Consider the following 72,089-nt stretch of genomic DNA (forward strand, 5'->3'; position numbering starts at 1 on the left):
CAAATCTTTTAAATGCAATGCCAAAAGCAAAGATGTTACGTTTTAATATTTTACTTGTTACAGTTGTTTTAATTGTTTAATAATCATGCATTAATACATAACAAGATAATATCAAGAAATATTGTTATGGAACCTATTGAACTATAACTTTTTAATGTGTGTGTGTGTGTGTGTATATATGTATATATATATATATATATATATATATATATATATATATATATATATATATATAATATATATATATATATATATATAATATATAATATATATATATATATATATATATATATATATATATATATATATATAAAATTGATTGTGTAGTGTATGTTATTTCTTGTGGCAACAATTTTTAAGTTGTTAATTTTATTCACGATCTTAGTATTTCAATACTATTAACACAAATCACAACATAGTACACAGTGTTAAAAGCCCTTCATAATTCTTGTACATTTCTGTCTGATGTTTCTCTGGAGACCTTTAGCCATCTGTTTGAGATCTGATATTGACTGCTACTATTTATGTATTTCATGTATTTATAATATGGTTACACAATACAAAATACTTAATGGTCAACTTTGCATGTTATTATTTATTTAAATTGTTACTTTTATTTAAACGCTCTGCCACACACATTAATTTATATTGCATGCCATATGTAATTTCCATCAGCTAAAACATTTCATGTACACATACATGTACATTACATACATATTTCACATACCGCTACTTTATGTTTATTACTTTCAGTATGCATCTGAAAATGTTAAATTTCTGTGAGTTGATGTTTTTGGATTTTGAATTACGGGATATGGTATTCATGTGTGTTTCTTGACATGACTTTGGAAGAAACCTCGTCATGTGCTTTGTACCCCTTTGAGTAAACCTGTAATGTTATTGTAACTAATTCTGGCTCATACGTTTTGTGATTCAGCACACCCTGTTTTATTATAATTATATATATATTTTTACATAAATAGTAAATACTTTTGTCTCTTATTAAGGGCCACTTCAAAGTCCTTTGATTTTCATAAGTGCTGTGGTCCAAGTGAAAAACTTTTATGTATAACAAAACTGTCCAATTCATTGTTCATTTTGTTGACCTTTAAATTCAAAATGGCACATTTTGCTGTCTAACTTTGAACCTATTAAGTAAATGTAAGTGATGGTTTAAGTAAACACCAGGGCTACACATTTTAGATATACACTATGCTCATATTTGATGTGTGGTATCAGAGAATTCTGTACAATTGGGGTTAATCACTGAAATAACTAGGAACGAGATTTCACTTTGAAATTTGATAACACTAAAATATCAGTACATACATTTAACGAAAACAAAATACATAAATGTACAAATGGATGGAAAAGTTAATTATGTTTCCCAAGTGAAGATTGACTTATTCGTCTCAATTTTCTCTTAATGGTGTTAACATTGTTGCATGTATTTAACAATGCTCCATTCACCAACTTTACGTAAAGTGAAACATCATTATTGCCACTGGGTAGGTAAGTTGATGACTCATGAGTGTGTGATGAAAAATAATATATGAAAAATACTACATCTGCTACAAATAAGTTGTTGGGTTTTAATTACCATAGTTAATACAAACATGAAATTCTTAAAGCAACAATGCAATTGTCTGCTTTGTATGTAATATATTACTTAATAATAATATACCTACATTATTTGGCATGCAATTGACTCTTGAAAATCATACACCCAAATACAAAATAAAGGTTTGTGTGAATTAGCAGCTGTAGTAGAGCATCGAGGCTGAAGAGTAGGAGCAACATCCTCACAAGAACTGTCTGAAGCTGGGTCTTCTGAAATATACAAAGAATACAAATATGTTTAGTGAGGATGAGAAACAAAATATAATCATCTGCTGTGAGATTAATGTTTAACAAATTTGCCTCTAAATTAAGAAGTTTATTTAGATATGCCAATTAGTAGTCACCTTTATGGTTTGGGTTTGAAGATTCTATCACATAAATGTGAATTACTTAAAATTATACAACATCAGCCTATAATTTCTAAGTGCACGAATGAGATATAATTCAACTAATGCATATAAATGTTCAGTCTGAATTGGGTGTAGTATTAATCAAATACATATGATTGAAACATGCATTATAAAGTGTAATTTTGTAACCAGACTTCAGATTGATGGTGTCAGTCATTCCTAATGTTGATAACTACTACGTTATATACTATCCCTCCTTTTCCCCATTACTTGTACAATATTCTGTTTGTTATCACTTACAATAAGTGGCTTTTGCACAATCAACCAACACAAACTATTCTGCCATCTGCCCTTAGCAATGTGTTAGTTCATCGGGGAGCATGATGATGATATGATGCATTATTTGTATACAATTGTTACAAAAATACAATTAATTGTAATTATTTTCTTCACAATACTGGAATTAGAATACCTACTTTCAATAGTCGGGTGATTCTACAATTATAGGATATTTCTGTATACCTAAAAATCAAAATGTCAAATACGTTTTAAAATTTCCAAAAAAATAATTTTAATACTTTTAAGAGGTACATAATTATGGCATGGTATCAGCAAAGCTTAAATATTTTTATATGTTTTTGTTTTCATTTTTGTATACTTTCACAACCATGTAAATGACATGTGGGCATGTTAATGACATTCATGAGCATGTGAATGATCAGATATACAGCAAATACAAAATTAAATGCAATTTGATTGATTAATATAAAATGTTTTAATTATACTCTGAAACAAACTCTTGCTAGGATTACTTTGAAATTAAGCATAAGTTTTTTACACTTTCACAAATTTTAAATTTAGTTTAACACTTAGGGTCTTCGCAGTACTTCACTACAGAGTTTATCAATTTTTGATTTTTCAGGCACTTTGAATTTGGTTGATGATGCTGGAATAGGTGGTTTGATCATGCACAAAATTCCTTCTCTTGGGTGTAGTTAACAAAAGTATTTTTTCAGAACATCTGGTGCTGCTGCCAAGTTCAATATTTTGTGGCACTTCATGATCTATCTGCAAACTTTCTTCCCTTGAATGGTGAGAGATAGTGTCTAAATCACTTTCTGGAGGTGAATCTTGAAAAATTTCTTGCAAACCTTGTTTTTTCTTTCTGTATGCAGCTGTTTCTTTTCCAGTTTTTGGATTTGTTCCTCAGCTCTCTATGAGACATGTCCTTTACTAATTTACCTACACCTTTTTCTTTATTTTTTATGTACCCCTGCTTCTCTTTTAATTTATGTTGTTCATTTTTTGTGGATCTTCCCTCAACTTCTTTCTTCTCTCCCTTTATTTCAATTTTCTTCTTCTTTTTTTTTTGTTTTTCATTTTCTGTGAGCTTTTTTTAGGCATGTTTTCCAAGTCCTGAAAAAAAGTTTAGTTTAGTGTATTGCATCCAATATAAAGTACATGAGTGATAGGACAAGTAAGAATTGATTACAAATTTTTTTTTTATGATTTAACAATGAACAAAATTATTTTTATTTGCACAGGTAAATCAAATGGCATTTGTAATCAGTTGTCATAAGAGGAATGTTTACTCATTATTTGTAAATTAAAATACTGTTCACTTTTAATTTTATATACACTGTACACATAAAATCTTAAAATTGATATAAAACTGAAATAAGGCATTACATCCTTGACTCACCAACACATGCACACACACACAAAGCCATTTTTACACTTTATAGTACATAATAGTAGGCTACAATTGTGAAAATGTCATTCGCATAGCTTATAAGTCATTCACATGCCCAAATTTGAGGCATGTGGATGACAGCAAACCAGCCATGTGAATGACAAAATGGTTGTTTAATGCTTCTACACAAGCCAGTTTATAAGGCAACTATGTAAAATTTTGGCCAAATGTCTTCAACTGGAAGGTTTACCCAGAAGTATTATCCAAATTCAGTTATATTTCATATTTAGCTATTAAAATAAACCATGTTAATGATAGTACATAAAAGCTCTCACCTTCAAAATGGATTAAAGTTGGTAGTTAAACACACAGTTCTTGAAATACAGTCAGCAACAACTTGTGCTAGTTAAGAAGAGACATCCATGTTGGTTTTTAGGCAGTGTAACCAGACATAACAAATTTCCTTTCTTAGTAAAAAAAAATCTTCTTTTCAGACATGTTAATGACCAGAAATCCCTAGGACAATCACTATATTAATTTTAAAATAGTTTTTTGCCCTTTCATAGTTTGTTTAGTTAATATTTTCTTTATAGCATCATTTTAAATGAAAATAAATAATAATATTAACAGAAAACAGATAATTTCCAGTAGAAATCTGTGAGAATGTGAAAAATTACGTGAATGGGACAGGACATGTGAATGACATTATAGGAATTTAAATTAATTTTTTTTAATAAATAAATATATTTTGGAGAATTAAATTTTTGAAAAAGTCAGTATAAACTAAAACCTAACTGTGGGGGAAAACCAATATTATAACATTGTGTAATGGAGGCTCAAATTACTTTAAGACATGAATATTCCCATATTTGTAGAATCACCCAGTCGTAAGCAATCTTTAATTTGTACGTTAAGTAAAACAAATGATCTATTATTCAGAATCACTAAAAATTACAATAAATATGCAATGTTCTTTCCTGTATTAGATAGCACAATAAATTTTAAAAAATACAACTATACATAACTTAATTTTTTTTTGTGGTTAATAATTATATTGTTTCAAGTTAGTTTTTTTCCCTGCATTATAAATTTGTAAAGAAATTATTTACTAATTGTATGTTGCAGGTTGTGTGTTTTGTTTTGTTGTCTTGTATTTTGTATTGTTTTGTTCTGTCTGTATGTATCAGTGTTGTTTGTATCGTGCCTACCACCCAAGGCCATAAGCTGTAGGAAGGCACGCAACAAATATTAAATAAATAAATAAATAAATAAAATATGTGGCATTTTAATGTATTTATCCTGACCATTTACTTTTAGGAATGAAAAATTGTGTTCTGCAGGACAATCAAGCATCATTAGTACTCAAACCACCATTTTCTAATTTCTCAAATGTTTTCAGTCAGTACACTGGACATTTTGCTACTTTTGAATGAAGTATGAGAACAGACACAATACAATATTCAAATAGTTGACTTGGGCAGAAGTCTGAGGGACTGGTGCAGTTGAAGTAGCAGGAGCTGGATCATGAGGCACATCTTCCACAGCAGTCTCCTCTGGGACAGTGATCTTTGCAGCAGCTGCCTCTTCCACCGCAACAGCATCACTGTCCCAGAGAAAACCAAGATTTTCCGTTAAGTGCACTGCTGCATCAAGTGCAGGCTTGCTGAGGATGAAATGTCCACTCCCTGTTCCCATTCTGTACCGGGATTCTGCAGCCAGCTCCTTCCTCATCTTCATATTTTCCCTGCATATTTTTAGTGCAACAAAGTGCACTTTACAAAAATAACAAGCATAAATTCCTAAAATAGTGACTAAAGTTAAATATGCACTAGATATTTTAGTGTGTCCAACTTTCTTAATACTTAATTGTTAAAAGTTTAAGCTGAAATAATAACAAATAAATAAAAGTTTTTTGAGTAAACGTTCAGTGTAATATCAAAGTTTATTCTTTCATCCAGATGGAATGATCTTGTACCGTATATATTGTATCTGTGGTACATTATGCTTGTTTTAATTTAGTACACTGAAGGAACCTGGACAAAACAAACTTGTAGCATTATAATGATAATAGTAAAATGCACATCAAGGAAATTACTCCCACAAGACCCTGAGATTGTTTGTGTGTGGCACCCAGGTTTTTGTTATCTTCAGGCTCTTTCAACACACTCAAGCATCGTGTAACACATGATCATGCCATCAAGATCAAGGAGTAAACTTGGATATGTGATATGGAATAATTACCCCGACACATGTTTAATTCAATTCAGTTGTGTACTAGCAAAATAATTGGTCACAGCTTGGGGTCATACATAATGATTGGTAAAATGATGAATTATCTAACGATTTTTATAATTTCAACTGGCATACATGTAGGAGTGTACGTTTTAACGCCAGTAGCAAGTAGCATACACATGTTGTTTGAAAAAAAGCAGTATTAATTTATAAACATACCTTTCTGTAGTGTGAAGTTAGGCCATTAGACAAAAATTATTTCAGATAGGTACTTTTAGTTCTAACCACCGATAAAACTATTGATTAAAATTGCGTACAAACCTGGCGATATTTTATCATGCATCCTTATTGAACCTAAACTTTACCTTTTGCACGAATTCTTGCACATTGAATTCCGTCGCAACTTGCTCCCAGGCTTTCTTTTTTGCTGTCACTGATGTGACATCGCTTCGCTTGTTTTCAAGGCATTTATGATTATGTACTAGCTTGCACAATATATCCTTTTCTTCAGTACTAAACTTTCTCATACCCATCGGGTCCATTTTTCAAAATTCAAAGAGTGAAGCGGGAAAACTCTATCGATGTTTCGGATGAAATCACCAACATAAAAAAGACAAAAATTACATTTACAAGGCGGTGAACATCGAGAGAAATATTTTTCCCCGTGGGCGTGTGGTAACAATTCCACTTGGCTTCGAGGAACCTCCATTTGACGACTCTGCAACGCACGGAGAAATCTCGAGTAATATCATTCAATTCTATCTCGAACTCCACTCACACTCCACTCGCACTCGGAGAATTCTCGGAGTTTTGAGGCGGGACTCTGCAAGCGGCCCTAAGTACTTCAGCTAGTAATTCATAGATTTATTGACTTACAGTAAAATAGCTCAAAGACGAATATTTATTGTTATTAGAGCGCAACCAGCTGGGCAACTTCGCTCAAGTGCCCCATGGCTCGATCACACAACGGCGCGAAGCCACACCTGTCTTCTGTCACACAGATCAGAACACAAGCACGACGCACCAACTCCCCTCTGACGGCCGACAAGGTAACTGCAACATGCGGTGCGTGCAGCTGCGATTGCGTTGAACACATCCCAAGCAGCCAACAGTATGTGCACATACTGCTCAAACCAATAGTTAAAACGATAAACTGTACAAAATCAATTCCTAATTGAACATGAATACAAAAATGATTTTTAAGTTACCATTTAATCAGCTGGAAAATTTACTCAAACATTTACAACATAATACGTACCTTTTTTTTTTGTTTAAAATTTTACAGGCTGACTGAAACGTGGCAAAATATTCAACAAAAACTATTTAAAAGTGGCTGGGGTGCTACATTTGGTTAAAAATTAAATAATAATAATAACAGGTTGCATTTCTTAAAAGTTCCTTAAAATTTTTCGAATGTTCCATAAAATATTACTTTTGAAGAAACTTAAACATAATTTTAATAACCTAAGCTGGGTTTTCAACATTTCTATTACAATTATGTAATAGGGATGGGTAGTTCGCGAACTACCAGTTCATTTGGAACTGTTCTGACGAGCGAACTAGGTGACTAGTTCGCTGTTACCAAAAACAATCGTTCTTTCGTTCTTTGCGTGTTTCTCTTCTCCTACTCTGTTTGGTCCTTACTGCACATGCGCGAAAGATCCCTAGGTGACTAGTTCGCTGTTACCAAAAACAATCGTTCTTTCGTTCTTTGCGTGTTTCTCGTCTCCTACTCTGTTTGGTCCTTACTGCGCATGCGCGAAAGATAACCCCCCCCCCCCCCCCCCCCATCAAACAAACCACTGTCACCCAATATGCCACGTCTTTCTTTCTTGCTTTCTTCCCTCTCTTACGTTTGTTCTTTATTTGGTCTCATCCCCCCCCCTACCAGAATTTCCCCATCGCTTCGTAAGTTCTAGACTTGCGCATAATAGTTCGCGACCGGGAGCGCTCCTTTTAGTTCGCAGCTCCTTGGCGAACTAGGTCGCTCTTTTAGTTCGTCCGCTCCCATCTCGAATTCAAAGAAGACAGGTCACAGATAGTTCGTTAGCTTTGCTACCGCTACTGCAGGCGATCTTCTTTGTATGTTATAATAGTTATTTTTTATAATGATCAGTGTTGTGAACGCCTAGATTATTATCCTTTTTTGGGTTATTATACATCAAATGAGTAAATAAAACAATAATTTACATAATTGGGTAAAATGGCGTATATAACAGTTCTGTTTTTATTCTTCACTTAACATACACTATAATCGAAACATTTTAATTTATAAAAGGGTTTATTTTATAGCTAGTTTAAGAAATATTATTTATGAAATGCGTTTATTTTAGTGAATAAAATACCGTTTTATAAATATACAAATTATATTTTTTTTTAAGAAATAATCAACAAAAATGTGTTATTATGTACAGGCTACAAAATTACGTAAATTATTAAGAATAGAGACCCATTACTCTTCTAATTTGTTACCTTACAATTAGATATAGAAAAAAAGCCATAATTAATACCCGAAAGGGAGAACGAGTGACGACTTTTGATAAGAGCCAGATCATGTGCACAGAACTAAAAGAAGGAGATCGGTAAAAGAACGAGCTAATGAACTGAGGAGCGAGGGATCTGGGAACTAGTTCGCGTAGTTCGTCTGTGGGAGCGCTCTTCCGAACTAGTTCGATCGCGAACTACACAAGTCTAGTCAGTTCCAAGCAGAGACGTTCCAAGTACTGATCTGAACTACGAAGACCGAAGAGAAACGGAGTACATATACACACTGAACTAGCTAGTTCAAAGACATAGATAGTATCGTTTGACGATCGTGAACTCTTAATTTTTATCTAATATTCTTTATACATTTACATTACATATTGACATTAAAAAACGTGTCACGTAAATAAGTGTAATTACGTTAAATTTCAGATAGCCTATACAACCTGAAATTAAACTTTCATTACACATAGACCACACATTACAAAACTACACTAAAATTTAAAGAAACATAATAAAACTTACCTAATACGAAAAAAATCAGCTTAGGTTGTCACAGATGAGAAAACACTATACCATTATTTTGTTTTGTAAACATGTGAAAATAAGCACTTTACTTGCAGAAAATAAATTAATACACATTCAAAAATGTAAGAAGTGTGTGAAAGAAAAACAATACGATAGTCGCTCATTTGTAATGGGAGATATTGTTTACAAGCATCGGATTACTGTGTGCCTCTTTTATTTATAGAAAAAGAAATGCCCATAAAACAAAAAGTCTGTAACGATTGTGTTGGTGCAATGTATGGAATATTTTGTTTAAACATTGGAAACCGCAATACAGTCCGCGACCGATGTAGTTCAATAGAACGGTTCCTAAAGAACTAGTCTTTGAAGTGACTAGTTCCGAACGAACTAGTTCGTTCCAAAGAACTATATTTCCCATCCCTATTATGTAACTATAGGATTTAATGTCTACCAACATTGAAAAATGTGACTAAATTTTATCAGCACAAATTTGTACCAATACAAAATGGATTATTATGTAATAAATTATAAGCGCTATCATTCAGTAGATTTCCAGGAGGAAGTGGTAAAAAATAAAAACACTTGGAAATTTTAAATTTTATAACTTGTACACAGTTACAGTAACATTTTTGTAAGGCATTGCATTCAAACATGTACCCAGGTATTAGTGGAAATCCAAGCAGTGATAACTGATTGTTAAAGATTAAACACTTTGTCTATACTTAATACACCTGTTAGTCTTGTAGGATCGTACAAATTTTATATTATATAACAAGTTTTAGTTTGACTGCAAAGTATTTTTTTTTTTTTTTTTTTACCTTTTAACACTTATTTTGACTCATCTTTTACAAGCATTCACTGTCTATTGAGGCACTTGTCCATGCCTAATGTACCTATTTGGCATTTATACTAAGGTTACTGTTAAGAACAATTATAATTCTTAGTTTGGAAGCTACTTTAAGGCGAGCATTATGAAATTACAGTCATTTAGAATTTACTATAGACTGGGAAAGTGAGTGCCCTGTTTGAATGCAAGTTAAGGGTGCCGTGCATCGTGGCCCGACATGAGATGTCAGAGCAACGAGGTGGCGTGGTGGTGGAACGAAAGAGGGTGAGTGCTTGACAGGGCACTGAGCAGTGGTGGCTCCAGTGGGCAGGCCCGGGCCTCCACATTTTCAAAACTGAAAATTGGAAAGATTTTTTATAAAAATACACAATTCATATTAACGTTAGGTTTATTTTGAAAAGGGCAGTTGGCAATGAAATGAAACTAAACATACGCCTGCAGATTTGTAACATTTTATATTAACGAATGAGATGTGTTGTAATATTCACCTTATATTAACATATTTTCACATTATATTATATACTAGCTGCCCGACCCGGCTTCGCAAGGGCTATACTAATGGAAAAAAATTAAGCCACATCTCCCATATACAGTAATGGTAAATAAAAAAAAAATCTGTGAAAATTTATTACAATGCTGTATAATGTACCAGAGAGAAAATGAATAGCATCGATGGTTTCCCGACTCGTGCACGCAACGTACAACTGATGTACCCGTACTTCGCTACGGCAGTCTACAGGCAGATCACTCTTGCGCCGCTCATTATACATGCCACTGCCGCGCGATGCCCGTTGCCATGGAGACGCAGAAGGCATGAACAATGCAAAATCCTGTTCTCATGCAGACAAAGCACCCACTGTTGCCTGGTTTTAACCACCCATGGGATCTAATTTTCGGAAAATGTCATCCTGCGCAGTAGCGGCCGGTGATGTTAAATTATGGGTGTTCACACACTCATACATACACACATGCTAACACATATGCACTCATAAAGAAAATAAAAAAGACCACCTACCTTACTGCGTACTAGAAGCCTGTTTTGGTGTCAGATTATCTATGTTGGTGCGGCACCGTAGCAGTTACTGCTTATCTTGGAGTCGTGAAAGATATATTTCGTTTATTACACAAACTCATGTCTGTAATTGTAGCCCGAATCAACACAACGAAGCTTATTGAGCAGACTAGTTGTTTTTTAAGAAATTTCAAATTGTAATTCAAAATGGTAGATCGCTGATCAAGCCTCACATAAATAATAATAAATTATGTTTGATGTTCTTGATTTTTCAAATTTGTGGCTGGGCTTAAGCTTATCAAAGTGTTGTGCCTGAAAGCAATGTGAAGCTAAAAAATATGATTCTGGTTTTCAGCTGAGCAAACATGTTGATGACTTTATGATTAAAATTATGCATGCTATTTATTAGTCTTTTTTCTATTGACAACATTGCTAAAGCAGTAAATCTTTCTTCTGACATAGTGTTCCTAAATTTTTAATTGTTAACTTTTCCTTGTAGTAAGTTTTCTGTTCGCTAAAATTGTTTGTACGGAATTCATTATGGCGATTTTTAAAAATTGTACATGTTTGCTATACGCGCTAAATAACGCAGTCACATTTTCACAGTTAAAGTCTTACAACAAAGGGAAACTTAATAAAAACGGTACCTCAGAAAAATGTTGTCCTGCGTAAGGCACAGAAAAATATTTTACAAACGCACAGTCACACTAATTATTTAAAGATATTTACGCTCGCATTGAACCACACACAACTATTTTTTTCTACTGGACGTAAAAAACTGAAAACGAAAAGTTTGTTTGGTTAGGGGTGATAGTATTGGAGTGGACAATCCTGGCATCTACCGGGCTGATTCATAAGTTATGACTTACTTCTCTGATCAGTGCTGCTGTGCGTGCTGAAATTTGGAACTACATCAATGAAACGCCAGGACAATCACGAGCACACGAGAGCCGTGCACTCGTCCAGTGTTAAATGTCCCGTAGGAGGTGACGTAATTCCTTAGTGCGCATGCGCAAAAGGACCGAGGCAGGTATGCAGGCAGCGCGTTTCGTGCACAGATCCATTGTGAACACTACAGCGTTGCCATATCGCCGCAATCGAAAAAATAAAAACAGACATCCGTGACAGATGCAAACAAAGCGACGAGTGTTACTCTGGTAGCTGCCACTGGTAAAAGTAGATAAAAAGGAACTTATAACTCTACAAAATAAATAAATGTTCTGTAGAAAACTGGGTGTGCACGTGCACTTGTGCTCTTTAATACCGGCCGCTACTGATCCTGCGTAACATAAGGAACATTACTGTGAAGTTTCAAGTCTGTAAAATATATATACTTGAAAAAAAGGTCAATAAAAAATCAAATTAAACACAGAGAGAGGAAAAAAAAACAATAGTTAAGGTTTGCGAATTAAAGTGATAAAAAGTATTTAAATACTAATTGAACTCTTATGTGGGTACTGATTGCTTCGTTGTTAATATCACACGGGTGTTTTTTACTTGTATGGGAAAATTAAGAATGATAAGGCATCTAGTGCGTGGCAACAATGTTAATAGGCAATAGGAAATAAACTTCTAGTGCCTGCGGCATTGTCAACACACATTTCGTACATGTACTGCATGTTGTATCTAACCCCCTCCAATGCATTTGATTCTAAATTGGACTTTTAGTAAGGATCCCTAATGTTATTGATAATAGATAATATAATATAGCCTATTGCCTTCCTCGATAAATGTACTATCCAACACTGAAAGAATTTTTCAAATTGGACCACTGGTTCCTGAGATTAGCACGTTCAAACAAACTCTTCAGCTTTATAATATTAGTATAGATATAGATGTATTTTAATCTTAACAATTTTATGACCTTTATAAAAATTAAAGTGTATTTTGTTGACATACAACCATATGTTTATAATAATATATTGGACTTCAGAGAGAAATAAAAAATAAATTACCCTCAGAAAGCCACAAAACTTAACATTTTGCATCTGAATCTTAAAAATTCCCCGGACCACCCTCTGATATGGGTGTTAGACTCCCCGGTAGAGCCTGGACTCCCAGAACTGTGCATACGCCCCTGCCTAACCTGTGACTGATATGGATGAGTAAGAGAAGGCCTGGCAGGTCATGAAAGCACCAACTAATGTACTCGAGTCAAGCAAGCACTGGGTCAAGACTTCAGCAGTGCAGTCGGCTTCACGACACACTGGCGTGGCATCCGTGAGGAACACCGACCACAGGCGGTCGGGCTGGGTCTCCAGTCAGCATTGAACAGTGCTGCCAGCCACATTAGCGAGTCATCAGCTTTCGCATGTTGGTAAGTAATTGTCAACCTAACTCTTTAGCTTGCCAGGTTCAGTGAGAGAATATACTACGTTTTGGACAGAAGAAGCAGTTGTTTAGTACTACCAGACAGTTTGCCTTAATATTGTCTCAACAAGATAACAGTACAAATAAACAGCAAAATTTAAATGAAAAAAAAAAAAAAAAACATTTTTCAAGGACAAAATATACAGCGGCACAATTTTTTTGGTTGAATTGTAAACTTGCACTATAAAACTAGAAAATTACTACAGATATTAAATAATAGGTATTATTGTACACCTTGCACACTTGTATTATTTTTTTATATCTATAAAATTAATGTTTTGCAATTTTCATGATTCATCACTGCTACGGCATTTAGTTTTTTTCACAATGAGCTGACTTGCGGCTATCCTTACATGTTCAGACCTAAAACCTTCATAAAGTAATCATACACATTGTTTTACTATGCATATCCTCACCTTTGAATAATTTGTCAAAATTGATTTTTGTATCATTATTTATTTTAATTAATTTTGAATGTACCATCTAATGATACACAATTGTCCTGTTCTCTGCAAAAAGTGCCAGCTTCCACTCTTGGAATGCACAGGTGGCTACCTCATCTATGAATAGTACCATGGCTTAATGCTCAAGACCTTGTACACAAACTCATGTAACCCCCCCCCCCCCCCCCTTCCCAAATGATTCCTTGCACCCATGTTCTAACAAAATCAATTTTTTTAATTAGCAATATAAACATAGCCAAATACCGTAATTTTCCGCTTTAGAAGCTTTTTGAATTAGCAAAAACTACACTTTACTTAAACATTGCACAGGTAAACATGCAATATCTAAAGCCAATCAAAGAAGTTTTTCAACATGCAGAGCTTCTTTTAGTTACTTGTACAGTGAAATGTAAATTATAGGCATTTTAAGGCTTTCTGTGACTTTTCTACCATCCTGGTCATTAGAACATGCGCATCTCAGCTGACACACTGAATCAGTACAACATGTCATGACTGGTAAAAGCAGAACTTTATAACACACACCTATTTAAAAAATGAACTGAACTTAATCAGCTTGTGACAGCCCATGCTCACAATTCTTTCAATCAGCAAATTTTAATGTCTTGAAATTAATTTAAGCAAAGTTGCCTCATAATGTATGTTACACTTAAAACAAATGAGTGAAGCTCTGTATAGGGATCTTAAAAAACACTGGTATGCAGGAACTGTCCAAACACATTCAAAATTGTGCAGGAAGTATGGGATGGGTATGAAAAGGAAAGAAGACGGTTGAACAAAGTAAACTTATAAACTATGCTGACACACAAATTTTTATTAATCAATTTTTTAACTAAAATGCTTTGGTTTCATTAACTTCATGTGAGGTATTCGCTCTTCTCGCACCAACCTCTCTCTACCAAGCATGAATGGTCTGAGCAGTTCTGGGATGACGACAGTTCCGTCACGCTCCTGGTGGGTTTCCACGAGAGCGATCAGCATTCTCGGGATGGCACAGGCCGTCCCGTTGACAGTGTGGGCATGCTCCGGCACAGAGGCCCCACGAGGCCAGTACTTGATGGCAAGGCGTCGGGACTGATAGTCGGTACAGTTGCTTCCGCTCGACACTTCCCCGAACATGTTCCGCCCGGGTAGCCATGCCTCCAGGTCGTACTTGCGGTACGCCGGGGCCCCCAGTTCGTGCGGGGGCATGTCCAGGGTCTGCAGGTGTAGTCCCAGTCCAGCAAATATTTCCTCCTGGATCTCCCGGAACTCCTCCAGCAGACTGTCAGAGCTAACCTTGTCCGTGACTGCGAACATCTCCACCTTCGTGAACTGATGGACGCTACAATTCAGGAAACACACTACAACATTAATGAGCGTAAAATATTGGCAAAATGTCATATTTATCAATTATTTACTAAAATATACTGTACAAGTAACTAGAATTTCTCAAGAGCAGTCACAGTGGTGGAAACTCACTGTCTTCATTGTGGCTACATTACTTTCTGAACACTGTATGTCATTACATTACAACCTTTAACTAGGGACAGGGAATTTTACTTAATCATGACTATCGACTGCATCTTCACAACTATCACTTCTACTTTTTTAAAGTCCATATCAAAATTGCTACAATTATGAAGTCCATTAGATTTTGATGTCTTTTACCATTGTTCTTTCTGCAGCACAAAAGCCAGGCATGCCATGTCCAAACATGTCCCTTCATCTAAGTTTCCAAAACTGCCACCAGATAACAGTATATATTGCATGCCATTTCAAGCTTTCCTTAATTTGTATGAGGTAATTTTATTTATTAATGTAGACTAGTTTATGTGCTGTTGGAAAAATATGAATACAAATGTTAAATTAGTATACAGTATTTTTAAATCAAGTTCCATGCTTGTAAAAACATTTGGTGAGCAATAATAATTATGATTTACAAGAGAATTATGTAGTTCATTAAAATCTTGGTGAATCCTCATTTCAAACTCTGGTGATTATAGAGACTATTCTATGTAAGCTGGCTGTGGCCCATGCCTTGGCCACAAAGATTCATTGTTATTTACTTATATCGTTTACAAGGTGTTAAACAGTGTTATTTAGGCCTTAGAATATTTTTTCATAATTGTTAAACTTTTATTAAGGCAGGTCAAAAAGTAGGTAGGTAAATGTACATTATCTTCCTGTACATGGCAGTCTCAAATTGTTTATTGTGATTTATAATACATGGGTATTCTTTCAAGTTTATTTAATTTCTAATTAATTAAAAAGTAAGTGAGCGGAGTCACACATTTTATACTTAAACTAAGTTTGAAAAGTAGGGGTGCGACGATTATAAGGAAAAAAATTTTTTAAGGTAAAGTTATTCATAAAAACAAAACCAGTTCATGGAAAGTATGTTTATTTAGGAAAAAAAAGGTGGAGTATACAAGAGCACGCGAAACAATTTATATTAATAATTCATGCAACAACAAACCTTTCTTCAACTTTAAATAGAAAAACAAAATATGTGACCCAAACGCAAGCCATTTGAATCTGTGACGTGAACTAACGCGTAACTATTGTCATTAACACTTACCCCGTAAGAGTGCGGGCTATCAAATGTAGTTAACTCTGCGATTGACAGAGAGTGCGCGTTGCATGAATCGGCGAGATATCGATTTTTTGACTATGTGCACACGCTCTATACAGGAAGCAACATAACCAAAACATGAATGATGCGCTGGCTACATTTTTATAAGTGGTACTCCGCGGCGATGCAGACAGACAGATAAAGGTTGTAACGTTTAAAAACGTCTTTAAAAGAATATTTATATGTTAGACAACTTCGTATTTCCGTTAATTAAAAATGTAAGTGGTAATGTCTGAATAAATATTAGATTTATACTTTAAAATACATCGTTTTATACGGAAGAAATACCTACACAAAGCGCTTGCCACGGCAACGCAAACAGATAAAGGTTGTAACGTTTAAAAACGTTTTTAAAAGAAAATTTACACGTCAGACAACTTCGTATTACCGTTAATTAAATAAGTAAGTGGCAATGTCCAAATACAGTAGAGTCTCGCTAATTCGGACCCTGCTAGTCCGGACATCCGGTTAATCCGGACGGATATAAAAAATACGTAAATGATTAAGTATATTGTGACAAAGGAAAATAAAAAAAATATATATATTTGTAAGAGAGGGTCCTCTTGCCCTCAGTAGCCGGGAGTATTACCGCTAGTTTTCCGCTCATCGTCTTTTCCAAGAAGTGACTCACTCTATCTATACCTGCGAGTTGTTTTGTTTTGTTCCCTTCAGTCGATGGTTACTCGTGCTGGTGACAAGTGTTTGTGACAGTTAAATTTTATTCAGTGCGAGTATTGTATTGTGTACACTTATTAAGAGCAACGTAATGGCTACTAAACGTAAGAAAGTGACTGTAACTATGGAGCAAAAACTCCAAGCCTTATTTCGTATTGATGCGGGTGAATCATTAACTAGAATCGCGCAAGATCTAGGAGTGGGAAAACAAACTGTTTCTGATTGGGAAAAAAATCGGAAAGAAATTGAAGATTTTTGTGCTAAAATGGTGAGTAAGGACAGTCTGGGTAACAGAAGCACGTTAAAAAAACCAAAAAATGAAACTTTAGACGAGGCTTTGTACATTTGGTTTTGCCAACAACGTGGACAAGGCGTTCCGCTGTCGGGCGTAACATTACAAGCGTTCGCGCTCAAACTCAATGAAAAATTAAAAGGTGACCCTGCTTTTACTGCCAGTGTGGGATGGTTATCTCGTTGGAAAGATCGACACGGTATTCGTGAACTTAGTGTAAGTGGTGAAATGTTGTCAGGTGACAATAGTGCAAGTGAAGACTTTAAAGTAAAATTTGAAAAGTTTGTAAAGATGAAAACTTAGAGCCTTGCCAAGTGTTTAACGCTGATGAAACGGGATTAAATTACAAAATGCTTCCAAAAAAAACATTAGCATCAAAATTGGATTCTGTAGCCAAAGGTCATAAGGTAAAAAAAGAAAGAGTAACTTTGCTTCCTTGTAGTAATGCTTCTGGCAACTTGAAAATTCCACTATTGGTTATAGGCAAATCGGCTAAGCCTAGGGCCCTTAAAAATCTTAATAGAAATGCTCTTCCAGCCCAGTACACTTCACAAAAATCAGCATGGATGGACAGCAAAATTTTTAAAGCTTGGTTTTTTGAAACATTTGTTCCTAAAACAAAAAAGTTTTTGAGAGACGAAAAGCGCCCAGAAAAAGCTGTGTTGTTAATTGATAATGCACCATGCCACTCGAGTGAAGAAGAATTGCGAGACGGTGAAATTATCATAAAATTTCTGCCACCAAACGTGACTGCTTTGATACAACCAATGGATCAAGGGGTGATTGAAGCAATAAAACGGCAATATAGGAAAAAAATGATCATGTTTCTTTTAGAGCAACAAGAAACAGACCCGTCAGCTAACTTAATGGATCATATTAAGAAAGTGACAATGAAGACTGTCATTTACTTGGTCGCAGAAGCATGGGAAGAAATTAAGCCGTCAACTCTTCAAAAAAGCTGGAGAAATTTGTGGCCAAGCATTTCACAGGAAAAACAGGGACAAGACGAAACTCAACCAACTTCAACTAGCTTTGATTTTGTACATGTTTTTCAACAGTTGGAGGGTTGTGCCAACATAGAGGAGAATGACATATCAGAATGGATTAACGATGACAACGGTATTGGTCATCAAATGTTAAGTGAAGATGAAATCATGGAGGCATGCATTGCAAACACAGCAACTGAAATAGACAGTTCGGAAGATGACGATGGAGGTACGGAGGAATCAGCTGGCCCAACTCATGGCGAAGCGACTACAATGCTGGAGGGGTTGCTGAGTTACTTTGAGAAGCAAAGCGACACGTCTGCTGAGCTACTGACGTTGAGGCGCCTATGAGATCGCACGGCAAAACGATGGCAAAATTCTTTAAAACAAAAGAATATTACAGACTTTTTCGAGTAAATTAATTGTTTTTAAACTTTAATTGTTTTATACTTTTAAATTACATGTAGGTATGTACAATACATATTATTGTTTTATATATGTTACATACATATGTAACATATGTATATAGTTTCTTAAGTACCTTATAATAAAATGCAGTTGATTTTTAAGCATAAAGATTTTTTATTTAGCCTATAAAACTTGTTTTTGATACATTTTAAAGTTGATTACGGATGATCCGGACTTTCGGTGATCCGGACAGGGTCCGGTCCGGATTAGTGAGACTCTACTGTAAATATTATATTTCTACTTTAAAATACATTGTTTTATACGGAAAAAATACCCACACAAAGTGCTCGGAATCTAATTGCGGGACCAAAAACATCATGCGACGTTTACGAGAGTTTTTTTTTATCCAAATTTTGACGCCCTAAAATATGGGTGTGATGATTATGCAAGTGCGACGATTATGCGGTAAAAGAGGTGTGTGCTTCAGAATATGCCGATAGTTGGGCGCTACTGGATGAACTGTGCGATTAAGTAGTGTGTTAATGACCCACTAGATGGCAATAGTGGAGGCGAAGTGCAGAAACAACTAATGGGTATGTGTGTCTTAGGAAGCGTCCTAGTGTGGTGCAAGAGAGTTTAATTTGGTGTGGCAACACTAAAAAATGCTTTGAGCAGCAGTTCGTGCAGAAAAATTTCACGTGCGATTTGTAACCATTCGATGGAGTGACGGTTAACGTTTTGCAACCTCTGCTTGTATTTATGAAGAATATTGCTGCGAACTCAGACAGGACCGCGGCACACGCCAGGTTCGGAGCTGGCTAGCGGTCCTGCATGGCCACTGACGTCACGCACCGTGTCATGTGCTGTTCACTGACGTAAGGCATGCCACGCGTGCCTGGCCGAATTACAAGGGTCGTCGCTACCCCCCTCCTCCCCCCATGCATTGTCCTGCCTCGGTGCTGTTATCTATCGCTGAGCGGCCTGGGAAATTCTGCAGGTCGCAGTGCGGAGTGATGCAAAATGACGCTGCTTTTCTGTACTGTTCGGGCATCAGGTCAGCCCGGGATGAGGCGACTAGTCACACCTGCTCTCATCGGTTCTGGAAAGACGACCCACGACGACTAAAACAGCGACGCCGGCCTCTGCGGGAGTTCCGACAGTTCCGAGCAGATTCCGATTGAAGGGACGTGCAACATCGGCGAAGAGGGTGAGAGACCTCCTCCCACCCCCCTCCCAAGAGTGGCCAGATGCGGAGTTAGATTGGAATGTCAGAGTGTGGTGACTGAGTGGTGCGAGACTGGTGTGTGGACAGGCGCGAGGTAAGGGCCGAATCACTGTTGAGCCTAGCTCCAGTGAGGAGTGCAAACTCAGAACTTGACAGACATTGAGTGACTTGAGAATAAACATTTTTAAGTGCCAGTGATTTGTGATAATCAATTTTTAATTATAATTATTTATTATTAATGTAAATATGAGTAATCAATAAAACTGTTAAAACTTAATTGGGCTATCCCTTACGAACCCAGTTCTCCCCACATTATAGGTCGTGAAAATATGGTCGTTTGTGGATTAGTGCCAGTTTCTTATGCATACCAGGAGACTTTTGGTGTGTATGCATTTACACGGCAAGAGGAAGACAAACCGCAAGTTGGAATTTGATTTTATTATTGCTCGACAAAGTTGTTGCCGAGGAACCAAGGGACAACGGTGCTACAGGCAGGACTTTCTTCAGAGGCCAAGTTAATGTTGTGGCCTGACATTATAATGTTCACAAAGAACAATTATGTCGCAAGCAATTTTAATATTGCGTCGGAATTTTGTTACATAAGTTGGAAAGCACTAAAGTGCTGGTAGGCATGCCATTTTACTGTGTTATGCTCTAGCAATTTGAGTCTTGTTTTTAATATTTCCATTTTACAGGCAAGTTCCCCCAACTGTGTTGAGCGCATGGAAGAATACGTTATACCTGGATGTTACATTGTTTTTTTTTTTAAATTAGAACTAAACTAAGTGTGATAAACCTTTTTCAGCGAGAATAGACTTCTACCTAGAAAATAAATATTATTTTATGCAGCTGCAAGTTAGTTATATTGGTTGAGCTCGATTAAGATAGTTTATTTCAATATAATAAATACAAGATGGGTACCCGCATGTTCATCTTTAGATTTATATTAGATTAATCAGCTGCCACTTTGACTTTGCTGTGCTTTGAAGGAAAATATTGTATTTTGCATAAACAGTATACCCAGTAAGTTTTAATGTTATTGGCAAGCAGATTTTATAGCTATAATTAGCAGCCCATTGGAGATTTGTTGGAGTAACAGTCATGTTTAGTAAATATGCATTTGGTGATAAGAGTAAAAGATTATTGCACTTTTATTGGTAAATATACAGTTTATAACTTTTCCATGTAGCTTTCCATTTAAAGATTTAACCCTGCTATTTTGTTTTGATAATAATTATTAGTTTTTGTTATTTGATTCCGTCTTCTGTGTTATTTGAGCTTGGTTTTAGTTTGGGAATTCAGTATGTTTGAAATTTGCGCGCAACTCCAGACAGAGAGCTTCGAGGTTGTGAGCCTCTGCTGGTTAATAAAGTTTGACCAGCAGGGTGGACCACGCGGTCTTTTAAAACTTTTGAACAATTTGTTGCATGTTTTTTTTAGCCTTCACACTATTCTTTTAACAAAAATAAGTTTATAAAAGTTGTTACATCCATGGGACCCTAGGGGAAATGGCGCTCTAAGAGAGCTTGGGACAAGAGACAGACATGACCATACAAGGTTACATGCAGCAATCAGAGGCTCCATGGACAGAGGATCGGATGGCCTTTATTCTTTTCCCCGCTACGAATACACAAAACATAACAAAAACAATTTTGTTGGATGTTTAAAATGTCAAGAATATGCAAGAAGTATATCTTTTCATAACTTTGAAATCATAGACAGTTTGGTTAAGCGAAATAAAATATTTTTTATGATAAAAGAAATAAATTTTTATGATAAAATCAGTTACAGTCCCTCACAGAGGCTTAAAATACTCTCCTCACAAATTGCCATATCAATGAGTGCTTCACGACTTTGTTCAACAAATCAAATCATTAGAATGCCGTAAGACATCACTACTACTTCTCTCATTAGTGAGTTATCGTCCTCAAATGAAGGAGGTACTAAACTTCCTAACGACAGTGCAGCATTTGCACGTCATGAAGAATTATTTTGCACATTAAGCAATGAAAGAAACATTAAACTACCACAAATTTAAGCATATAAAAAAAGTTGATTATTTTTTACCTCTCTCTCATAATTTCAGAGGTAATTGTTCTTAATAACATACCCAGTTTATATCAAATTTTTTAATTCTAATTATATCAAAATCTTATTAATATAATTTTTAAAATCAAATAGATATTGGCTATGGCACAGTTTAGCATCACAAACACACATAACTGCTTACTTTAATATTTTACGTTAAAATACAATTGGATATGGTACACAGAACTGCTCAAAAATTACATATATATTTTTAAAATCAAAATATTTTTGTAAGTCAGACGGTTAGGTTTTGTTACGAAAGTTATGAATGGGCGCCACTCTATGAAAAGGGCACAGGGACCCAGTGGAGACTCCTCTTAGGTCATGACGTCACCTATGTGAAAGTAAGATTCAAACCCTCTTTAACTAACCAAAAATTAAGCACTCCTGACTTGCTCTCAGTGTCGGGCACGCTTACACTGATGGAAGTTAATTTGGGCTCTAAAGGCATCCCACACGTATTATCTGCAGATGGCTGACACATGACCAGTAAGCAACACAATTATCTCGCCCATTTTCATTCACGTGAACAGATACTTCACGCCTTCGTACTAGTTTACATTAAACTAGTAAAAAGCCAGATGGCACAAATAGTTTTAGGTGTGGTACAAACCTACAAACCACTCTCGTGGTGGCACAAAGGATTCACGTAGTTGTTTTCAGTCACACACATGAGCTAAAGAATCATTAATTAAGCGGTCTGCCAACCGAGGCAGACCCAGAGGATGTAAAGAAAGCAATGTTAATTAATTTAAATATATAAAACAGAATTAACACTCAGTGATGGCAACAGATGAAGTCCCTGGGGTGCTGGCGCATCTACCTCAACTGGTGATGATGTCAGCCTCGGGTGCTACCAGAGCCGTGCTTAGAGCCGAGCAAGGAATCCGTTAAGCTTATTTGAATTGGAGCCATGGGTTACTAGTGAAAAACACACAAGACACTTATAGAAATGAGGCACATTCTTTCATGCCCTTGACACTTATTAGCATACAGTAATTAGGTATTTAAAAGAATGCCTGCTTTGGCCAAGTTCAGGTCCGCTCAGGACTGTTGGGCTCCGTTGTAGCATTGCAGTATACAAGCCTTTTCTACTAATAAAAGTGTTATTAAGAATGGGTTAGGTTGCCAGTATATTTTATTCTGAATTTATAATTATTTAATAATCATGTTTCTTCTGTCATCCTTTCAACTTTGTTTTGCTACTTATAATTACCTAATACAGTAAGTCCTCGGTTTACGTCGGGGTTACGTTCCTGAAAACCGCGACGTAAATAGAAACGACGCAAAATGAGCCATGTTTCATGCCACCGGCCGACCACGGCCCAAGGTCGGCCGGAAGCGCTGGCATACAGACGTGAAACGGGCAATTTTATCAGCAAATTACAACCGACAGCGTGGGAAACAAGTCCAACTAGTACTTCTCAGTTTTATAGAATGGTTATTTAACCAGCTGCTTTATTACCTTTATTGATTGAAATATAAAAACAGATATATAGTCGTTTGGAAGACATCTTATAAAGAAAAAATCATAAATTGCAGTGAGCTGATACTGTAGGCCTACTACAAACGCATTTAATCACGATAAAGTTAACAACGGCACGTTTAAAACTCCGGCCAACTCAATGATATCATAGCGACTGAAGTGTAGAGCTGTAGCAAACCGTATATATTCGTTACTGAGTAACGGGTGCGGCATCTAGTAACGAGTAACAAAACGTTACACACGAATGCATTTCGTTACTCGCATTTTTCGTATGTTTTACGCATGCGCGCGCTTATTCGTTACAAAGAACGACGTTTGTTTATTAAGACGAGTATAATTTGGAAATTCGTCGTCCAAGTTTTTTACTTTTTATTAAAGGTATTGTGTGTGTAGACAAAGTTTGAGATTGGAACAGAAACAACGTAAGAAAGTATTTTTTTACAAATTATAAATATGTATGTTTTTGTTTTTTACTATCGCGTATTTTCACGTTTTTTGTTCTTATCTTAAAAGAGATATTATAATAAAGCTGCTCTAATGAGATTTTATTGTTTCTTGGTTAACAAAAGCTGTTAATTATCAAATACGTTTAATTGTTTATATTCGATTTATTATTATTTACGCGACGTCATACTGTACGCGTACGAAATACGACTCGATTCGTTGCTGTTACATAACATAGCATGTTATGCGGTATCAGAAGTAACGAGTAACGATACGAAAGTAACGAGTACTAATTGTTATAGTAACGAATACATACCGGTACACTTTTTTTAGTTACTTTTACACCTCTACTGAAGTGCCAAGGAGTTGGACGAAAAGGGGTAGGAGAAAATGCTGTGTCGTTGCGGGAAGTAGATAACACTTCTACGTGCGAGATACGTGGGTGGCCGAGCGGGCGGGCTGGTAGTATTGCATCACAGCGCGGAGAGCAGCGGAGAGCAGGAAGCGTCCCTCATGATGTATGATAAGATAAGGCGGTGAACGTGTAGCTTACGCTACGTAGTATAAATTAACTACCGAAGGAAACAAAGAATTATAAACGAATTATATACGGTGTTTTGGTTAAAATAAAGATTTACGGTCATTGTAAACGACGTTATTGTGAATCGGCGACAACTTAAATTGAAACATGAGTACTCAAACTTTAGCGACGTTAATCCGAAACGACGTAAATCGGTACGACGTAAATAGAGGACTTACTGTAGTATGTGTAATGAGTTTTCTCTATTATTTATTTAAATTTGAATATTGTATTATAATTATATATTACGTTTTTATTAGAATGCAGATGTTGCATAATGATTCTAGAACAAGGGACTGTGTCTGGGGTGAAGTGTAGAAAGAGACAGGCATAAGAGGCCTGTAAGTGCGAGTGAGAACAAAACAGTAATTCCCCAGTAAGAGAGAGACCGTAATGATAACTGCTGTCTCACGGTGTTGGAGAGAGAAGGAGAAAGTGAATCACCTGTTTCTATGTATGAAAATGGTTTTCAGTGTATATGTTCTGTGTTCTGATTGGCTTATGATTTGTAGTGTGAATGAAGCGTGTGTGTGATATGAAGCGGTGAGGTCATGTGACTGCCCTCCCTGCGTAAAGGACACAGTGCCATGATCTCACCAGTCGTCTGTCGCTGCACGAGAAGGGCGCGTTCATTGACTTCTCACTAAATATGTAGAAATTAAGGACTTAACCGATGTCATTTTTCGTTAAGTAACAACGCCCGAGCTGCGAGCAATTCTCGACAGGCGGATGTACGAGTGGAATGCGTGAGCAAAACATTGAAAGGGATTGGATGCGGTTGTTTCGTCTTTCGGACAATAAAACTCTCGAATGAAAAAGAAAGAAAATCTTTTTATTTCATATAACGAATCGCAACACCGTCTTTGTTCAGGATGCGTAAGTAATTAAATTACAATAAAACAGGACACTTAAGCCAGTATTTAAATATAAACACTAAGCGACAAAAATTAAGAGTTACAATTACATAAATAGTTTACTTAAAATGGGTATAAACACTACATGACTGGGTGTCTTCTGATGTTGTAGCACTCCATTTTAACCATGGTTCGTACCCTATTGTGCAATCAAACATGAAGGCTTTTTAAGGACTCCTTTACTTCACCGCTTTGAACACCATCAAGAGATAGAAAACTATTTGTATATCCCAAAATACCTCAAGAAAAAAAAATGTTGAATAGCCCATGCACAAAATAATTTTTTGCTGGTCAGTTCAATTCATACAGATACGCCCCTATTGTTCAGAATTTATTATCTTTGGTAATCTCTGGAATTTGCAGCCCTAACATTTAATTTGATCATAAATTACATTTACTTCTGAATTTATCCATTACTTTAAATCAGTTTTTAAGGATTCTTAATGAAATTTATGGACTTTTAAGGATCCTTATTCAATCAAGGTAAAATTAAGTACATCTTAAGGATATTAAGGAGGTGTACGAACACACACAATTACATACAATGGCTGTACAAATGCGAGACAATGATGGCTAAGGTTGGGGAAGGGAGCGAAGTCTCACCAGGCTCATGGGGGCGAAGACCCGGTCGACATCAATTATGTAGCTTGTAAAACTGCAAGACCCTGCCCTCTCAAGCTTTTAAAAGAATGTTTGAGCAATTAATATTATGTTTTATTCATTCATAGGAATCAACTGATTATATTCCTTCAATGTTATAGTGAACTAGTTTTTATACTAGTATTTTATCATCATTAATATTCTTGTAAATAATTTTGTGATGTTTTATTTAGAAAAGCAGTTTAGTTCAAATTTTATTGGTTCTCATGTTATTATGTGGGTATGTATTTTTCCAGTATGTTATTTACTTTCAATTTTGTTTTAATGCCTATATTTTATGTTTGAAGTGAGTAAGAAGCTATCATAATGATTCTAGAACATTTGGTAAAGTTTGAGTGAAAGAAAGGATGAGAGACAGGTGCGCAACTCAGCGGTTTCATGGTTTTTTCAGATTTTTTTCAGCTGCCGAGGCTTTCTGGCAACTTCTGTATGTATTCTTATGATGGGAAAGTTGAACTCTTGCAATTACCACAGCATTTATCAATTAGCTAGTAAGAGAGAGAGGCAGTATGTCTGCTACTTTGATCTTGCGAAAGCTTTTGATACTGTCAACCATGTTATTTTACTTAGGAAACTGTCTAACTTTGGTTTACGTGACAATTTCGTAAAATGGTTCTACAATTACCTTAACAACAGAAACTTTTTTTTATCTATAAACAACTGTAAATCTGCACTTTTTAAAGCCTGTTCCGGTACACTCTCTCCTTTACTCTTAAGTACATTCATCGATGACATCTCGTGCGTACCCACCCATTCCTCTGATGTATTGTTTGCACATGACCTCAAAATTTGTATAATCATTCACACTCTTGATGAGTGTTTACTATTTAAACTTGACAATGAAATTCACAAGTGGTGCAAAACAAATCAAGTAACTCTCAATTTAAAAAAATTATGTCCTTCATAAGGAAATATCTTCCTATCAAAAATGATTACATACTAGATAATTCATGGGCAAAAAGGCCCGCGGGCGAAGTGTGACCCTTTGGGCTAGTCAATCCAGCCCGCGACACAGTTTTGAAAACCCCTACAATTACAGATAAGACAAAATGCATTTTCTGCGTAGCTAGAATAGAATAACCGATTTATTCTCATTGCATTTTAAGTACGGTATGATCACATCTAATATTAAATGAGTTTTCACGCATCCTCGCGTAGGCGTAGTGCCGTAGTAGATGTCTGTAAATCAGTAGCATGGCGATGTGGAGTACAGTGTGTAGGGCAGTGTTCACACTGGTGTCTTCACAGTGCCTGGCCTGTAGAGTACACAGTGTTACTCAGCTAAATTCAGAATGAATCGGGAGCTACCATTTTCGTTTCCCCTGTTCTCAAGGTCAGTGTAGTTCGGACAGTCACGTAGTCAGTGTCAAGTCACCTCTGCGGCTGTGTGTCTGACTTGTGTTTCTATAGTTTTGCTTTGTTGGTAGTCTTTTTGACATTTTTGATCGTTACAATGGCAAGTAAAAAATGTAAAGTTGATTCAGAATGCCGTGTTTTTAAAGATGAGTGCAATTGGAAATACTTTTTCATACCTATAAAGGCTTCTCGCACCGAGCCCTCTTGGGTGAGAGCCAGGTATCCTGTTTCCGGAGGGGGACAGGGGTGGAGAAGGTCGAACTGGTCTTGCGGCAGGATTATGGCTGGGCAGTCTTCTTGGAGGGGCGGCGCAGGGGTTGCGGACGCGTCTGTCTCCGGGCTGGAACGGTATTGGAGAGGGCTGTTTGTAGATCCCTGGATGTCCTGGAGAGCCGGCGATGGGTGACAGGGAAGCCTGGAAGTGCAGATAGAGACGCAGGATACTTTGTATACGTCTCTGGCTGGGTTCCTGGTCTCTCAAAGGAGGTTCGAGGGGGCTGGTGGTCTGTTCAGGAGCAGTGGTCCTCGAAGGGCTGGGTATGGGTGAGAGTGGAGGTGGAATGAGGTAATAGGGGCGTAAGCTGATGCTGGTTGAGCTCTTCCTCTTTCTTCCTCTTGATGGTGGTTGTGCTGATGCTTGGAAGGGCGGTCTGCAAGAGTTCGCAGAGTCCCCTCGGCAGAGGGAAGCCGTAGCGCAGATCCGGGCAGTTCTCTTGGCGTTGGACGAGCTCCTCCAGGCTTGGTGGTGGTCCGGGTATCCGCACCAGGGCTGGGAATAACCCCGGCGGAGGCTTCACGGAGGTGACCTTGAGTTTCCTCTGCTGTGCGACCTGCTGGCGTAGATGAATAGCTAGAGGGGTGAGGGATGGGGCTAGACTTTTCATTGAAAATGACGGTATTTTTACAAGAAAACTTTAATTGACCTGAATGTCAAACAGTTCAATTGGTCGCCTGCGTCGGCTTTCACTGAATTATACAAAGTACACCCTATCGTCAAGGAAGGGGGGGGGGGGGACAAATTCCCTAGGCCGAGATAGGTCCTCCGGTGGCCTGGCTCGCGAAGGAGGGGAGTGTGCTGCAGAAAACGGATAGCCAGTTCTGCTGCTCCCCCTAGGATCGTCCTATGGTCAGTGGGCGGATTCCAGCCACACTGGCCGTCGGGCCGATCAACTGCCTTCAGGTGGATGACCTTCCCTTTATATAGGGAGAAAAGCACGGGAACGAAAAAAGGAAGGGAAGGGCGAACTAACTCCCCTTTGGAAGGGATGCGATGCGCGCGCATAAATCTCGCCGAAATTTCCCTGCCCTGGTGGTGGAAGTATAAACTAGATATTAATAATTAAAAAGAAAAGATAAACGTGGCATAAATAATTATATGTACATACATATATATTCAATCCTATGTATATAAAAAGTATTTAAACTTACTTTCACAACTTAATTTTATACTTTTATATAAATATAGTTGGTAGATCGCCGGTCACAAGATGGCGTCCCAATGTACATGTTCAGCTGTGGCGAAAGAAAAATATCCATTTGTGTACATAACTCGTCCATATTTACTATTATATTCCAAAATAAGTAAATATGTGTGGTTATAGCGACGTGAAAAATAAAGGGCGGAGATGGTTGGTTGCTTTAATGAATTATTCTATTGTTCGTCGCTTTATTTATAACCTAAGACGTCGCACAGATTCCTCGCAGCATATTACGTGAGTAGGCCTATTGCCGAAATACCTTTTTCCCTGAATTGCTTCTGAGCTTATTAAAACTCGTTTTGGGTTTAATTATAACGTAAAGTAACGTGATGTTTAATATAGAGAGGGCGGGCAAGCATCAGGATAAACCTGTGTGCCTCATTTGCAATGAAGCTGTAGCCGCATTCAAGGAATTCAATCTCTGACGACACTTCATGACAAAACATAACAATGCCACTTTTTAGACTATGAGCGAAGAAGAATGTAAGCAAAGGCAGGAGCTCTATGTAAAACACTGTCAGATCAGGAGGGGGAGAAAAGAAAAGAAAAGAGAGAAAAAAAAACCTGTTTTCAAAAGCTAGCTACACATGCCAGCTATGTTGTGGCATATAATATAAATTTTGTGTGATGTAAATCTAAAATGAAGTTTATCACTTATAAAAATTGTTTTCTTCAATTTTTTTTTTGCCCTAGATAATTTTTTTATTTTATCTGGCCCTCCCTTTAAAAAGTTTGCCCATGTTTGTAATAGATAATGCTACAAATATAGATTCTATTCTTTCTCTTTACTTATCACTAATTAGGTCTAACTTAAAATATTGTTCAGTTATTTCGAATTCTATTAATAAATCTGATAGTGATAAAATTGACTCTATTCAAAAAAAAAATAAAAATAATTAGGCTTAAATATTTTCATGAATATTACTTAACTTCTCTAGCTGACCGCAGTGAATACTTTGATGCAATGTTTATTAAAAATTGTTATAATTAAAATATATAAACTGTAAGTATATTCTTGATAATACTGGCATTAGAGTACCACAATTTAACAGTAAATTAACATCTACTGCATATACCTACTACAAAAAGAATGATATCTTTAGACATCTCGAATTTCAATAAACGTGATAATCTGAGTAATATACTGAAAAATTAATTTTTTTTTACATATACCTTTGTGTTTGTTTTTGTGCGTTTCTTGTTCTGTATATATCCATTGTCCACTTAAGTCTACGTATGATTGTATTTGTGTACTTCTGCAATTGTCTTGTGGTCCCTGTATGTGTGTGGTGCCTACGTTTTTGATGAGAATGCTTGTGAGTGGTGCCTGTCTGCCAGATTGTCCTGGTAGGTCTTGCTGATCTTGCGCAATCCTAACATGCTAGTGATGCCTGGTCTCATGCAGTGACCGTTTGTGTTCATTGTTCACGTCTGTTTTGCACCCATCATTAAGTGTAAAAACTGTAGATGGGCATGTCACAATATAAAATAAATATACAGAATGTATCAAAATTCATGTTACAACGCTTGAGGGTAGAAAGCTCTTATTATTTGCAACCATTTTTGCCAATAAACATGTTGCCGGAAACACATAGTTAAGCCCCTGTAGCCCCAGAAAGAGTCAGCGTAGGCAACCCGTTGGGCTTTGTGTGAGACAGGCGATGCTGTGGTGAATTACGTGTTTACGATGCCGGGCAGCGCTCGAGAGGACTGTACGATGTCGAATGCTGACCCCCGCCCCTTTTTACTTCCGTTGGTGGCACCCTCACCTCTTTTCTTCCGTTCGTGCCGTGCCATAGCACTGTGCAGCGTGACATCGCAGTGTCGCAGTGTGTTTTGATATCACTGGTGGTCTGTCGTTGACTGTTCTGTCGTACAAGCAAACTCGTGGTGTCATTTCTTTCGCTGTGGTTCTGAAAAGAGCGACGTTTTAGTGGAGCTCAATGGAGTACACGTTTAGTGAGTACACGGACATGCTGCTTGTTTACGGGGAAGCTAGATAAAATGGACGAGCCGCCCGTCGTCTGTACGAAGAACGATATCCGGGAGGTAGTATTCTAGCTCACACCATGTGTGCAAGACATACTCAGCGAATGCGTGATACTGGTACATGTGCCGTCACAAGACCAAATGCTGGTGCTCCACGCAGGGTTCGTACTCCCAGTTTTGAAGAAGATGTACTTCATAGATTTGAGGAGAGTCCGGATACAAGCACAAGGGCAGAAGGTTCCGATATGGACACTGACAAAATGGCTGTTTGGCGAGTTCTTCATGAGCAACTCTTGTACCCGTACCACCTTCAAAAAGTGCAACACATGGGTCCGGCGGACTATCCTCTTCGCATGACCTTTTCTCGTTGGTACATTCGAAGAGTATTGAGGAACCCCGAGTTAGCAGTTTTATTCAGCAAGGAAGCCAAGTTCATTCAAGACGCTATTCTCAATTCGCACAACAGTCATGTTTGGAATGATGTCAATCCGCATGCAACGTGTGTTACAGCTTGCCAGGAACGTTTTTCAGTTAATGTGTGGGCCGGTATTGTTGACGGCGTACTCATCGGGCCTTTTTTTCTTCCGCCACGACTTACCGGCGCCGGATACCTCCACTTCCTTCAGAACGAACTACCAGGTCTTCTTGAAGAGGTTCCATTGCATGTCCGACGTGTGATGTGGTACCAACATGACGGGGCACCACCTCATTTTTCCCTGCAAGTGCGAGAGTATTTAAACCAAACATTTCCAAACCGATGGATTGGACGAGCGGGCCCTGTCGCATGGACGCCAAGGTCACCGGACCTAACCCCGTTAGATTTCTTTCTGTGGGGTTATGTAAAAGGGCTTATCTACGCTACGCCAGTAGAAACGGTAGAAGAGCTTACACAGCGAATCATTGAAGCGTTCGAAATCATAAGGTCGACTCCACACATGCTCCAGCGTATCCGTGAAAACATGATTCGCCATTGCCACCTCTGTGTCGCTCAAGGTGGGTGTGTCTTTGAGCCGTTGCTTTAGGCTGTCACGTTGTTAAAACGTATGCAACAATTTCAATGTTAAGAAACAAAGCCAAAGCTGTGATTGATTTCAGAGTGAAATTAAAATCTGTGCCATGATTAAAAAGGTTATTTCTCTACTCGAACGCCCGCACATCCACAACATAACACTCTACAACGGGTTGCCTACGCTGACTATTTCTGGGGCTACAGGGGCTTAACTACACGTTTCCGGCAACATGTTTATTGGCAAAAATGGTTGCAAATAATAAGAGCTTTCTACCCTCAAGCATTGTAACATGAATTTTGATACATCCTGTATAAACATAACATATGAAAACTAGGCCTGTGTGAATATTCAAATTTTTGAATACAAAATAATAAACTATTCGTGTTTTATTCGCCCTCGAGAACTAACACTTCGAAATAACGAATATTTGTTTGCTTAAGAATACTTGACATAATAATACCTGATGAGATTGTTATATACCAACGTTTACTGGTAAAATTAAGTAATTAGTGCTATATAAATGCCCCTTTTTTGATGTTTAATAGGACTTCATAATCAAAAACATAATAAATAAGCAACATTTCAAAAATTCAAGAAGTATTAAAAGTTTTTTTGCGCTACTGTCTCGCTAAAAAGTAATGCAATAATTCATGTAAACAATTCAAAACATGGCATATTTTGTCATTTCAAACTTCAAAACAAATTTTTAATGTATTTTTTTCATCACATGCACCATAAGTGGGGGGGGAAACAAGTCAACAACCATGAACTACAACACCACAAACCACGGACACTCCATTGAGATGGGTATTAAAAGAAGTAATCATCATAGTTTTAACGGCATATCAATCTATAGTCACAATCTATCTAACACCATGTGATACATTTAAGCAGCTTACTTACTGTATATATCTACGATGAAACAGACGTTCTGACTCAAAAGTATATAAATAAACTTAAATAATGGTTTAAGATGAATAGCCAAAATACTGTCACAGAAGTTACGCGTGTTAAAAATTACCGATAAATTCCCCTCTCTTCAGAAAGTCTGGATGTCTCTGCTCTGAAACACCTGCTAACGGCAGCCAACCTCAAGGGCAGCTCAGATGCATGGAACTGCCTGTTCATCACGTAGCCTGCAAGCGCCATCTCTGCTGTTCCTGACAAGCACAAGTCGGAGCCGTGCAACTCGTCGAGTCGGTACACCTGCGTCAGACAGTAGACACGTCACTATCTTGTCTTGAGCACTGTGACAACTGCGAGACCCAACAAACTGGCAACAGTAAAAACTAACAATCATGAGCTTCCCAAGCACATGTGTGTTCATGCACATGCAGAGTGTGTGTGAGAAAGAGCAGTGGTGTCATATTGATAAACTGAAGATACTAAGAAATATTTGACATTATGACTATTTTAATTTTTATATCTTCAATATTTTTGTGCAAACATTTACAGACTAAGACCTGTCTACTGGATGCAATGAAACAAAATAAAATTTGGTACAAAGAAATGAAATGATAACCTAAATTTATACCACAGATTTATGTACGTTTTAATCGGTTAATTATGATATTTTATCTTTTAATTTCATGAAATTGTGAAGTTAATGTCAGCAGATGTTCCTAAATTTTTTGATAAAATTATTTTTACTCTGCCATTTATCACTTGTGCATCCTACACTACGTTTATGGTGGACCAGCTTTACTTTGCCCCAAAATTTTTAGTCAGGTTTTATTTGCTAACCACAAAATGATGAAAACATTTCTACATCATTCTGATTTTAAGTGATACAACCATGAAACCTCGGATTATGCTGATTAACTGCAAGTACAGGAACAAAATAAAAATAAACTCACCTATTTCGGAGGCAGCATATCTCCTAAACATAGCATGTGCATGCAGTAATGTTACTTGGGAAAAAAATTGTGGCATCCCATGAAATGAACGAAACACTGATGTAATTGTGCAACATCAGAAAAACATTCTAAATTCACTATAAATACAACATTATCAAATACACACTCATAAACCAAATACAAATTTCTTACCAATCATTGTCATGGACAAACAAACAATCCTACTTTTGAAAGACTGCACACAGATGGTAAAGAGAAACCCTAGATTACAGGACCTTTTACACATACCTGAATACTCCGGAAAAAATCTGAAATTACTCAGATAATAATTTTAAATTAAAATTGGAAAATGAATAAAATAAAAATAAATACTTGAACATTTTGCAAAAAGAAAATAATTAAAACTGTAAGAAAGATAAAAAAAATTACAATTTGAATTCCAAATCATCTAAATTTAATGCACAGTAATTATATACATTTATATATAGTAGTACATTTGTTCACCAAAGGGCACAAATATTAATAATTAGTAGTAATAAACAGGAACATAAGCAGAATTTAATATTTTTTGGTGGGGGGAGGGAGAAGGAGGGATAGAACCACTTTTCCCACTTTCGCTTTTAAATAATTTTGTCTTTTGTTGGTGGGAATGATAGATTTTTAGGGATTTGAAGGGGAGGGGGAATTATTCCCTCTGCATATGTCCCTGGTCATAACCAACAAAATAATTTCTAAAAATATAAAAATTCACAGGTAAAAAATTGTTTTCAAAATTAAAATTTTGGCAGGCAAATAACAAACCATTAAATTTGATGCAAGATAAGATTATTTTAATGTTTAATTTTCCCTTCTTTAGAAAGAACCACTATGTCCACAATGGATAATTTTAGTAGGCACGGCTTGAAATCTAGATTCTTCCACTAGAGGGGTAAACAGTCCAGCTGTTTAGTTTTATTTTATGGTTAGAATTTTTATTCTAAATTAATTAATATTTTTTATGTTATAAATTGATTTAAATGTATAGATTTAAGCATAACTAGAGAGAGCCAACATCATGTAAACCATTCCATTTCACCTTGGTCTAGACATTGAGCGAAGGTAATCTCTGATTTTTAACTATATAATCTTTGAATATATAGTTAAAATATAAATATAGTTGAAATAGTTATTCTGTTTATAAACTTATTTATGCACCAGACACACATTTCACAGTTATTTTCTATTTTCACAAGTTTCATTAACTCCAGTTGGAAATACTTCTCATAGTTTCCTTGAGCCTTGGCTGCTACAACAAACCAAGTTAGGAGGGCTTTGAAATTGGAATAGGAAGAGAGCTGAAGAACGTAATCATGAGAAGAAGTCGTCTTGTTACATGTGTGGCTAGCCGAATACTTGGGGCCCGCACGGGAGATTTGAAGATACGTGACTACCGCAATTCAGCTAACAGTCATCGGTAAAGTGCTAATTATAGAAAATTCTGATTTTTCTAGTATCAGAATAAGGGAGTATCAACATCCCAATAAGTCTACCGCATCGGTCGCAATCATTTGTGAGTGCGAAGAGATGACTGTGTTGCTGAGCTTGGTTCCTACTAGATCATCATTGGTGAGACTATTCCAAGTCTTAGACATTTCAGGAGCCACTGAAATCGCTGATTTCTGTTGTCATTCCAGTTTCAGCAACCAAAACAGTAGTTGTTCTTTGCAGCTATCCATATGAGTTCCTGCCATCAGAGAGACTACCCAGTGGTCCAAAGGAAGCAGAGAATCTTCTCTACCGTCACATAGCAGCTAGTCGCTTGGGATTTGTGCGTGTTCTGTCTTGACTGACATTAATCATATCTGGAGACATATCACATCATCAATATTGACTCATAATATTAAGAAGGGTTAGCTCAACTATAAACGTAAAAATTAACGTTAGTCACCTAGTTTTGCACGATTATCCTAAAAGTTAATGTTTTGACCATTTAATAAATATAATATAATTTATCACTTGTCTAAATGCATATATTTTGTGGTCAAATAATATTTTGAAGGAATACATTAATTGTTTAGAACCAAACATACGTGTATTGAGATTAATATATCAATTTCAAACTACTTAGAAATATCAGAATTGCATTTGTGAGCAGATAGCAGATGCATTTATTATGCCAGTTTAAAACTAGACAGAATGTGACACACCTACACCAATGGCAATTTATAACTTTATTGTTAGTTTATTTTACTACACTCATTAATCCAGACATTTTCCTTATAAGTATTGAAAGTTCAAAGCATACTAGATACAGCGGTGATGTGCTGGTTACACTGCTGGGCATATTGAAAACTAATCACATTCACTGTACCTCCAGTAAGCACGCGAGCTGCATGTACACATCATTACAGGAAACAGCATATGTCGTACAGTCTCACTGTGATGCTTGTTTGTGGGACAGTGAAATGTAAACAGTGTTCCAGCACAAGGGTTTGCTAAGATATGCCTAGATAAAATCTGTGCATTTGCATTAAGGGCCCCGCCTACCTGGGCAGAAAAAACAAGGCAATGTGCCAAAACACACATATCACAAATCATATTAATAACCTTTTGTTTTTAATATTGATTCGACCAGGGCTACGCCCCCTACAGCCCGATATGTTACCACCCTCCCTTCCTTCCCGTCATTCAAACCTCCCGTGGCCGACGTGTGCGTGTGTGGACTGCAAGAGGCAGAGTCATGCCAGAGCCTCGTTCCCTCCTAATTTCTATTTAATTATCATTATTGCATTTATTATGTTGTGTACATAAGTTTCAGGGCATAATACTATATTTCATTTATTTTCCTTTCAGCAAAAATGCTAAAGGGCTGCTACAGACTCAGACTTGCCCAAGGCCTTTCAGCTACTATAACTTTATTTAATTATTTCTTGTTCAACTTAATTATTACATGGTTGCAGTACATGGACCGCCAGGGTAAAATGTAAAAAGGTGTTTGGTGATTTAATTGGTTTTATTAAATATGCCATGGTGGTCGGACAGCCTGTAAACCGATCGTGCAGCAAGGCTTTTAAACAGTTTTAACATATTTTAGGGTCTTTATGTAACATGCTTAAGCGGGAATTGTATCGTGTAGTATAAAATAATACACAGCGTTACCGAACTTGTCTCTTTTCATTTGACCACATGTGTACTCCAGGCTGGCGTGTGGGATGCCATAAGAGCCCACGGCATTAAAACATAGCGTGCCCGTCGCTGAGAGCAGGCCCAGGTCAACTATTTTGTAGGCAGCGCACGAGGGTCAAGTCATGTCCCCACATGGGCGACATCACGCCCAGAGTAACAGTCTCATCCGGATCCGTGCCCCCTAGACATGGTGGCCCCCTTCTGATTTAACATCTCTCTAACGCCCCAAAAACCCCCGGCGACATCAATATTTTGCATTTATCACATTTGTTATAATAAACAATGTTGTGTATTAAAACTTGAGCCATAGCTACGACACCTATGACTCTAGACACCTTCCAACACAGTACCAATGCTCATATCCCTCCAAGAACTATTGGTCAGGACATATTGCAACTGAAATATTATCTTATGAACTATTGTGATTTTAATATGAAAACTGTGATTTTCCTTCCACACTAAATAATTTTTGGACATTTCTGGTTGTGTGCGTTAGCCTTAAAAACTTTTATATGCACGGCCTTCCAGCCAATCAGAAACCAGGATACAAATTTAAGTAAAATTTTAAATAAATAATTAAGAACTTTAAGTGATGCAGAGTGACGCTTGTGCCAAGCTCATCGGATTTTGACAGTGCTAAAGTAATTTACCTTATTTGTAAAAAAACTGAAGTATTTTTATATGGTCTTAAGTGCAGATATGTAAAGTACAAGATAATATTTACGGTGGGAGTGTTTTAAGTAAGTACCCTTTCTACTGATGCTAACCTCACCTACTATTATGGTCTGCATATATCTTTATTTATTAAAGACACAACTCTCAAACATAGCAGTTCTCACTCACAAAACATGGCTGCAGTTCAACTCATAACCAGGCAACACAAACTGTTTTAAACCTGATAATGCCAACCTAGCCATACAAACTAACATTAACCTAAATACATAACTTTCCCCTTAACTTAGTACAATACAAAATCTTTTTGTTTATTTGGTAATTATGTTACTCTGTTTGAAGTTCTAAGTGTCTTGTTATCTTGTCACTGATGACAGCCATTTCCCATCCTATATGCAAACATGTCTTCGGATTCTTCTACACCTGTAGAAGGTGTCTGTGCTCGCGATGATAGTGCTGAAGGACATTCTCCAAAACCTCTGAAAGGTTCCCAGTCTTGTGCCTGAGGAGGAGGTGGTGCTTATTCTCTGGGTGGTGATCTTGGACTTGTCTCTTTAGCTGAACAACCAGGCTTTCAGTGTACTACTGCGACATCCTTATAAATGCTTGCATGCTGTTATTTCTTTGTCTCTGGCCAGCCGAATTGACTGCGACACTATTAGAATCTACTCCACAACTTGTGGCCATGCTCTTCGGAGTAACTAATCAGTGAGAGCCTATGTGATTGCCCGCCACTTCTTCACACTACATATGTTAAGGGCCCTTACTTTGCTTTGATCACTCCCAACAGCCATTTTGTAGCCCCACTGTGATTCCTGTACAGCACTGGATCTCCAATCGCAAAATTTCTCACTGTTTCAGGGATGTTCAAAGTTTGACGATCCTCACAAGCCATTGGATGTGTCTGTTCCAATGTTGTATGCAATGACCTACCCCTTAGCAGCATTGATGGTGCCTTGTTGATCATTGTACATGATGTTATTCGCAAAGCAAACAGCATACGAACCAATCTTGTTTGCCAATCACCACTCAACAGTTACAAGTTTTCTTTAATGGTTTGTACCATTCTTTTAGCCTAGCCATTTGTAGATGGGTGAAAAGGTGTTTGTATTAGTCGGATCCCATTCTTTGCTAGAAAAGTTTTAATTTCCTTAGACACAAACACTGTTCCATTGTCACTCACTATACTATATTGTAGGCCGTGAAAGCTGAATATGTCTCTAAGTTCTCTTATGACTGATGCAGAGGTCATAGACTGCACTTCCTGACTTCTGGCCACCTGTAATATGCATCAACAACTATCACGAACACTTGCCCTATGTTTTGTATCTAAAATCCGAGCAACTTATTTCGCTTTTGGGGGGTTTGCTCAATGCTGCTGACATCCCACACATTGTTCAACCATTGCTTCAATGTCAAGTGTCCATTTTAGGCTACCACACGTAGCTGCGAGCTAACGCCTTGGACCTGACAACTCCATTATGTACTGCATGTAGTACCTGTAACAATTGTGTCCTTAAAGATGATGGAATAATCACATGGTTCCCCCACAAGATGCAACCCTTGTAGAAAGACAATTGATTTTTATTAAGAATATACGGATGAAGATCTTCTGAGAAATCTCCCTCTGGCCAACCGATACATGTGTTTCGTTTAACTTGAGCCAGTGTTGGATACTCTTCTGTATCTTGTGCTATTTTTTCTGCTCCTACTGGCAAGTCTGAACTTTCTTCCAGCATCAACATATCACCCACTACTGGAATTTTAAACGTCTCCGACTGTATAGGCAACCGGCTCAATGCATCAGCATGGCCAATTTTTGGCCTTCCTGGTGAACTAGCTGGTAGTCATACATGGTTAGCCACAAGCTACAATGCAACAGCCGGGAAGACAGTATGTCTGGAGTTTGCTTAGTGGGATCCAATAGGTGCAGTAAGGGCTTATGTTGTGAGTTCACAATAGTAAATGGTATTGCTGTCACATACTGGCAGAAATTTGTGACTCCAAACATAATTCATTGAAAAATTGCTGGACCACTACTAACCCTGAATGGTTAAACAGCCCCTTCATTGTATTCACTGTCAGAACCTCAGAGGTTGCCTCATCAACTGAAAGCTGCAAAAATGAATCCTCAAGGTCCAATGTTGTATATATTGTACCCACCTGTTAGGTTAGCAAACACTTCATTTATTGTGGTAAGCGGATAAACATTAGTTTTGCAAACATTATTCACAATGCATTTAGAGTCACCACAGATGCGCACTGATCCATCTGCTTTATGGATTGGTACAATGGGAGTGGCACACGAAGAATGTGTTACAGGTTCATAAACATCTGACTGTAACTCTATAGTCACTGGAGGCCTTACATAGTAGCCTAACTCTGCATTATCAAACACTCATGGATGTTGGTTTAATATTTTACATACCTCATCTTGTGTAACTGCATGAATGCCTTGGATATATATACCTAGTGGATCAAACCAGTTTCTCCCTACAAACTCGGTCCTCACCCTTCAGCAACCATCAGAGGCAGTTTGGCTTCAGTATTGCTTGTCTTGACCTCTGCTTCTAATGACCCTAATACTCTCAGCTTCTCCTTCGACCATGTTAAAATGTCTGTATGTAGGTAATGTTTGTTCTAAGCAAGGTCATTTGGAACGGGGTTGCATTGCAAAAAAGAAGAGACTGATGAAAACAAAGAAATACATGCAAGAAAGCAAGATCGTAGTTGCACAAGTAAACCTGGTCGAGACGGCGCAAGTAAAACTTATAAAATGTATGATTGTGTGGAGTCAGAAGATATGGAAGAGTCACCTATTTATAGTCTGTACAGGACCACAGCAAATTCACAGCCAAAACCTCCAATGCTAATGGAGCTCACATTAAATGATTAAGTACATATTATGGCAATAGACTCCGGTGCAGGCCACACTATCATTAGTTGGGATACATTCAAGCAGTTATGGCCTGAAAACTCACAACTGAATGAGACAAAACTGGTCCAGAGTCACAAGTGTTGATTGCAAATATATAACCTTTTATTAACTGTAAGTATTGACCTTTAAAATTTGGCACCACAACTTGAGCGCTCCTAGCGGCCGCTAAATACAAGCCATCATCAAATGTGCAGCTGTGTTCTCCAATTATTTGTCCTCCTACCAGAGGTTGCTCACAGAAAAAATATCTCTGTAAACATTCGAGACAGAGAGGAATGTCTATAATGTGAATAATCTTTTTAATGAGAAAAAAAACAGTATTTATGTTTAGTACATCACAACAAACATTTAAATGTTTACTTCTCTGGTTATAGGTTTTTCTATGATTATCATAATCGTCAAAATGCTCACTGAAACAGTCTCTTATATATTATATTCAAAAGATTGGTTAATTTAAATTATGAGGTCTGTCTCTTAAGTTATCTACAACTAATTAAGAATTTTTAAGTAACTTATTATCTACTTTCTCCTCCAAGTACGTTTTTTTATGTTATGCATATATGTACAATATCTTATATTTTTAAAAATATTAAAACTGTAGGCATTTGCACTACTTGTTTGTCTGATATATTTCAGCATATAATTTTCATATTATAAAATACAGGATGGCCACTCTACTAGGGAAATAAAATTCCAGGGTTTTACAAATTTTTGTTTAAACAATTGCAATGTTTTATAGTTTTTGTATTGTAGTATGTGTAATAAACAAAATTTAAAATATTTTCTTAAAAATTAATTAATGTTGTATGCTGTTTTTATTATTTGGTAAAACAAAGTACAACTAAATTATTATTTTGAAATATAATAATGGAAATACTATAGTAGTTACAAATGGTTTTCTACAGTAGACTAAATGAAATAAAGGCCTACACTGTATGCTTACTAATTAAATAGAATACCATTTTTAAAGTTTTTCCATCCAGTACTACCATTGATTTCTGTGAATACATAACGTTGAAATATAAAAGGTATTGTTTAAATACCATCGATACGCTAAGCTGCAACAATAAAAGAAACAATTTGTTACTGTATCTATCATTAATACTAAGGTACATTCCAGGGGAGAGATAGCCATTTGTTTTTTTTTTTTTTTGCCTGTTGCTAGTACATCTGATGGTACATTACTACCCTACAAATATGCTACATTGTGTTATATGTCCCAAAAAATTACTTAAGCACTTAAAATATTTTTTAAGATGCCAATAAAAATCATGAAATATGAAATAAGTATCTACTAACGATATACAGTTGGCAATTTGTTTTGTGCTTTAATAATGTAGCCGAGACAATTTTCAATGAGATATATTCATGTTCATGTTATCACTGCTCTACTGCTACTAGCTGCAACATGATCCTGTTGTTTTCCACATATCCTTAGGAATATAGCATAGCTGAGACTGTTTTATAAGTCAGGATGTTTAATGTCAGAACATTACTGCCAGGGCATAGACTGTTTTCAGCCGTAATTTGATTTTCCCCCTAATTCGGAAACAATCTTGGCTCTGACAGTAACAATACTGACATTAAACATCTCTTATCATTTAGAAAACCACACTATCAAAGATCAAGTTGCAGTTAGTATCAAGTAAACAATAGGGCGGCGACAACATGATCGAGTATATCAGTAGTTGAAAACAGTCTCGGATATGCTATTTAAGTACAAAACAAATTTACAACACAATATTCACATTACAGGTGGTAGTGACATCATGACACTGTCAGAGTCACTGTCTTCATCACCGTAGAAGACATCGTCTTCACCCAGATTACTGTAAGAATTTGATATCGTTGATGTCGAAGCTTCTTCATCGTCTTCATGGTTCCTTTTTAGGAGTCCGCCATTTTTACAAAGTAGGAAAAATCTACTTGAATTTGGCTTGAATGTATTCTCACTTTTCACGTTAAAGATTCTTCCATAAATCGTCAATTTAAGTTCTTTGTCGAGATCGGAAGAGCCATGAACATAATCTCTTCCAAGACAAGGAAAATTATTGACGTAATTCAGATAACTCTTCTTTAGACTAGTAGATCCATCGTTGTCCCTAGCTCGTACGCAGGCTTGACGTTACAAGTTCTATCATGTCTTTTTAAGCTCTCTCTTCGCATAAACGACTTGCTACATCGAACACGAGTTATCATATTGCGTAATGGAGTTTTAACACAGTCATTCTTCTCGTGTTGTCTTGCATTCTTTCTCAAGATAAATTCTTTGCTGCAAAACTTACACCTGTATCCTTTCGATACAGCGAAAGACACTGAATTAGAATCCATATTAGTTACTGAGACTAATGCCAGATGCAAACTGAAAGTTTTAAATTAGATCCATTACTTAAATAGATTTTTTTTTTTTAATATTTCATCAGCGAGAGTTAATTTATCTCATGCAAAGAAACTTGTTGTAAGTAGTCCCAATTCTTGTCAACAGATGACGCCACGTTTAGCTTGCAGGTAAATATTATTCAGTTCTTTTATGTGGGATGCAGGATGCTCAATAACAATCACAAAAGAAGGATGGCTTCGCTAGGTACCAAGGAGAAGGAAGTTCATCTTGCATGTTATTGCTTCTCAGATGTCTCATGGTATATAATTTGACTGAGTAATAGTTGTTTATTTTTTGAATTTCAAACGATAAAACTATTGTAAGACACACATCTCAAGGCTACGTGACAACGTGACTGCGAGGCTACAAGACTACGAAGCTTCCAGGACACACAAGGCTACATGGCTACGAGACTACTTGGCTCTAACTGACTACAATAGCACCATTCAGTGGTGAGAGTTAATTTATCTTATGCAAAATAACTTGTTTAAAGTAGTGTTGATTCTTGTCAACAGATGACACCACATGTTGCTTACAGGTAAACATTAATTAGTTACATATTTTATGTGGGATGCGGGATGCTCACTAACGATCGCAAAAGAAGGATGGCTTCGCTAGGTACCAAGGAGAAGGAAGTTCGTCTTGCATTTTAGTGTTTCTCTACTATCTTATCACATATTATTGGACTGTGTAGTGATATTATGGTTAGAATTCCAAATGATAAAAAATATTTTTATTTAGGTAATTTGTTGACAGAAATTCACTAATTAAATGTAACTCCAAATAAAATGACATGTCTCATTAAGTACATAATCCTTCATGCAGATATTGATTTCTCAGAAATAGTCAGAAGCACTTGAAGAAACCACAACAATAGTCAGGAATAATCAGAAGCACTTGGAGAAAACCATCATAATATTGACAAGAATAATCGGGAGCATATGGAGAAAACTATTGTATTTTTCTTTGATACCATAAAATTACGGAAAAAAAAAATTAAAATTAAAATTATTTTAAATTTAAAATAAAAACAAGAAACAATTCTGGCTTGTACTGGAACTCTATCCTTGCTCAACAAAGGAGTAGTTCACAAGCTGACAGAACCGGTTTTTATAATTTTGTGATTCCCCCACGGAGGGGGAGAGGATCAGTGGGTTTAGGAGGGTGGTGAGGTGATGAGAAATCCTGCGGGTGTTGAAACTTGAGATGCCTGGGCTGTGCAGCAATTGTGCGTGTTATCAGCACCTACATCTGGTGGCCATCACAGGATAGAGGGTGCAGAGGTGCAGAGGGTGAGAGGCTGGGAATGCTATGGCATCGTCCTGTGACGAAGAACAATGGCATCCTAGAGAGGTAACTCGAATAGTCCACTCTGCATGTCTACACATTCCCAAAATGTCTGCACTTTTCCATCGTTGTCTAAACTCTTTCTGTATCTTCTGTTGCTCGCCAAATGTATGGGCACGAAATGCCACATGGTCCCATGACTGAGAACCAGGTTGAATTTAGTGACGCAAAAATAATTTACAATAATTTAAATATGAGATAGGTTTAGGAGGGCGCCAAGTTAGACTGGACGTCTAACTTAAGGGTTGGTGTGGGTCGCCGGCCCCAGTGTTGCTCACTAAGCTTAGTGGCTGCACCTGTTTGTGAATACCCTATTAATTTATGACATCCTTGAGCAATCCCTTCGCACAGGTAGTTGATTCCTAAGTAGGTTGGGTGGAGAACTACTGAATGAAACAAATGTTTTGGTGGCCATGGTTTTATTTACACGAGCCGATGGACAGGTACTAAGCCTAAGTCGGTATAATACAAACTACAATGGAAACAGCATTAAGAAATGTTGCGCTCACACTACTGTCTATGCCCTCTGGCGGCCGTCCCACTTTAGAAAAATTTCGAACCGAATCAGTCGGCTTAGTACTCTTTTTAATACTCTACGGTGGGGTCGTGTGGCGAAGGAGAAGTTATGGTGGGAGAGTCACGCCCTGCACTACAAACAGGTCCAGGTATTCGTGGTGAATTAAGTACCGAATGTTTCGATTGATTAATAAGATTTACTGGCATGCAGAACTCAGGGATGTAACTATTACACCTTCCACACGTGACGGTCACATCCGCCTTGTACTGCGAACTCCTGAAGACTATCGCAAGAGGGGAGCAGTGGGAGAGGGGTGGGACAGCGCCCTCGCACTTCACATCCATAAAGCACTGATAAATGTTTTAGGCTACATAAAATTTAACATATAATCATCTTACAATTTACTTAGTTAAAGACAGAAGGTCTATGTAAATATGTGCATATTACATGTATGGTAATTTTTTTACTTGAATAACACTAGTTGAAACCAGAGACTGTTCATCGCTTGTAGGCTACTCTATTACCTAGAGTCAGACTATTTATATTATTATATACACTCAGTGAGCACTACATATAAAATCTGGCCCGAGACCACAAAAAATATTAATGCGTTCGTCAAACCAGGTATGTACATATGCTTAAAGGGTCACGTGCGTACTGAAAAATGTATGTTCTTTTGTGAATATTATGACTTTACAAATATTCTTACAGGAATAAATACGCTCGTACTCATATATGTACCTAACACAATGCACGGAGCACTTACTTAGTTGCGGACACAATCATTAACTTAAATTGTTGCCGAAGTGATGTAAGGTTGTGATCCACCAGCAGGGACTGGTACTGGTGGTGTGAAGATCGGGCTTTACTTTCATAGGAGTTACGTCGTCTGCTCATATAGAATGCATGTTTTTTGTACGATATCTGCAGTTGTGGTTTTTTATTATAGCTGGAAAATTTCCAGCAATGTTTGGTTGAAATAATTACCATGTTGCTAACTGCTCAAAGTCGTTTTTTAAGTTAAAATTCTTACGTGCATTGGTGCTGAAGTCGTCTGCATGTTACAGCATTAACTTATATATAATCCCTTTTATGTTCACCATGAAACATATTAAGCATATCGGTGTGCCAAATAAATCTCTGTGATAGAAAAAATTTTCTGGAATACATTTTATAATTTTTAAGAGTTATACAATGTCGCAAATTAAAAAATACATTATAATATTATGACTATACATTAATTGCACAAAAATTTTCCGTAGTTGGGTATTGATGTATTTAGCATTTTATTATTATGCATGACTGTAGAAAGTAAGTAACTTGGGTCGAAACTCATTTATTTCACCTAATGTTTCTACAATTTTGTATATGAATCATAATTACATGTTAACACTATAGTTAAATAAATTACTTGTAATTGTTTAAGTAATTGTTCTAAAAATAACTTGAAATGCACAATCCTGTCCGTTGGTTGGTTATTTTTCACTAACTACACATATAACATTTGAAACATGAAAATAAATATTATAAAGATAATCTAAATGATTGGTTGTGTATAAAATATGTGTAAAACATATATATAAAGAAGAGTTTATGATTGCTTCTTTGTTTGCATTTCTTATACAAATGTAAAGTTTTATTCCGGACTCAACAAAATTTTACACACTTGGCCTTCAAAATAAGTAAAATTCCACTGTCTGCATAAGATTCCTAAAAATAAAAAATAAAAAAGAAGAAAAGTCATGACTTTTTAGAAAAAAATATATGGGAAAACATTATTTTTACACACTACACAGGTCCCAAAATTTACCCTGAGAGGATGGTTTCTAAATTAATACTAGTTTCTGTAAAATAATAGTTTTAAGTAATATTTGTATACCAGCATTGGAGGACGCCGTGGCTTTGTGGAACGAAAAGTAAATAAAAATGGAAAATGTGTTTTCGAAGTACTAGATGTCACTAAATTTACCCTGAAACCATGGTTTCTTAATTCCTACTGGTCTGTGAAAAATAACAGTTTAAAACTTATATTACAACACCTGTGTTTTCACACAGCCGCCGCCAGTCGTTGTTTACCAGTGATTGTGTATCTCTTTGTTTAGCACAACTGTAGCCAACTATAGAGATTTGAAAATATGCTAATTCTTCCTTTTCATATATTGAAGTTTATCCCTGGATTTTGAAGGCTTGATTCTGATGACATGATTCTGTTGGCTTGATCCTGTGATACATGATGCTTGCTGTTTTAGTTTCGTATGTCGAAAGATCCTGATGGCGTGATCCTGTGGTACACGATGCTTGCTGTTTTAATTCAGTAGGTACATCAAAGATCCTGTAGATAAAAAAATGATTTCCATATAATATTTAATTATGATCATAAGCCAAATAAAAAGGATTTTTTTTTTTAACCTACGATCATAATTCTTTTTTATTTCGCCATTTTGTTTATGTGCAGGATCTTCAGACGTACTGAACTAAAACAGCAAGCATCATACCTTTAGGGTCTTGACGTACTGCTTAAAACTGCAAGTACCTATCATGAACCAGAGGATCAAGTCAACAGGATCAAACCATTAGTCTCCAGGGATAAACTTGGATACTTGAAACACTAGCCATATCAAACACAGAATATACAATGGCTGTAATCAAAGAATTCCCTGGAAATACTGCAAAATTCGAAACATGTCAGCTACTTCAGTGTACCACACGTATTCCTCACAAAAAATGAATGACGTTAACAATTCAATTCAAATTTTTGGCTCCTTTAGAATTGTTCGTTACAATGTCACACAAAATAGTAAATGTACTTTAAATGCATTGTTACAAAACAAACATATCATAATACAATTACCTATTCTATAAAACAACACATATGAAAAACAAGCATTAAAAATTCCTTACAATTGCAATACAAACATTATTTAAACGAATTTCATTAAATAATGGAAGATGACCCAAGCATAAAAAAAATTAAAATATTTAAAATTAGTTGTACAGTGCATATTTGTAATACTTAATAATCATTTTACTATATATGCAAAATTAAAAAATTATTTACTCAGTTAAAACTTTATTTTCCAATGTTAGACTTTAGTGCTTACAATACTGAACGTTGCCAAAAAGGGAAAAGTACATCTCAATATTGACTACTCTGATTATCTTCCTGTTTGAGTTATGGCCATTGTTTTGTGTTGACCATACTGTACAGATGTGGAAGTATTTTTAATGCCATTTTGGACCAAATCAGGTAAGCATATATTGCACAGCATAAAATGAAAATATGTAATGATTTTGTGTCACACACGCAACACAAAACATGGTTAAATTAGTTTTTACAAACAACTAATTGACATATCAATGTGAAACTTTCTAGAAGTAAGGTGTGCCACATGGCCTACATTTTACTACAGCAAAGTTTTCTGGCAAACATTTATATTTTTAACTGGAAGTAGTGTTGCGTGTGTGACACCGTAAAATACAGGCTTTGTAAGCTTGCAACTCCAACAACACAAAAGAGATACATTCTGGTTTGATTTCAACTATGAACTAACCTAAAAATTAAAAAAACTTGTAATCAAGAGGATTACATCTAACACAGTTTCTATTTGAACACCAAAATTAAATTTAAATGACCATTTTTGCAAATGACTTTGTGTGTTAGCTTGCCAAACTTGCTGTTATTGGTTAAAATTTATTTGAGATTAATGTTATACCTATAACTGGTATTGTTGCAGAAGAACTATGATATCTACGAAGAGGTCACAGGCTTTTAGAGAAAGGCTTAAACAAGACCCAGCGAAGTATGAAGCATACTTAAGAAAAGAATGTGAAAGATTTAAATTACGAAGGGACCAACAAAAACGTGTTCAAACTGATAAGGAGTTAAAGCGAAAGCAAGACAGAATAAGACAGAGGAAGCACAGAGAAAATAAAAAGTCACAAACTGTTAAGAGTAATAGTAATGTGTTGCCAGAAAAGAGTTTGTATAGAAGTAACAGATCCCTAGGGAAAGCAGTTTGTAAATTGAAGCAAATTTTACCACAAAGCCCAGGAAAACGTAAAGCAGTAGTAGTGAAATTGTTAGTTGATGAATTACCAGAATATGGGAAAAGATTGAACCTGCTACATAAAATGAAAAAAGAACATGGCCAGAGACTAAATGAAGAAACCAAAGCTAAAGTGACGCAGTATTATCTCCGTGATGATATAAGTAGAACTGAACCAGGAAGACAGGACAAATGCACTGTTAAGAATGTTCAGTCTGGCAAGAAAGATGTTGTACAGAAACGTACTATGACGATGACCATTGCGGAGGCCTATGAAGAGTTTGTGAAGGAATATCCCGATTGTAAGATGAAAAAATCTAAATTTTTTGAGCTTCGACCGCAATTTGTATATCCCGTTTCTACTATGAGTCATAACACATGTGTACCTATGTCATTACCACGTGAACATGCAGTTTTTGGTGGAAAGTTTGGCAAAGGAAGTAAATGTTTTCCCACATAGTACAAATGATTTACTAGCAATTCTTGTCTGTGATGTTGAAAGATTTGATTGCATGTTAGATATAGGCCTATGTGAGAAATGTAAGTTGACAAGCAATTCTTTCAGAGATATTATAAGTCAATATGATGAAGAAACTTTGACTAATGAAATGAAATGGAAACAGTGGAAAGATGTGGAAGGACACCCCGAAATTGTTTCAGAAACTGGAACAGTATCTGACTGTGTGAAGAAAATACAGATGCAGATGATAGCATTCAAGCTACATCGGTATGTAAAAAGAAAACAGTCTAAACATTTTGAGGATGCAAAGAAAAATTTTTCAACTCATGACGCAGTTATCCAAATTGATTTTGCAGAAAATTACACAGGTGTCAACCAAGATGAAATACAAAGTGCTCACTGGACCCAACGACAAACCACCATTTTCACTGCTGTTGTCTGGTTAGAATGTAATAAGGTCTACGACTATGCCATTATAAGTGATGAATTGTCACATGACAAATATTCTGTTTGGACATTTCTTAAAACTCTTATCCAAGACTTGAAACAAAAAATGCAGAATATTCATCATGTGAAGATCTTCTTTGACGGCTGTGCTGCACAGTTCAAGAACCGTTTCACAGTTGTAAACCTTACATATTTTCAGACTGACTTTAATATTTCTACCGATTGGTATTATTTTGCCACGTCCCATGGCAAAGGGGATGTTGATGGTGTTGGGGGAACTTTGAAACGAACTGTTTGGCGTAAGGTAAAATCACGACAAGAGATTATTAATTCACCCATTGAATTCTTTCAATGCACGGAGCGTAATGTAAAGGGTGTAACAGTTATCTTCATATCTGCAGAAGAAGTAAAGTCATCATCATCGCTCCTAGATGAACGCTGGGAAAAAGTACAGCCAATTCCACACCTACATAAAGTTCACTTTGTCTCTCCTGTAAGAAAAGGTGTGGTGGAGGTATCTACAACTTCTGAAAAAACAAATTTGACAACGGTTGTGTTAAGAGACCTTGAAGAAAATGAAGATGAAGACGATGATGAAAATGAATATGGTGTAGAAGATAGTGATAAAGAAGATGTGACTGATGAAAAAGATGTGGATGAGGATTCAGATTTCGAAGGAGGCAGTAAAGGAACTTCTCTTCAAAATAATGTAAAATTCAGCTCTTCTTGTAGCAAAAAGGATAAGAACAGTATTGAACCTGGGGGCTTTGTATTAGTTTCTTTAACACCCACAGGAAAGTTCACCAGTAAACAAGACTATTTTGCTGTTGTGATGGAGTATGATGAAGAAAGTAATCTAGTTTTGCTCAAGTACATGCACCCTAGTGGAAAGAGTTGGGTATGGCCAGCAAATGAAGATGCTTCTTGGGAAGACATTTCAGTGATATTGAAGAAAGTGAATTCACCTACATTGCTTAATAATAGGGGTCAATTTTCATTTATGTAATCAGTATATAATTTTTTCTATATGTAATATATTACTTTTATTTCTATCTTGGTAAATATTTATTTTATTTTGCAACCAAACATATATTTGTCAAATTGCAGCTGATATACACGTCTCAAAGTGTCACACACGCAACAGTCACACACGAAACATTTGCAAAGCTAAGTTTGCATGTGAAAATATTGGTTTTGAGGAACATTGACTATATCATCTTAAAGGTGCACATTCTATTTGTGTTACCAGCAAGTATTGATCATTTTTATCTTTTAATAAAAACAGAATTTTAACATTGATTTCATTTCCATCAAAGTGGGGTGTATAATTATGTCACGCACGCAACAGAGATTAACAATTTTTTTTTGGTAGGCCTAAGTGTTATTCTCCTTAACCAAGTGAAAAATTTATGACATACTTATCTAGTTGTAGGTTAATATATTATAAGAAAAAAAGTGATATTTATTATGATGTATTCATTATATAATATTTATATTATTAAATCCACTGTCAAAAATGTCACACACGCAACCTTGGAATGACGCTATTACAACACCTACATACCTATACTAAAGTTCTCAAAAAAAAAATCACATGAGTAAGCAATGAATGTCGGCGACTGAGTGAATACATAGGTATTTTAAAGTAAGCTGTAAACAATTATTTTTTCCCAAACCAGTAGGAATTAAGAAACCTGCCTTTCAAGGTTAATTTCGGAATGTCTCCAGTATATGGGAAAACATATATTCCTATTTATCGCAGGTAAACAATGGATGGCGACGGCAGGGAAAAAAAACATGTATTGTAATTTCATTACAATATAAAATTTTAATTTTTTCACAAACTTGTAGATATTACAAAACCATCGCTTCTGAGTTAATTTAGGGACATGTGTAGTGTGTAAAAACCATGTATTGCGATTTTTTTCTTTACATTCTAAAAAGCTGTTACGTCCAATAATTACTGAAACTTTAACATTTCAATAAACCCATCTAGAAAAATACATAGTATTAATCACCAATACTGAGGGAATTATTTGGTACATTTATCTCACTTAGTTCCCAATCAGATGCTAAATCCTTTAATCTTTTATGAAAAAGAAGCACCTAAACTACACAATCTCATGTCCTCTTCTCAAGAAGCAGAACTACATTAAGTAATACAAATGCTTCTTATAGTAGGCTTAAAAAATTTATACTTATTAACAAATTAGAACTGAAAGCTTATCCTACAAGTCACTACATATTAAATACCTGGTTTCTATCACCATCAACTGCCATACCACAACTTTTAATGATGTGTGCTGGCAGAATATCTGGAACTGACAGAAGGTGGAAACCTTTCTGAAGCAGTCTTTTAATACTATACCTTACTAATGCCACCTCAAGTACTGCCAGATCACCCATTAAGTAATAACTCTTATGGCCAGCAAAGTTTCCCAAGTTGTTAGTTCTCAATAAACATAAATTTTCAGCTATCTTCGAAAATTCTTTAGGTTCAAATTCAAAACGCTTCTTAGTCCCAATTAACTTTATCACTTTTGCACTGTTCGACAAATTATATGACCTATTAGGAATTTTTAGAGCTGCTTCTTCAAACTTCTCCCACATTACTGTTTTATCACATTCGTATTTAGCTGCTTGAAATTGAGCGTACAATTCTTGTACGCTATGAATATCTCCAATTCCTTTCCTTGTTGTAATATTATTATCAATTTCATTTTTATTCTCAACATTGCACAAGTAGTCTATGTCTAACTCTACTTTCGGTACAGATTTAATTCGACCACCTACTTTACCACAATAGAAAAACGTTCTAACGAAAATATTCATTGCAAACATTTACAAACTTTAAACATTTGTACTTTAATCGCGCACTTGTTCCGGTAAATTCAAAACACCAACAATAACAATCCCCTTATGTTATATCATAGATAAAAGCTAATATTTCGGTAGAAAAAAAAATTTAAAACTGGCGAAAGCTTAGGACACCTGTTTGCTGCGATTTTAGTGGCTTGGCCTAAAGAACGTCCGCGAAATTAAAATTTTCTTGTATTACAAAGGGCGTTTGAAAAATTACTGTCGTAGAGTAATGAATTCATATTATATTAATTTTTATGAAAACAGAGTATTCAAAATCGAAAAAAGTTCTAAATGGTGAAAAATGACCTAACTTTAAACATGATAACAAAATGGCAATGATCATATAACTATAATAATTTATTACGGGGGCTGTGGTCTCTGATCTTTAATAACGGGGTGTTCGATGAATGCTCGGATTTTAAGGGCGCCACCATGCAATGGGCATGGACCTATGCGAGACTCTTTACCAGGGTCGTGACGTCACCCATGTGAGGCGTGATTTTAATTCCCCCCTTGGAAACAACCTAGCACTAATTCCTGCCCGGTCTCAGCATCGGGCACGCTATTCCCTATGCAGTGGGCTCTTAGGCGTCCAACACACCGTCACACTCCATGTGGTCACACATATTTAAAAGAATAAAAAATATGTTTAGATTTACACACCTGATTTATTCGGCCAACTCCGATCATACACGTACACGATTAAACTGCATCAAACGCCCGCGGCACGAATCGGTTTAAGTGTAGTGACCCACCACGTGGTCACACCTCGACTTACGTATTAAGTTGAAAAAAGACCGATACTGGTCGCAAGGTAATTATTTAAGCAGTCCCCCGACCGAGAGGAGCTCCGAGGACTAAGCGAAAAAGATTTGAAAAAGATTTAACGTGGAACAGAATTACTTAGCGGTGAGAACAAGCAGTGAGGTCCCCGGAGTGCTGAAGCGTCTGCTCTCGGTCGTTGATGGCGGAAGACTGGGATGAGCTCATGGCTCGGATAGCTTAACATGGCGTCCTCTCGCCGAAACAATTGCCATTAAAGATATTTCTGAATTCGTGCCACAGGAAACTAAAGTAACATAAAAAGGATGCTTGAAAAATAATTGACATTTTCTGAATAATGAAAAAGGATACTACAAATTACAATTATTAAGAATTACATCTAAATATTGTCTGGCTTCGGATTCCATCGGGAATGTCCGGAAACGCTCTTATATTTCAGTACACAATTTTAATTAAAAGTACATAAAAACCCTCCCGGCTGAACTGCCGTCACGTTGCACTCGGGAACAATAAAAACAATTTACACAATTGACTTTAATAACCCATACAGCACACAATATTTCAGAAACATGTCTGTGATATTGCAGTAACATTACTATGTTTCGAATAGATTACATTTCATCTGTCATGTTTCTGGAATATTTCATAAACATTTCATTGGACACATAGTACTCATGTCTATAAATGAAGTTTCAGATACATTTCAACAAGATTCGTTTGGCAATATTACATTGTGGTTGATTCTGAAATGTATCTGAGACATTATATTGAAACTTCCCATCATGCTTGTTGGCACTGAAGTTTAGAAATCTTTGTCTTTGTGTATTATTTCTTGTTTTGGCGCAGTATTTTGGTACTTGGATTTTTATATGTGGTGAATAAATTGTAAGTTTTAACATTATTTATTTCATGTTAGTTTACTTTTTTTTTGTTTTTACTTTCGCACTTAAGCAAGTACCGGTATAGAAACATTCTTTTATGCGTCTTCGAAATGTGTAAAGCTGTAGGTTAAGGAATGTCTTTTTTTTGTCGGTGTGCTTAACATTCCCGTGCCATATTTATATGTGCGCTGTTTTCAGTCTGATTTTTTAATTTATGTGATGCATTAACAGGATATTCACGATTTAATAAAATTGCGAAAGCATCTAATGAGTTTTCTACTTACTGTAGCTATGGCTGTATCCGAATACATAGGGATGCGTCCTTAGCACACACATCCCTACATCCCTTAGCAAATGCAGCCACAATGTAGAGGACGCATTTCTAATGGATGGATAGTATCCGAATACTTTTACTACTAGCACCACCTGTTGACTGTCAGTCGTACTAATGTTCACGCAGCCATTTTGTGTAGGGATATCTACGAATATTCAGCAAAACGTAAATAATAAATACCTACCAATTAAAAAATAATGTAACGTGTATGTTATATATGTTAGCGATCCAAATAAAATACATTTTATAAATTGTAAACTTTAAAAATACTTATGAGTTTTGAATTATCCTTTAAGTTTAAATTCGTATTTTTATTATATTTATTAACGTCTTCATTTGTCTCTGTTTAAGTTATCACTTTCGCTTATAATGTTTTAAACAAATATTTTGCAGAAAATCTGAAGTAATATTATACACAAACAAAATAAAACCCAATTCCGAAGCTAATGGATGTAGGGACGCGTTAGTGGATGCGAGTGTCGCATCCCTAGAAATCTCGAATTAGTGGATGCGTGAAGGGATGCATCGGCATCCCTTGTGAGAATTCGGATTCAACACAAAGATGGCCGCGTCCACTACGATGCACTTTTAGTGGATCCCTTAGCTAAGGGGTCCATTAGGCCAGTATTCGGATACAGCCTATATATGGTCGTTGACTGTAGAACACGAATGCTAATGTATGGGTTATTTATTATCTTTAGTTAAAAATCACACAAATATAGGCTTATAGGTTCCTAAATATTTTGGTTTTAATAGCATTTGATTAAACCAATTTGTTTCGGGCTTTTATAATATACTTAAGTAAATATATTTCATAACCTATAATATGTAGTTAAGGGTAATTAATGTTTATTTACTGTGCACAACACATAAATTAATTATGTTGTGTTTATTTTAATATAAATATTGAAGTGTTTTATTTTAAATAATTTACAATTCTACTGGTTAAGTAATAATTTTTATTATGTTATGTTCTGCACTCTGTAGTACTTACATCGTATGTTGTAGGCCTACGTATTACTATTAACGGAAATTTAATAAAGCCTGCTATTATATCTGGCTTGTCATAAATGTAATTTATTGTAAGTGAATGCACTAGGCCTACACATATAATTAGACAGCGGTTTCATTAATTGCCATTTCGCTTAACAAAGTTATTTCTGCAATCTGGCCTGCCAAGTCTTCGAGTTGTGTTGTACTAAGCATAAGCATCATTGGTTTTTCTATTTAAATTAGTTTTTCTTATGCTAAATTATGGTAGTAACCAAGTATGTTTGATTTGGAGAGTTTGACAAAACCTAATTCCATCCGTTATATGACAATAAAGGAAACACATTAAATGATGATTTATTAGATTACATGTGTATAGTTATGTAGTGGTAGCAATTTAAATAATGAAAATAAACATTAAATGTGCACTACAAAGGATAATATTGAGAATCTGCTCAAAAAATTACTAGAAATTTTAGAGTATTATTGCACAAAAACATGGGCTGAATTGTAATGATGTAACATCACAGGCACTGTTCACACAGACACTTATTAGGAAATCATTAGGATTTAAATTTAAGTTTTCTTTTAAAACTTTGCTTAAAATGTGTTATTATACAATGTCATGGGCCTCTTTGCATTAATCAGACACCATTAAATTGATTATTAGGAATGTAAATAGCATGTTAAGAAATTCCCAGTGAAGAAGTATTCCTGCTTAATAAGTTTGAAAAAAAAATGCATAGGTTGCAATACCAATTTGTCCATTTTAAGATGCTTTCAGTTTTGAAATTTATCATTGGCATCAGAAACTTTTTTTTTTCTGTTTGCATGGTAATTTAAAAATAAATAATGTAACAACTTAGTGTCTACATGTTTAAAAATCTCACATACTTGTCCTAATTGACCTGAAACAATTTAAAAATAATTGTTTTTTCTTCTTTTTTTTTCCAGCAAAAATCTCCAAGAACATCTGCATAGAGAGTCAGTTAAAAGTTTCATGTATTGTATATATTATTTATATATATATATATATATATAGTGTTTTTTTTATTAAAGTCTACTTCTCAGACTATGTTGTTATTTGTTATTGAAAATACCCCTTTGCATCTTTGCCTCTATTGTTAAGTATTCAAATGGAAAGAACCTGGTTTGACCTGGTGTGGCTTTCTGATTATGGTTATACATATATATATATTATAAATTAAGCTCAGTAGGGTGGAGAATATGGTTTCATTAATTTACCTGAATTGTTGGATTTTGTCGGCAGGCCTTTTTAATCTTACATTAGAAATTATAAGTAAATTTTTAATTATTGTACAAGCCAAATTATTAAGTAATATAATCAATTATCATTACATTAAAAACGACAAAAATTTACATTCTATGCCCTACCAGAGCACATCTTTAAAATAATTTCAAACAAAATAATATTACAATATCTATTTTTTTATATAATCAAAAAATGACACATTACTATGGACAAGCAAAACTTGACGAAAACAAGAAGATACGAACAAGATCATATCAATCCACCGATTAACACTTTCTAAGGGTGTGGTCAATGGGCATTATGCAAAAAGTGATCAAGAGGAAGTGTACGAGGGAATGCTGTGATGAATTGGAACACCGTCACTGCACTTCACTGCAACTAGCTGACCAATGCAGCTGTAACATTGTGGTATCTGTTAAAGTGCAATACTCTTTTAAATTATAAATATACCCTCAGTCATCCTAATTTCCAGAGGTATTTTGGGTCACATGATACATTTTATATGTATTTCAGAACATTTATGGAAATATTTCGGTTAAATGTTTCAGAAATATTGATGGGACATTAGTGGAAACATTTCAGAAACATTACCATTTGATGTTGCAGGGAGGTTTCATTGAAACATTTCAGAAACATTACCATTTGATGTTGCAGGGAGGTTTCATTGAAATATTTCACAGGGCGGACATTTGGACGTTTCTGAAATATATCCGAGATGTTTCAGGTAGGTTGCGAAATGTTTCAAACATGTTACAATGTTTCAAAAGTTATATTTCTGAAACATATCTGTAACATTTTGTGCTGTATGGGAATATATTTTAGGGTTGCGGCGCACTGGCTCTACAGCGCCCTCTTGCCGGGTGAACAACACATGCACACACACGTACGCACGGGTAAGCGGGAGGTTTGAATGGAGGGTGGGTGGTTTTTGGGCGGTGGCATATCGGACTAAAAAGGGGCCGCAGGCCCGGACGATGTCAAATTAAACATACTTACTTTAAAATAAAATTTTCGTAAATCGTTGATTTCGTAAATAATTCCGTAACATGATAAAACAGTTTATCTCCTATTATAGTTGGAAATATGAAAAAACACAATTGTATTTATAGTACTACTGTCCCGAGAAACACCATTTGTTTATTATGTCGCTAACTTAAACTACCCAACCATTTACAACAACTTACACCTTTCTAAATGTAGCTAACTAACTTTATCAACTGTTCAAAATAGTGCACTATTTGTAAACTACTTAAAATATCGTAATGCTGACATCGTCCGGCCAAAAGTGACCCCAAAGACCGACCTGCAACCGCCAGTATCCGACCCTACTAACGGAATGCACCCCTAGCCATGGCCCACCCCAGTCAGGCGAGCCCCTGAGGACCAGGAATAACCAAGGGCCATGCATAATTAATCAAAACACCTAGACACCAATTCATTAAAAATCAGACCTAATTTAATAGTAACGCCACTTTTTATTAAAACCCCTGCCCAAGGAAAGTGCGACACAGGAGTGCTCGAGTCACTCACGTGTCAAATTATGTTAATACTTTTGTTAGTGTCTCCCTTGTGGCCTTCAGCCTTAATTTATTATAGTGTTGTGTTAACATAGCTATTACCTCCCTGTTTTTATGTGTGACTAGCCACTAGAGCAGTCAGCAAGTGACGAACAGTCTCTGGTGTGACCTTTAATATTTAAAATTAATTTACGTAATTTAACTAACCCTAATTATTAAAGAGTATCTGTAAATCAGATTAGTTATTAATAATTAATGTGTAAATTTAGAGCTGCTCCCAGCTTCTTGTTACTAAAATGATTTCCAAATAACGGAACTTTAGCAACTTTGACGCAAGAGAATGCTGAGACTTTCCCTCACGCCGGGGGCAAACACCAGTACCGAGTGACTCGCGGACCAAGGTGGACGTGCGTTCCACAGGAGTCATCACTCTTTGTCTCCACTGAACATTATTGCTGGTAACTATAGTCATTTAAACCAAATCTTTTTTCGTTGCGTAAACTCCCCGTGCGTCCCGGTCCTTTTACGGTGTAGGGCCTTGACGTCGACCCACGTGTCTCCCCGGCTCCTTCAGGCCGTTATGCCTCGCCAGCGCCATCTCTTGCGTGTGTAGTGCTACGCAAGTGTAAGTAATGTGCGATGTGGTATTTCTTTACAGGATTTGACATCTTATTTTATTGTAAATATATTTTTGTTTTACATTTTTTGTATATATTTTGCTTATATTTTATTGTAATTAATTTTGTATTGAAGATTTATGTATTTGTGTAATTTTTTATTTGTTCACCGGGCGCCAAGGCCGTGGCTTCCACCTGTGACCAATCAGCGTGTTCCGCGAGTTCGCGGAGAGGGGAGAGACGCGGGCCATAGGGCGCGCCAGGGGAGTGGGAGGCAGTCGTGGACCCGGCACGAGAGCCAACGGACGCATGTGCGACGTCGCTCCGGGACGGTGAGATTGGAATGGACGCGGTATTAGCAGTAGCTCCGGACTGTGCCGTGCAGAAGTGATTTCAGGTTTTCAGTCGCCTTGTCATTCAGTCGCGGTTTTTACTTTGTCATTCAGTCGCATTTCTCATCTCGTCATTTTCTCATGTGTGTTCTCCTCTTAAGTTTTGCGTGTAGTGGAGTATTTTTGTAAACTGGATGTTCGCCATCGCATGTACTGTGTTTTTACGTGTCTTCCTGGTCATTGTGTTGTACAGTCAGACAGCCATCTTATTACACGCGTCATAACGAATTCAAGTCTTTGCTGCGTGGGTAATCCTCGTGACGGGCGGGGCGTCCCGTATTTTCAGTACAATAAAAGTGCGTGGAACCGGGCTTCGCCCAATAGACATAGTCACAGGCAGAAACACTGCAGCCCCATGTAAAGTATTCATCTTACTGTGCATAAAGGACCAGGAAACTTTATTCGAGTTATTTTATTTTTAATTCTGGAGACTAAGTCCCTCGGCCACGCAGCCTGAACCCCCTCTACCGAACCTTGAGTAGCCGGCAAAATAGTAACATTTCAGGTACTAGTCGACCAACATACGACAGCCTAACCCAGCCACTTAACTATAAACGCCCCGCACTAGACATTACGCGGGGCAGTTCACCATACGGCACGGGCCAACTCCCGCTACAAGTGAATACGCATAGAACTTGCATCTAATTTAACTGCGGACCGTGTTCCACACAGGTGGACCCAGGTGCCGTCACACTAGCAACTTTCGGGATTGGCCATCTCCCATCAAACTCCCCCTTAACCACGACTGGCGTGAGGGCTTAAATTAGTGACAGTGCATCAAAGCACTCAGAGTTAATTCAATGTAATTTCATAGGGTAATTGAATGTACGTCGTGTAAGTGTAAACTGTAATTGTAACTGTTCGAGCCGATTAAACGTCCACTCCGCACACTCCGTACGCGACATGTCACCGACAGTATAAAGTTCGAATCCGTGTATGTTATTGTGTTGAGTCTCCCTACCCCAGCTATGAATCAGCTTGTTATGCTGCGCAGGGCCTGTGACGTGTAAACATCCAGGGATCCCTCCAAACGCAAATTTTGCCGACGGTCCTAGTGGGCCATGCAGGGGCAACGCACCCACAGAACACAAATTTGGTTAGACGCAGAGCTAGCCTGGTGCCCTCCCGGAACACATTTCACTAAGAGCCAGTTTTACCGCTGGGATACACGCCCGGTCTCGAACATGAGAACCCGGACGACGGCAATGCTGTTTATCATTTATAAAATAGAAGGTGAGAAGCTCAAAAAAAAATTTTCATAATTTTTCATTATATTTTTATCAGAGCACCTATTCTAGAAAATTACGATTTAAATATTCACAAAAATTCTTTTAATCAAACGCACATGTAACACACACACATTCATACAGCCAAATCATTGAAATTTGTTTCCATAAATGTTGTAACCAGTTGTCTGTTAACTTGTTCCCTAGGTTGTCCATAAGAATTTAAGTACATTTTAGTAGCTGTTTTTTATTACTATTTAATGATTTTAGTAATGTTAATTTTTTTCTCTTAATTCTATAGTCTGGTTAAAGTATTCGTATCGCAATTTTAAAATAATTTTCATTTATTTTTCAAGTTGTAATTTGCATTTTCACGAGGGACACTTGCTGAATATTCCTACTTCGATTATTTTCGGGGCGAACCGAGTGCGGCCGAAGACGGACAAAAAACAAAAGATCATTGGTAGATTGTCCTGCGGTGCGAACTATCGGCGGGCCATGATCTTGTAATTTTGCCGGCTACGAGTACGAAGGTCCGAGCTACCTGCGGCGGACAACGACAGTGAGGAACTCACACCATGAGTTACGAGGGACGCCTCTAGACGCCTGCGTCGTGAAGTAAATACGGTTGACGACTCATAAATAGATTTTAGTCGCAGGAAATGGAAAATACGCAAATTATAAAGGGCTGATTTTATTGTAACGAAGCATGCTGTTGCTTTGAATGGGACAGCTATGAGCTTCAACATGTGTAGATTGTTTCCCGAATTTTTGCTACTTTGCTACAGATGTTTGTGTTACTATCGGACAGTTATGAACAAATTGTCTTGCAAATGGAAAAAGTCTAAGCGATTATAATAAATTATGTTTTATGCCTTTACAAACTCTAACAAAATGGAAATGGTTAAATGAGAAGTCAGTGTGGTTTATGAAAAACTATGTGCACAAACAATAATTTCAAGCCTATGAATTAATGTAAATTGTTGTGTCCTATATTTTCCCTCGGCCTCCTCTCTCTGCAACCAACATGGCCGCTTCACAAGGAAAGCTGTATCCCAACAGGCTTCTCTACACCAGCCGTGGGATATACGCTACGAGTGGTGCCGCAAACATATCCTAGATGGCAGCACGCATTTTTTGAACGTTTATAGCAGTGCATATGGATTTATTAAGGACTGTATAATATAAAATGTGTGTCAGTGCTATATATGTTATAAGTATATAATATCCTAGTGTGTGAATTACTGAGGAGGGCACAAGATGGCCTGTTTTTCTGTATTAGGGAAAGATATGTCGCTCTGTCAGTGTCCATTGTAGGGAGGAGATCTATATAAGCAAGGTACAAATTGTGCTGATGTCGTGCTGGCTGGGGACTTCAACGCCACCCATCCATACTGGGGGTGCGTCACTGCCAACCAGCCGACAAAATTGAAGTCATCATACAAGCCGTCCTATCCCTCTTCGATGACTCAACACCCTCCCCTTAAACTCCTCATCTGGAACTCCTTCTCCCTCCTTCCCAAGCTCCCTGACCTCCTCTTCCTGATCCAAACCCACTCCCCAGATGCCGTGTTCCTCTCCGAAACTTGGCTCACCCCCACAGACCAACTCCACATACCAGGGTACACCGCCCACCGCGCCGACCGTGACGGGAGGGGCGGTGGAGTGGCACTCCTGCTCCACTCCCGCATCACCCACCACCGCCGCCACATCCACACCTCCCCCGCGACTGAGGCGGTCGCCGTGAGGCTGCACGGCGGTCCCTATGCCCTCACCCTTGTCTCCCTCTACCTTCCCCCACAACACCCCTTCCCCACCGCCGACGTCATTGCCCTCGGACGGCTCGACGCCCACGTCGTGCTGGCCGGGGACTTTAACGCTACCCATCCCTTCTGGGGCTGCGTCACCGCCAACCGGCGGGGCAGCTCCCTCCGTCAACTCCTCCGAACCTCCCACCTCTCCCTTCACGCCCCGCCCACCCCCACCCTATACCCAGCCCAACGCAACCGGCACCCAAGCATAATCGACTTCGCCCTTTCATCTCACCTCCCCATCATCACCGATCTCCGCACCATCACCTCCGGCACCTCAGACCACATCCCAGTCATCGGCTCTCTACACTACCATCCCCACACCGACCCCCACCTGCCCCGTTTTGACTTCCCAAAGGCTGACTGGCGAGCCTTCCGCACCACCCTCTCTCACTCCCTCGACCTAACTGTCCCCTTCAACACCCCTGCCGATATTGACGCCCACACCACAACTCTCACCCAGGCCATATCGGCAGCTGCCCACTCCCACATCCCCATGGCTCCCCCCCGACCACGCATCATCCCCTTCCCACCACACATACGAGAAGCCATGTCCCTGAGGAACCGCCTCCGCGCGCGCTGGCAGGCCACCAGATCCCCGATCAGCAGGAGAATCTACATCCTGCTGCGGGGCTGGTGCCGTCGGTTGACAGCTGGATGGAAGGCTCAACAGGAGACTAAGCGCCTCGCAGCCCTCTCCCCCTCCACAGGCTCCCTCTGGGCCTACCTCCGAAGGCTGAAAGCCACACCCACCACCATCCCACCCATCACCACCCCCACAGGAGTGGCGGAAACTGCCCAAGAGAGATCTGAGGCAGTGGCCGCCTACCTCCAAACCACCTTCACACCCGCCATCAACACCTCCCTGTCATCTGACTCGTCAGACGACGAGGCTCACCACCTATCCCGCCACACCACACTCCCCATCATACCAGAGACTCCACCATTCCACCTGGTCACACCAAAGGAGCTGCAGTCCATCATTTCCCACTTTCGACTCAACGCAGCTCCGGGCTCCGACTCCATCCCAACCCCCCTCCTGCGCTACCTGCCCCGCAAAGCCCTAGTCCTCCTCACCAAAATCACCAACGCCATGTTCCTCCACTGCCACTTCCCATCCTCATGGAAGAACGCCATCATCTGCCCCATCCCCAAACCAGCCAAGCCACCCACCCTCCCCTCCTCCTACCGACCCATCTCTCTCTTACCCATCCTCTCCAAAGTGGCAGAGAAGACCATCCTCCAACGCCTCCTCCCCATCATCAACGACCACCACCTACTCCCCAACCACCAGTTTGGCTTCCGCCCACACCACTCCACCTCCCACGCCATTGCCCGTGTGGAGCTCCTGGTGGTCCAAGGATTCTCCAGGCGGCAACACACGGGCATGGCTCTCCTCGACCTCGCCAAAGCCTTCGACTCTGTCCCACACGCCCAACTGATCCACCGACTAGCTGCCACCAACATTCCCCCCCACCTGACACGACTCCTGTGCTCCTTCCTAGAAGACCGCTCATTCCAGGTTCGGGTAGAAGGCCAACTCTCCCAACCACGACCAATCCACGCCGGTGTTCCCCAAGGAGCCATCCTCAGCCCACTCCTTTTCACTCTCCACATTGCCGACCTCACCCCCCCACCAGGCACATACCTAGTCCAGTATGCAGATGACACCTGCATACTGGCATCCTCAGTCTCGGAGCAGATGCTCGGCGACCGTCTAAGCCGCGGTCTAAACTCCCTCCAAACCCAATTCATCGCACACGGCATCGCCATAAACCCAACCAAAACCTCCTCCATTCTCTTCTCCCGATACCACCCCAAACGAGACCACCCACCCAAACTCCGCAATCACATCATCCCCTGGACCCCCACCACCCGCTACCTCGGGGTAACCCTCGACTCCAACTTCACCTTCCTACCGCACCTCGACTCCATCAGAACGAAAACCCGCGCTGTCATGGGGCAACTAGCACATGTCCTCCGTCCCACATCCGGTACATCACTCTCCAACCGCATCACAGTCTACCGCTCCCACGTCATTTCTCACCTCACCTACGCATGCCCGACCTGGGCACACTCCTCTCTCTTCAACCTCCGCCCGATCACCCGCTCATTCTTCCTCGGCACACGCCTCATCCTTGGCCTCCCTTGCGCCACCCTCCGCCAACACCTTCTCGATCAAACCGGCCTTCCTCACCTTCACCACAGCATCTCCCACATCACACAGAAATTCCTACACAAATGCTCAACCAACCTCAACCCTCTCATCCGACTTCTCGCCGAACCACCCCCTATCACCCCACATCCCAGACGCCCCCTCTTCACCACTGCCCACCTCCTCCTGGGTGATGCCGTCGACGAAGATGCAGCCGCCGATGCCAGAGGGGCCGACGGCTAACATCGGTGGCCCGCACCTCTTACGGTAATGCACTGCGGGACAAACCATCAACACCACTGCCCACCCCCACTTGTACCGCTGACCATATGACCCGGCCGCCAATCTTCAGGCCAGACCCGAGCCAAACGGGCCCGGCCTCACCTACAGCCCTTCATCCTCAGCACCACCAACCAACGATAGAACGCCAAGCAACACCACCAGCCCCCAAGGACTCTTTGTTGGAAGGGGCCCAGTGCCGCGTAATTATTTTTGTAAATATGTTTGTATCGTATTACTGTTTATTGATGTCAAATGTTTCCTTCCATGTAAATACCTTGTAACCACTCTTTTTAAAATAAAGAGGCATTTTTTGGCGGGGCGGACCCCCTGGGGGGGTCCCCCATTTTAAAAAAAAAAAAAAAAAAAAAAAAAACCGGCGTGGTAGCTCCCTCCGCCAACTCCTCAGGACCTCCCATCTCTCCCTCCATGCACCCCCACCCCCACTCTCTTCCCAGCCCAAAGGAACTGCCATCCCAGCATCATCGACTTCACCCTCTCCTCGCAACTCCCTGTCATTACCGACCTCCGAACCATCACCACAGGAACCTCCGACCACATTCCCGTCATAGGCCACCTTCACTACCTCCCTCACACAAACCCCCACCTCCCATGCTTTGACCTCCCTAAAGCCGACTGGCATGCCTTCCAGGACGCCCTCTCTGACTCCCTGGACCTGTCAACTCACCTCCACTCCCCAGCAGACATCGATGCCCACACCACCATCCTCACTCAAGCCATCACTTCCGCTGCCCAAGCCCACATCCCCCTGACTGCCCCCCGCACGGCCATCACCCCCTTCCCCCAACCTCTACGCGACGCCCTTTCCCTGCGGAACCGCTTCCGAGCCCGCTGGCAGGCCGACCGGTCCCCGCTGCGCAGGAGAGTTTACCTTGTGCTGCGGGGCTGGTGCCGCCGGCTGGTGAGGGAGTGGAACGTCCAGCGGGAGACTCGGCGCCTCGCTTCCCTCTCTGCCAACACCGGATCGCTCTGGTCCTACCTCCGCCGCCTCAAGTCTGCCCCAACCACAATTCCCCCAATCACAACCCCCAACGGAGTCGCGGAGACGGCCGCGGAGAGATCCGAGGCCGTGGCCGCGTACCTCCACTCCACCTTCGCCCCCGCTGCTAACACCACCCTATCCTCAGACTCCTCAGATGAGGAGGTCTCCCGCCCCTCCCTACATACCACACTACCCCTTCTCCCACCCACACCCGCATTCTCACTCATCACACCCAAAGGAAATCAAGTCCATCATCTCCCATCTACGCATCTCGGCCGCTCCTAGCTCCGATTCCATCCCTGCGCCCCTACTTCTACACCTCCCCCGCAAAGCCATCGTCCTCCTCACCAAGATCCTCAATGCCATGCTCCTACACTGCCACTTCCCCTCCCCCTGGAAGACAGCCATAGTCTGCCCCATCCCCAAGCCTGGAAAACCACCTAACCTCCCCTCATCCTATCGCCCCATCTCACTACTACCCATCATGTCCAAGATCGCTGAACGCACCATCCTCCAGCGCCTCCTACCATCAGTCATTACCCACAACCTGCTCCCCAATCACCAATTTGGATTCCGCCCACATCACTCCACTTCCCACGCCATCGCCCGTGTCGAGCTCCTGGTGGTCCAAGGATTCTCCAGGCAGCAACACACGGGGATGGTACTCCTCGACCTAGCCAGAGCCTTTGATTCCGTCCCACACGCCCAGCTCATTCACCGCCTCTCAGCCACCAACATCCCCCCCCCACCTGATCCGCCTCCTCTGCTCCTTCCTGGAGGACAGGTCTTTCCGGGTCAGAGTAGAGGGGACACTCTCCCAGCCCCGCCCCATCCTTGCTGGTGTCCCACAGGGTGCCATCCTCAGTCCCCTCCTATTCGCACTCCATATAGCCGACCTCACAGCACCTCCAGGCACCTACCTTGTCCAATATGCGGACGACACCTGCATCCTCGCCTCATCAGTGTCCGAGCAGATGCTCGCGGGACGCCTCAGTCGCGGACTTAACTCTCTCCAAACACAATTCCTTGCACACGGCATCGCTATCAACCCAACCAAAACTTCCTCCATCCTCTTCTCTCGGCACCACCCCACCCAAGATCACCCACCCAGAATCAGAAACCACATCATCCCATGGTCCCCTACCGTACGCTACCTCGGCGTAACTCTTGACTCCACCTTCACCCTCCTTCCACACCTCGACTCCATCAAAGCCAAAACCCGCGCAGTCATGGGGCAACTGGCCCCCGTCCTTCGCCCAGCATCCGGCACCTCCCTACCCAACCGTATCACAGTCTACCGGTCCCATGTCATGCCCCACATCACCTACACCTGCCCTACCTGGGCACACTCCTCCCTCTACAACCTCCGCCCCATCATACGCACCTTCTTCCTAGGAACCCGCCTCATCCTCGGCCTCCCACGCGCCACCCTCAGACAACACCTCCTCGACCTTACTGGACTCCCCACCATTCAGGACACCATATCCCACATCACCCAGAAGTTCCTCAAGAAATGCTCCACCAGCCTCAACCCACTCATCAGACTCCTTGCTGAACTTCCCCCAGAAGCTCCACACCCCCGACGCCCCCTCTTCTCCACAGCCCACCTCCTCCTAGGTGACGCCACTAACATAGATGCGGCCGCCGATGCCAGGGGAGCCGACGGGTGACACCGGCGTCCAGCACCTCTACCTGTAGCACTGCGGACATAACATCACCACCCCGCCCACCAACCGGACCCGTACCGCCGACGACCCCAAACCCGGCCGCCGAACACCTGGCGGGGCTTAGCCAAGGGCCCCCCTCACCATCAGCGCATCAGGATCATCACCATCACGAAAATAAACATCATCACCACACGACACCACCATCCTCCAAGAACTGTAATAGTTGGACGAGGCCTACTCCGGGCAAACCAGTGTAACTTTATGTATATAACATTGTAAATATTTTCCTGTTTATGTATCAAGTGTCCCCCTCCATGTATATGTACTTACCAAGTGATCCTAATAAAGGACGCGAATTTTTTGGCAGGGTGGACCCCCTGGGGGGGTCCCCCATTTAAAAAAAAAAAAAAAAAAAAAGTTAAATTCAGGACAGCATCGGAAAATTGTGTATTGTTTATTCTGTTATATTTAATGGTTCCCAGTGTTTTTAAGTATTAATATGAACAAGTAATTAATAATGAATCGTAAATAATGTGTTATATAATTTGATTTAATTTTATTTTAATTGTTTAGAGTGCACAATGTTCTTTCTGATATACTGGTGGTAGAAACAGAATTTCCACATGGAAAAAATTGATAATGACTGGGAGGACTTCCCATCACTGCCAACCTTGACCTCCACGCCACCTAAAAGGACATACGGTAAAAAACCTAACAATGACCGCCACCCAGGACACACAACGAACCACGATAGTGGGAGTGCCGAAACACCCCCTGCCGAGAGAGACAACCTTCCTTGCTCCTCTGCACTGGGCGCAATACCAAAACCTCAGACCGCATGCGTAAAGGTCTCTGAGCTGCGACGACTGGATGGCCTCATCCCCATATCGTCGCTGCCAGAGGCCTTGCCGACCACTACGATCACCACCACTACCAGTGTTTGCACCACCCCCATCATGACAGCCACTATCCCATCTCTTCTGGACCTTCCATCACCCCAACAATCCACAACCATAGCACTCACCACCACAGCAACTTCACCAGCTACCCTCATGGCACCACCATCTGCCCCTGTGGGGCAACCCTCGAGCTCAGCGCCGCCCCACAGCAACCTGCCGGCTGCCATGGACCTCACTGATGGCTTCCGGCCGCCATCGAAGAGGAAGACCGCCAAGCGCCGCCGCACCACATCTACAGGATCCGACCACTCCATCGCCACCAGCAACCGGTTCGCGTCCACACTGACGATCGACGACACTGATGACGACGACACCACCACCACACCACCGACACAGACCAAGCCCAGACCTAAGACAAAATGGACAACAGTTCCAATGAACCACCAGCAACCATCCACCTCCCGTGCTCCCCTCCCCCTCCACCCGCAACATCAACCACTCCCAAGATGCCCCCCATTTCCTGCCTCGTCTCCTCCACCAACCAGCCCTTCGTGACTGCCGCGAAACTCCAGAAGGAGCTCACCGGCCCCCTTACCATCTCCTCCATCGGGGAGAAAACCTCTTTTTACACCAGCAACGCCCATGACCACGACTACCTGTACCAGAAGCTCGCCGCAGGGGGCTACCAACCCTTCACCCGACTCCGCCACGACCAATGACAAGACCGGGTGGTCATCAAGAGACTACCCCTCTCGACGACGCCTGACGAACTCATGACACAGTTACTGCTTGATGGCCATCCGGTCGCATCTGTCCTCCCCCTGCGGATGCCCCCCGACGCGGACACCAAACCGTTCCTGGTGACGACAAACCACCTGGGAGAAGCCCCGCAACTACTCAACATCAGAAACCTCGGCGGCTGGGTAGTCAAGGTCGAGCGGTACCACGGGTCCGGAAGGGTCCCGCAGTGCTACCGCTGCCAGATGCCCGGCCACCACTCCGTCAAGTGCGACCGCGCCCTCCGCTGCTTTAAGTGCGCGGGGGGGCACTGGTCGCGCGACTGCACCGCCACCCCCGACAAGAGGAAGTGCTGCCTATGTAAGAGCGTAACCCACATTGCCACCTCCCCTGAATGTCCCACCCTCATCGCGTACCAGCGTCGTCACCCTCCACGCCAACCTGACACCGCACCCACCACCACCCCCGTCCCCTCACCACCTGATGTCACCTCCCAGCGCACCTTCCCTGCCATGAAGGGCAACGCGTGGGCCAAACCCCCCTCCACTGCACACCCCACCCCCGCACCCAACCCGCCAAGCCAACCCACCCCGCCATCCAACCCCACAAACCCGCCACCCGCTGGAGAACCTGAAACCGCCTCCCTTGCCGACACCATCCGCGACATCATCACAGCCTTCCGCACCTACCTCCCTCTTATCCAACGCACAATGGCAGCGCTCTCCCGCGCCCGCACTCCAGCCGAGAAGATAGAGGTCCTCATCCAATCTGTCCTGTCCATTTTCGAATGAACCCACACCCTCCCCTGAAGATCCTCATCTGGAACTCCTTCTCCCTCCTTCCCAAACTCCCTGACCTCCTCCACCTGATCCAAACTCACTCCCCCGATGCCGTGTTCCTTTCCGAAACCTGGCTAACCCCCAATGACCAACTCCACATCCCAGGATACGCCGCCCACCGCGCCGACCGTGATGGCAGGGGTGGTGGAGTGGCACTCCTGCTCCGCTCCTGCATCTCCCACCACCGCCGCAACATCCAGCTCTCCCCTGCGACTGAGGCCGTTGCCGTGAGGCTACACGGTGGCCCCTACCCCCTCACTCTTGTCTCCCTATACCTCCCCCCACAACACCCCTTCCCCACCGCCGATGTTGTGGCCCTTGGCCGGCTCGACGTTCACGTCGTGCTGGCTGGGGACTTCAACGCCACCCATCCATACTGGGGGTGCGTCACTGCCAACCGGCGTGGTAGCTCCCTCCGCCAACTCCTCAGGACCTCCCATCTCTCCCTCCATGCACCCCCCACCCCCACTCTCTTCCCAGCCCAAAGGAACCGCCATCCCAGCATCATCGACTTCACCCTCTCCTCGCAACTCCCTGTCATCACCGACCTCCGAACCATCACCACAGGAACCTCCGACCACATTCCCGTCATAGGCCACCTTCACTACCTCCCTCACACAAACCCCCACCTCCCACGCTTTGACTTCCCTAAAGCCGACTGGCATGCCTTCCAGGACGCCCTCTCTGACTCCCTGGACCTGTCAACTCACCTCCACTCCCCAGCAGACATCGATGCCCACACCACCATCCTCACTCAAGCCATCACTTCCGCTGCCCAAGCCCACATCCCCCTGACTGCCCCCCGCACGGCCATCACCCCCTTCCCCCAACCTCTACGCGACGCCCTTTCCCTGCGGAACCGCTTCCGAGCCCGCTGGCAGGCCGACCGGTCCCCGCTGCGCAGGAGAGTTTACCTTGTGCTGCGGGGCTGGTGCCGCCGGCTGGTGAGGGAGTGGAACGTCCAGCGGGAGACTCGGCGCCTCGCTTCCCTCTCTGCCAACACCGGATCGCTCTGGTCCTACCTCCGCCGCCTCAAGTCTGCCCCAACCACAATTCCCCCAATCACAACCCCCAACGGAGTCGCGGAGACGGCCACGGAGAGATCCGAGGCCGTGGCCGCGTACCTCCACTCCACCTTCGCCCCCGCTGCTAACACCACCCTATCCTCAGACTCCTCAGATGAGGAGGTCTCCCGCCCCTCCCTACATACCACACTACCCCTTCTCCCACCCACACCCGCATTCTCACTCATCACACCCAAAGAAATCAAGTCCATCATCTCCCATCTACGCATCTCGGCCGCTCCTGGCTCCGATTCCATCCCTGCGCCCCTACTTCTACACTTCCCCCGCAAAGCCATCGTCCTCCTCACCAAGATCCTCAATGCCATGCTCCTCCACTGCCACTTCCCCTCCCCCTGGAAGACAGCCATAGTCTGCCCCATCCCCAAGCCTGGAAAACCACCTAACCTCCCCTCATCCTATCGCCCCATCTCACTACTACCCATCATGTCCAAGATCGCTGAACGCACCATCCTCCAGCGCCTCCTACCATCAGTCATTACCCACAACCTGCTCCCCAATCACCAATTTGGATTCCGCCCACATCACTCCACTTCCCACGCCATCGCCCGTGTCGAGCTCCTGGTGGTCCAAGGATTCTCCAGGCGGCAACACACGGGGATGGTACTCCTCGACCTAGCCAGAGCCTTTGATTCCGTCCCACACGCCCAGCTCATTCACCGCCTCTCAGCCACCAACATCCCCCCCCACCTGATCCGCCTCCTCTGCTCCTTCCTGGAGGACAGGTCCTTCCGGGTCAGAGTAGAGGGGACACTCTCCCAGCCCCGCCCCATCCTTGCTGGTGTCCCACAGGGTGCCATCCTCAGTCCCCTCCTATTCGCACTCCATATAGCCGACCTCACAGCACCTCCAGGCACCTACCTTGTCCAATATGCGGATGACACCTGCATCCTCGCCTCATCAGTGTCCGAGCAGATGCTCGCGGGACGCCTCAGTCGCGGACTTAACTCTCTCCAAACACAATTCCTTGCACACGGCATCGCTATCAACCCAACCAAAACTTCCTCCATCCTCTTCTCTCGGCACCACCCCACCCAAGATCACCCACCCAGAATCAGAAACCACATCATCCCATGGTCCCCTACCGTACGCTACCTCGGCGTAACTCTTG

At 39.8% G+C, this 72,089-nt stretch overlaps 2 protein-coding genes across 5 annotated transcripts in view; one reads left to right on the top strand and one right to left on the bottom strand.

Moving 5' to 3' along the window:
* LOC134527445 (uncharacterized protein K02A2.6-like) overlaps window positions 1-26 on the top strand; it is an 8,828-nt gene extending 8,802 nt beyond the window's left edge. Inside the window, exon 3 of the mRNA XM_063360133.1 lies at window positions 1-26. This exon is cut by the window's left edge and continues 5,824 nt beyond it. The gene's annotated coding sequence lies outside the window, so the exon portion shown is untranslated.
* A 14,365-nt stretch (window positions 27-14,391) lies between these two features.
* On the bottom strand, window positions 14,392-53,464 carry LOC134527447 (serine--tRNA ligase, mitochondrial). Of its 4 annotated transcripts, none has more exons than XM_063360137.1 (4): window positions 53,156-53,458; window positions 32,824-33,008; window positions 27,502-27,740; window positions 14,392-14,921 (listed from the first exon to the last, which is right to left on the bottom strand). In XM_063360137.1, the coding sequence occupies exons 1-4, from the start codon at window positions 53,180-53,182 to the stop codon at window positions 14,572-14,574; spliced, it is 801 nt and encodes a 266-aa protein (XP_063216207.1). In that variant the 5' UTR covers window positions 53,183-53,458; the 3' UTR covers window positions 14,392-14,571. The 4 variants fall into 4 exon arrangements, with proteins under 4 accessions (XP_063216207.1, XP_063216205.1, XP_063216208.1 ...); XM_063360135.1 differs by lacking the exon at window positions 53,156-53,458 and adding an exon at window positions 51,884-52,673; XM_063360138.1 differs by lacking the exon at window positions 27,502-27,740 and having other exon boundaries at window positions 53,156-53,464.
* Between the last annotated feature and the right edge of the window lie 18,625 nt (window positions 53,465-72,089).

Source organism: Bacillus rossius, chromosome 1 (genome assembly GCF_032445375.1).
Source record: "Bacillus rossius redtenbacheri isolate Brsri chromosome 1, Brsri_v3, whole genome shotgun sequence".
NCBI classification, from domain to species: domain Eukaryota; kingdom Metazoa; phylum Arthropoda; class Insecta; order Phasmatodea; family Bacillidae; genus Bacillus; species Bacillus rossius.

Excerpts from the sequence above, each read along its gene's own strand:
- LOC134527447 (XM_063360135.1), bottom strand. The coding sequence starts at position 52,471 with ATGTTTGCAATGAATATTTTCGTTAGAACGTTTTTCTATTGTGGTAAA. Across the intron at positions 27,741-32,823 it reads GAAGAGAGGGGAATTTATCG|GCTTCCCTGTCACCCATCGC; the intron begins GTAATTTTTAAC and ends CTGCACTTCCAG. Across the intron at positions 14,922-27,501 it reads GGTGCGAGAAGCCTTTATAG|CGTCCATCAGTTCACGAAGG; the intron begins GTATGAAAAAGT and ends CCTGAATTGTAG.